At 35.5% G+C, this 60,948-nt stretch overlaps 2 protein-coding genes and 1 long non-coding RNA gene across 4 annotated transcripts; 1 reads left to right on the forward strand and 2 right to left on the reverse strand.

Annotated features, from left to right (window-relative positions):
- The first annotated feature begins 16,335 nt into the window (after positions 1-16,335).
- Positions 16,336-20,023, forward strand: LOC113320891. Of its 2 annotated transcripts, XR_003346336.1 has the most exons (5): positions 16,343-16,810; positions 17,073-17,201; positions 17,986-18,122; positions 18,944-19,511; positions 19,778-20,023. It is a non-coding gene; the product is annotated as an uncharacterized LOC113320891 (long non-coding RNA). The 2 variants fall into 2 exon arrangements; XR_003346335.1 differs by having other exon boundaries at positions 16,336-16,810; positions 17,986-19,511.
- A 25,891-nt stretch (positions 20,024-45,914) lies between these two features.
- On the reverse strand, positions 45,915-47,826 carry LOC113322989 (apoptosis-inducing factor 2-like). The gene is made up of 4 exons (XM_026571202.1): positions 47,517-47,826; positions 47,057-47,313; positions 46,502-46,953; positions 45,915-46,403 (listed from the first exon to the last, which is right to left on the reverse strand). Exons 1-4 carry the CDS (start codon positions 47,627-47,629, stop codon positions 46,131-46,133), a joined length of 1,095 nt encoding a protein of 364 aa, XP_026426987.1. The 5' UTR covers positions 47,630-47,826; the 3' UTR covers positions 45,915-46,130.
- A 1,023-nt stretch (positions 47,827-48,849) lies between these two features.
- LOC113323552 (apoptosis-inducing factor homolog B-like) lies at positions 48,850-51,186 on the reverse strand. Its single transcript, XM_026571870.1, has 4 exons — positions 50,868-51,186; positions 50,287-50,543; positions 49,436-49,887; positions 48,850-49,341 (listed from the first exon to the last, which is right to left on the reverse strand). The coding sequence occupies exons 1-4, from the start codon at positions 50,978-50,980 to the stop codon at positions 49,090-49,092; spliced, it is 1,074 nt and encodes a 357-aa protein (XP_026427655.1). The 5' UTR covers positions 50,981-51,186; the 3' UTR covers positions 48,850-49,089.
- Between the last annotated feature and the right edge of the window lie 9,762 nt (positions 51,187-60,948).

Consider the following 60,948-nt stretch of genomic DNA (forward strand, 5'->3'; position numbering starts at 1 on the left):
TGCGCAGCAATTGCAATTAATAATCTCACATTATTAAGTCTTGCAACAGGAGCAAATACTTCAAAATAATCAATTCCAGATTGTTGTTTGTACCCCTTAACAACCAATCTAGCTTTAAGACGATCAATTTTACCATTAGGTCTGTACTTTCTCTTGTAAACCCATTTAACTCCAATGGATTTCTTATCATGCGGAAGTGTAGTGAGTTTCTAGGTTTCATTCTTTTCAATTGCATGAATTTCACTATGCATTGCTTCTCTCCAACCTTTAGTTTGAGATGCTTCTTCAAAATTTATTGGATCACTGTCTCCAAAGAAAGCAAAGTTAATAATATCTCCATCTTCATGTTCATCATCTCTTGTCACCACATAATCTTCAAGTCGTCTTGGTGCAACACAATTACGCACAAGTCGTGTTGTTACTTCTACTTCTTGCTGTGTTGCAATTTCCATAGTACTAGGAGTAGTATCATTTGTAACAATATCTTGGAAAGTTACAATTTCTCGTTCATCTGCAACAATATTTTCTTTTGTTGAATTCCAGTTCCACTACTTGATTCATCAAAAATAACATCTCGACTAATGATCATCTTTCCTGTCTCAGGATTATACAACTTATATTCCTTCGTTGCTGATCGAATTTTGAACAGTGGTAAATAAGGTTGTCGTTCACTCGGACTTTGTTGAGATTGATTTAGGCTTGAATATACAAAATACTAAAAACAAAGGAAAATACACAAAATAAGGTCACAGGATGAAGAGATACTAGGATGCATGATTTCACTACTTTTCATATTCTTGTGGTTCAATAATTAATTCTAAACAATATAGCTCAAACAAAAGAAGTTGTGACTCTAATTCTTTGCCAAATATAGATTTCATAAAACATTAGTTGTAAGTTGTGAGCATGAGTGCATGACGCATCAAAAGTAATTAAAACCAAGCATGCGACAACAAACAAAATAACAAATAATTAGTAGAAATCATAACGCAATTAAATCTATGCAAAATTCATATAAAGAATTAATTCATTTACCACAATCATGAAAAGTTGCTTCCTCTGTTGTCCCAGTAATGGGGTCTAGCTCCTCATGATAATACCAGAGACGATAATATGATTAAATAAATTTATTTTATTAATCACCATTAGAGTTCTCACAATAAACCGTACAATTCTTTTTCTAAAATAATAATAATCAGAAACAGTAGAAAATAGAATTGAAAATATTAAACTCCAAATGAAATAACGCTCTTGGCTCCGGACTGCCCGCCTCCCCAAATGTGCTCTCTAGTTCTCTATTTATACACATACATACACATTACTCAAATATATTCTTCCATAACTCCAAAATCTTCTTCTTTTTAATTAAAAATATCTTCAGAATTTTTTCCTTCTCTTTATTCTATATATTTCTTTACTAAACCCATATTTTCTTTAATTCGCAGAATAAAATCCAAGATAAAATCTTCTAAAGATATCGTTCTTGTTTAATACAAGATAACTTCCCTTTTCTTCAAAACTTCATATTTATAAGGCAAGAAGATATTCTTATCTTAAAGATAATAAATCCTTTACCGTTGACACCAAATTTCCCGCCAATTTTTCTTTTCAAATCAAGGAAGAAGATGGAGTCCCCTTAACCAGTGATGGGGAGCGATTAGCAGCTGTCTCCCTGGGGTGCCCCTTATCAGTTAGGTGCCCCTTATCCAAAATTGAGGGTTCAAACAACATGTGTCCTCCGGGTGCCTATACCAACTTTTCGAGCCGAATTTTCCAAAAATGTTTATTTTCCAAAAATACCTACAAACACATAAAACACCATAATAAGTAGAAAATCGAGTACCAACAATACTGAAAATTGAGAACAATTAGGTCACAAAAATGTGTCTATCAAATACCCCCAAACTTATTATTTGCTAGTCCTCAAGCAAATATAATCTAGAAAAATAAAAATGACTACACTTAGCAAGCCGTTAAACCGCTAGGTGGCCCTAGCGCGGAGTGTTGTCTGCAAAGGGTTTACCAGAGGTGTACCCACAAAACCTTTACTCCGGACCCTAGCTATCTACGCAAAACCTTGGAAGGCACTAAAGAATCTCCTTGGTTGGCATACTCTCATTGACTACAGGAGGAAGTACCCTGATGCGAAATTCCAATTGTTGTACACGAGTTTGCACTCAACATACTATAATTCATATATAAGTGACAGAGCTCTACTCAGATAGTTTCTAGACATCATAACCGGAGTCAACCAATCACATGGAAAGATTAAGAAGATGGATAAAGAGAAAAATAGATGGTTTAAAGTGAACGGTGTTTCGCATATCTGTCTGAAGACCTCTGCCAAGATGAACCTATCCTAATGGACTGAGATACCGGTCTGACTAATATCAACACAACTGGAAAATACAAGGGAACCAGTGGTCGATAAACCTAACTCTAGGTCAACACAACTCGCATATACAAGGGCACCAGTGGTCGACTTTATTGAATTTATTCCGGTTGGTCTGATGGTCTGGTCTCAATTTTTTTTTGTGGTATCTCAATCACTCTATTTCACCCTAGAAATGGTAACAACTTGAATCGTGTGCCACACCAAATCACTTAAAAAAAACAGAAGGATTAGAATTCAACGAGATATGGCGAAACTACTATGTTTTTTTTTTTTTAATTCTAACACCTGAGCTCTGTGCTTTTATGAATAGACTCTTTAGATGTTTCCATCTAATCAGATTGGTTCCTCAACTCCTATAACCAAGATGTTCCCATCCACTTAGATTGGTTAGTGCCAACCTTAATAAACATAAATTTCTAGGCTTTGGAATTTATTTATTGCAACTAAAAAGTTTCTCCCATACCCCAAAACTTAAATCTAACATTGTCCTCAATGTTCTAAAAATAAAATTAAAAGCATGAACAAAGAGAAACTGTTATCACTCGAAGCAAAAGAGTTAAGGAAAGATATTACCATGTTGCATGAGATTGGGTTACCTCCCAATAAGTGCTAAGTTTAAAGTATTCATTCAGACATCAGAAGGAATTAATCACCTCATAGAATCATAAAGTAGTAGCCGAAATAACTGTGGGTCATCTGGATCAAAAAGTGCGAACTACAAGAAGAGGAAACTACAACAAACCAAGAAGACATCGAACATACCCTTGTTTAAGACAACTACATGTAGTTGTGGTTCAGGTTCAGGCTCTATAAAAGGGTCTAAATAAAAAGATTTCATCTGTTGGATTTCCTCAAAGGCATTCTGAAGATCAGGCTGAAGAGTCTGGAAATACTCAACTAAGAACTTAGAAGTGCATAACAAAAGCCTGAATAATTGGGGATCCTCTAAGTCAATCAGATTTGACTCACACAGCTGACCACAATGAAAGAGGTGGTCTTCTTTAAGAAAATGTGTCGACCCTATTTTCCTAAAGTAATTAGGTTTAGTCTCAAAACTTAATAACCGACACATCTGAAAATCATATGTTCCCACAATTGGAAGAAAAGTTTTTGGCGGGAAAACAAAGTCAATCTTGGTATCATATCCTGGGTTAACCACATCAAACAAAGGATGGGTTTCTAACAACTGAGCTCTCTTATGGACACAACTAGGTTCAGGAAAAAGTGTATGGAGATAATCTTGTAAGATGGTTGAGGCACAAATGTCAAGTCCTACACGAGGGAACTTTCTAAGAGTTAAAGGTAAGGCACCATGAAAGTGATAATCAACCTCAAACTTAGAGTTTTCAGTGTCTCTAGGTAGACTAGTCACAATTTCCCTAATTTCTAAATCATTAGATTCCTGAAAATGGTCAATTGATTCTTCTAAGTTGTAATCAGGTGCATCCTCACTCATTTTTACGAGTTCACTTTCTTTGTATAAGACTGTTGTTTCTAAATTGCTAGACTCAAAATAAACTCGTTCCTCTAAACCATCATTGGCTTCGTAATCAAAAGGAAGTACAACTTCGTCTAAAACGGTATTATCTCTATTCAAATTCCCGTCCTTTTGAATAGGTGGATAATAATTAAAATTATAGGGATTTGAACCAGAAATATCATTATCATTATCAAGCTCAATAGGAGTAACAAATTCCTGATCACCATGCCTAAATACTTCAGATTCTTCATCAACATTGTCCACATCATACTCATCATTATCATAACATGGAAATGGCAGAACCTTATCTACACAAGGAGTGTCACCAATTCTAACCTCGATATCTTGATTATGCAAATAACTATCCTCATTTTCAAGAGTATTATTGGATACTCTATATTGGAAATTCAAGTCATTTCGAGCAATACTTTCGTTCGTCTCTAACTTAAGTCTACGTGTCGACTCAACTATCCTCTCAAGGGTCTCTTCTAAAGAAAGCTCCCTAAGTGTTGGATCTAAGTTTTCACTTAACCTATTGAGGATATCTTCCAAAGAAGATTCAGTCGTTGCTGCAGTTCTTTCATCCATAACTACGTTGTTCACCTCATCTAATTTGTATGTCGATTCAGCTAACTTACGTGATGACTCAGCTAAATTCCTGAGAGACTCTTCTAGAGAAGGAATAGGAACTAAAGGATCATAAAAAGGACTACTTTTCAATAGTTTGATTGTATCCTCTAAAGACGAAGAACTAGTATTATAATCTTCTTGCCCGTATGACCGATGTGCTTGTGGATAGTAATTGGGCTCACCATGGTATGACCCAAAACCTTGAAAAGGTTGGCGTGCCCAACCACTATTCACACCATGATCATAAAAAGAGTAATGTACATGTTGTTCAGTTGGATAATTATTGTATTGGCTATACCAGTTCGACATCCTAACTGCAAGGGAATTCTAAACAAACGCAAAGAAGGCTGACTCGACCACAACAATCCTATTTTATCTAGAAAACAAAAATCATTATGGCTCCACTTATATTGTTTCTAGACTAGCTTCTATTCTTTCGAAAAGGAATTCGTTACAATCTGAGCAAACCTCTCTGGAATCAATCCGAGTTAAAGTAAGTTGAATAGAGACGAGGTAAGCTCAGTGGAGCTTTGATACCCAAGGCCTCACCGGCGTTACAAGGCGGCGTATTCAACTCACAGTAACCATCATGAACTTCAAAGTATTCTCAAAAGAGTAACCAATATTTTTCAAACGGCTTTCCTAATAAGCTCGTTCCCCTATCAGTCTCGTTCTAGTCCAAATTTTAAGGCTTAGGTTCGCGTAGGTTACGTGTTCCTAAGGCGGGAAAGAAGGAAACAGTGATGAAATCCAAGTCCTTATCTTGATTTTGCCAGGCCTTGCCCTTTACTAGAAAATTAAATCCTATTACAGGTCCTCAACATATATGCATACAAAATCATCCAGTAAACCCGCTGACAGGGGATTCGCGGGTGTTTAGAATTCTTACCTCCCGTTCCAGACGGGGGATGAACCGTTAAAGTCGACTCGGGCCACCGACTCCAATGTCAGTGTACGAATCCGAGGGGCCGAGGCGATATCGTAATCGCCGTCCTTCTCTGCAAACAATTAATTTGAAACTACCCTTCCGTAGGGTTTTAAAAATAAAGTCCAATGTTCAATGTCCAAAAGAAAAGAAGAAGAAAAAAATGTCCAAAAATAAAATATTACAAAAATAAAAACCTTAATTACAGTTTCTAAAAAAATAAAAATAAAATTATTTACAAAATCTTCTTCTTCACTCCTTTTGGATTTGTCTTTTCTTTCCTTTTTGGGCTTTTCTTTCTTTTCAGCACTTTCTCTTTTTTCTTTAGCTTTGCTCAAAATCTGAAAGCAAACAAAAATACCAAAACGCGTAAAAAAGATCAAATAAAATAAAACCTAAAAATAAATCTATAAACAAATCCGCGTCGGCGGCGCCAAAAATTGATCGAATTTTGAACAGTGGTAAATAAGGTTGTCGTTCACTCGGACTTTGTTGAGATTGATTTAGGCTTGAATATACAAAATACTAAAAACAAAGGAAAATACACAAAATAAGGTCACAGGATGAAGAGATACTAGGACGCAGGATTTCACTACTTTTCATATTCTTGTGGTTCAATCATTAATTCTAAACAATATAGCTCAAACAAAAGAAGTTGTGACTCTAATTCTTTGCCAAAAATAGATTTCATAAAACATTAGTTGTAAGTTGTGAGCATGAAACATCAAAAGTAATTAAAACCAAGCATGCGACATCAAACAAAATAACAAATAATTAGTAGAAATCATAACGCAATTAAATTTATGCAAAAATTCATATAAAGAATTAATTCATTTACCACAATCATGAAAAGGTTCTTCCTCCGTTGTCCCAGTAATGGGGTCTAGCTCCTCATGATAATACCAGAGACGATAGTATGATTAAATAAATTTATTTTATTAATCACCATTGAATTCTCACAATAAACCGTACAATCCTTTTTCTAAAATAATAATAATCAGAAACAGTAGAAAATAGAATTGAAAATATTAAACTCCAAATGAAATAACGCTCTTGGCTCCGGACTGCCCGCCTCCCCAAATGTGCTCTCTAGTTCTCTATTTATACACACAAATATACATTACTCGAATATATTCTTTCATAACTCCAAAATCTTCTTCTTTTTAATTAAAAATATCTTCAGAATTTTTTCCTTCTCTTTATTCTATATATTTCTTTACTAAACCCATATCTTCTTTAATTCGTAGAATAAAATCCAAGATAAAATCTTCTAAGGATATCTTTCTTGTTTAATACAAGATAACTTCCTTTTTCTTCAAAACTTCATATTTATAAAGCAAGAAGATATTCTTATCTTAAAGATAATAAATCCTTTACCGTTGACACCAAATTACCCACCAATTTTTCTTTTCAAATCAAGGAAGAAGATGGAGTCCCCTTAACTAGTGATGGGGTGCGATTAGCAGCTAGCTCCCTGGGGTTCCCCTTATCAGTTAGGTGCCCCTTATCCAAAATTGAGGGTCCGAACAACATGTGTCCTCCGGGTGCCTATACCAACTTTTCGAGCCGAATTTTCCAAAAATGTTTATTTTCCAAAAATACCTACAAACACATAAAACACCATAATAAGTAGAAAATCAAGTACCAACAATACTGAAAATTGAGGACAATTAGGTCACAAAAATGTGTCTATCAGTTGCGACATTGTATCCAAGGAAAATACATTTTTCCCTCTTGTTGTCTAGTTTCTTTCGAATTTCTGTTGGTATGTGTGCATATGCTATGCACCCAAACACCTTGATATGTCTAACACTATATCTTCTCCTTGTTAGTGCTTCTTTTGGAGTTTTGTCTAGTAGACATCTGGTAGGACATCTATTCAACAAATAAACTGCACATGATACATCTTCTCCCCAGACCTCTTTTGGCAGATTTTTAGCTCTTCTCATATAGTTATATTATTTCTTTCTGCTACATCGTTTTGTTGTGGAGTGTATCTTGCTATCATTCAATGTTGAATACCACAGTCTTCTAGAAACTTGTCATTCACAGTGTACTCAGTTCCTCTATCAGTACGTAAAATTTTATTTTATTTTCACTCTTTGTTTTTCAACAAATGCTTTAAAATTCTTAAAAGCATTAGTAGCTTCACTTTTTTGTTTTAGTAGATAAACCCATGCTTTTTTACTACAATCATCAATGAATGTGATTAAATATCTGTTTCCTCCACGTGAAATTTCTTCCATAGGACCACAGAGATCAGAATGAACTAATTCCAGAGTTTGTCTTGCTATTTTTGCTTTTCCCACAGGAAAAGGTTCTCTGTGTTGTTTACCAAATATGCAACTTTCACACTTATTCTCAGGATAGTTTATAGCCGGTAAAGCTGAAACCATCTCCTTTTTTGATAATAATTGCAAACTGTTAAAATTGACATGTCCTAACCTCATATGCCATAGCCAAGTATCATCCTGTGTTGATGAACTTTCTTGTACTGCTGCTGAATTTTCTGGTACTGCTGCTGAACTTTCTGGTACTTATGAATTATAGCATATCTCTTTTTGATATTGTATATTCAAAGGAAATAACCTATTCTTGGTCATATTCACCTTTGCAATCAGTTTCCTATTTTTATCACGCATTGAGCAAACTCCATCTAAGAGATTCATAATATAACCTCTTTCTACTAATTGCCCAACACTAAGCAGATTTTTATGTAGACAAGGAACATAATAAACATCTAAGATATATGAATAAGCTCCATTCTTGAGAATAATACCAATCTTCCTTTTTCCCATTACAGGTACTGTCTCATTGTTCCCAAATTTAACACTTGTGGATACTGATTCATCTAAATCCATAAATAGCTCTTTTATTCCACACATGTGATTACTGCACCCAGTATCAAGATACCACTTATTCTTATTGTGTTCTTGAGCTGTAAAACATGCCAGTAAAAGAACTTCATAATCCTCTTGTTCATTCTCAACAAAGTTTGCATTATTTCGTTTTTCAACTTTCTTTTCAGGACACTCTTTTCTAAAGTGACATGAATTATTGCAATTAAAACATCGTACCTTGCTTCTGTCAAAGGTGTTCTTTGATTTTCTATATGAGTTTGATGATTGGCCATTACTCCAGTTAATTTGACTTTGAAGTGCTTCCTCAGCTGGTTTCTTAAGCAAATTATCTGTCTTCCTCTGTTCATAGGCTTGCAATGAACCTAATATTTCATCTAAACTCATAGTTGCTGCTGAATTGAACTCTTCTATTGCTGTTACTTTTGCTTCAAAAGTCTCTAGAAAACTCCGTAGAATCTTCTCCACAATAGCAGAATCTTTTATAGTGTCTCCATTAGATTTCATCTCATTAACTACACTTAAAGTTCTTGAGAAGAAATCTGATATTTTCTCTGATGATTCCATCTGTAATAACTCATATTTTCTTCTTAGGGTTTGTAGTCGTACCTTCTTTACTTTATCAGACCCTTTGTAATATTTTTTCAGAGCATCCCAAGCCTTCTTTGCTTCACTGATGTACAAAATTCTATCAAAGAGAGATTCATGTACTCCTTGATGAAGAATATAGGTAACTTTCGCATTCTTTTTCCTATTTTCTTGTACAGTTGTTGTTTGCTCAGGAGTTGAAGTTGCATTAGCTTCAGGTTCAACGTAACCGGTGTCAACAATATCCCATACCTCTTGGTATTTGAATATGTTCTCCATCTGTATTCTCCAATGCTCAAAATTCTTCCCTTCAAATACTGGAACCTTTATTGAGCTTGAATTGGATGTCATCTTCCCTGCAATTTCTTTCTCACAGTCCTAGGATCTTGTAGCTCTTGATGCCAGATGTAGGATCTGACAAGAAGATAAAACTAAAGAAAGAATAACACACAAAGAACTTTTCCAAACAAGAGTCTATTAAAACCGATAAACCCTTCTGATGCGCATACAAAAATTTCAAGGCATATAGCCTATTTATACTGTTTAAAGGCAATCTGAGTTCCAAAAATAACTAAATTCCTAGATAAACAAACTACTAAATAAGGAACAGACGTAGCTTGCAAGTATATCTAAGCAAACTTCCAGAACATTCTAGACAGACTATTAAAATGTAACAACCAAGTAAAACTTGGTTTCCTAACTTTGTTGCAGCTCCAATAGTCTCGATTGATCTTAACTTCCAACATTTTGTTTTGCGGATGATGACTAGTTTTAGTCGGTATTCAGCCCGATTTCTCTATGATTTATAGGGGGATAACACTATTAGCGCTAGTGATACCATTATTTGAGCGGTTCGACAGTCATGATCTGCTATTTGTTTGTCCTATATGCAATGGTATCTTCCTCGTTAAATAATGGTACCGTGGATTTCTCATGTTTATTACCCGATTCTTCGCTTGAGTCCTTTTTTTCTCGCCGATCTCCATGGAAGCCCAAAGTCAATTACCAAATCAGTTACCATCACAAAAATCACTCTTAGTTCCATAAAAAATCGCTCAATCATTATTAGAAATCAATTCAAAATTCACAACAAAATTCTCAATTACAACAACAAAATCTTTTTAGTTTTTTTCATAGCAACCATATTATGAAAACACACAAGTAACACGACTTTAATGGAAATTTTATCAAAGGAATCAATAAAAAAATTATACATAACCTAAACAAAACCATCAGATACGACTTTTATTGAAATTCTTATCAAAGGAATCAATATCAAAATTAGACGTAACATAAACACCCTCCAAACTTTTTCTCTCAAAGATGCCTATGTTGATACTCCCTAATGCTCTTATATTTTTTTTGTATCAGCTATTAATCATTTCTATTTGAGAGACCTTATCGAAGAGTTCATATGCTCGATGGATTTCTCCAAAATCAAAAATCACTCATCTGATTCCACATATAAGCATAATCGTCAAAAGTTTGAAGAGGTAAAGTAACATAACATCGTAAATTACAATCATAATAAAAAAAAAATGTTAAAAACCAACTCCATAGGTGCTCCCTGATGTTCATAGTCGTAACCACAGTTACCAAGTTCTAAAAACATAAATACTTTGTCTAATCAGAGGCAAAAATTAAGACAGGTTCAGAATATTAAAGGGGATCGCAAGAGTTTTTAAAATACTAAAGGAAAAAGAGGAAATTACACAATCTTATCTCTTTGGATTCCGGTGTCTGAGCTCCCTAGTCTAGATTCATTGCATCGGTTGCTGATGCGGGAGAAATCTACTCAAGGTCCTGCGTCTAGGAGTCTCAGATTGACTCCTTGTGACGCGAGCCGGAAGAACATGAGGATAAGCACGAGCAAGACGAGGGGATCGCGTACCAGGAGCATTAGGATAATTTTGTGCTGCAAGTTCTGCTGGATATTCTGGATGTGCATGTGCTGGTGGACAACGATATTCATAACCCGTTACTTCATAGTAGCAACATGGGCTGCAAGTATACCCCTAACTTAGCAAAGCATATCATGAAGAATTTTTTTTGTACCTTGTTGTGGGTATATTGGAAATGCAACAATACTTGTAGTTTCAGATCCAGCTTCAGCATGCATCACAATGGACTTGAACTTAATCCTCACCCCTCCAGAAGTAACATGCCGATCTCCAACAATTGCAACACCTTCATTAACAACAAATTGTCCATGACGAGGATGATATGCATAAAAAACCCAACCATCATGTACTGATAGACACATTTTTGTGTCTAATTTGTCCTCAATGTCCGTATTGTTGGAACTCTATTTTTGTACTATTATTGTGTTTTTATGTATTTTTAGGAAATAAACATTTTTGGAAAATTCGGCTCGAAAAGTTGATTTTGGCACCCAAAGGACAAGTGTTATTCGGACTCTCACTTTTGGATAAGGGGAACCTAATTACTAAAGGGACACCACTGTTTGCTAAGGGGACACCTTCTTCACGATTTGAAAAAATAAAATTGGCGGGAAAATTGGTTCATCAACTGGCAGAATTTCAATCGACAAAATGAAGGTGTTGTGGTGCGATTCAATGGCTCAAACTTGATAGGAAGATGTGATATAGCTTAAGGAACACAGTATGGGTGTCAGAATCGATCAATTTAGGATGGAATTCTCGGTTCGATTCCCCAAACTCAAAACAGAGCAACACACACTGAACACGAGCTCAAGTGTGTTTGTGCTGTGCATGGAGTGATGTGGAGGTGCGGGAAAGCTTCCGAGGCATGAAGAAACTAATTTGGAGCGTTTTGGGAGCGAGTTAACGTGTGGAAATTCTATAAATGGTAAATATTCTCATTTTTGGGCAGCAAAAAATAATCGAATTAAAGAGAAAATATACGCAATAAATGGTCGGATTTCTTTCTCCAAAACACTATAAATACAAGTATCGGTCATTGGGAAGGTTTGGAAAGTCTTGGGGAAAGTTTAGGAGTCGAGAGAATCAAAAGAAAATCACGCAGAGAAGAGAAGCTTGATGCTGGTGCAAGGAAGAACACGAAGAACATAATACCAATAGGGACAGTCGTTTATCAACAGTGACATCGACTGTCTCCTGTGGGTCGTAGTTTCCCAACGACAACAGCACTTCAGCTTTGTCGTTGACTCTGGACGCCTTCTGTGGGTCGTAGAATCCTGTTTTATATCATTTTCTTGTCTTTCTCTTCATTGTAAAACACTTTTGAGCATCAATGAAATATTTTGAGAGGTTTTCCAACATGATGAGCGGCTAAAATACCTGGTGACTGAGGCGACGGAGGAGCTATTCACTCATGTTTGATTGGTAAATTCTTTTTATAATTTCTTAATTATTTATTTTATTTAATTCACTTGGATCAATAAAAAAAGAGATAAAAATGGTTTTCTTAATTAGTTGTGAATCAGTTTGATGTTTTATGCTTAGAATTAATTCTTTGATAAATCATGCTTAAGGATTACAATTTAATATTTGGACACCTTATAGATTAATAAGTGATTTAATGGAAAAAGAGCTAGATAATAATTATGAAATATTTTTGTAACCAATCAACTTGCAGTAATAGTGAATCTGGAGCCTTAGTCCATTTTAAATCTTGACATCACTCTTTGAAAATTAATTTGCTTTATTTTTATTAAATCTAAAAAAAAAAGAGTTACCTTCACAAGTTCGAAAAGAACCCCTTTTACCACAATCTACAACAACTTTTGAAAAAACATCATGTACCTACACTCCTTATCCCTAGAAACTAGGGATTCATATCTAATAGGAGCATTTCCCTTCTCATCGGATCCTTTATCAATATTATTAGCAAAACCATTATAAGTTAAATTCAAAATCACTGCTTCCACCATTACCACCCCCAACCTGAAAAATACTTTTATGAAACATAAATTGCACATCAATCTCAAAGGTAAACTAGTGAGGAAGAGGAATTCGACAATTATTACCTTTGTGTGCGACTCTGCTTGTATCACTGTGAACAACAATAACACTATATCCACGAGGCACTTTATTCGAAATACTCTCAAGCTTCACTGTTCGATTAAACCAGAAATGTAACAACACTGCTCGGTCGAACTCGCAAGTTTTTCTATCTCAATCTTGTTGTCAATGTTAGTACCACAAAATTATATCTTGATTTTTAGTCTATTAAAGTCAAGTCTCGGACTAGGATTAGAGTATGGTAGTTGAGTATCAGACATCACTAAATAATCCTTGAAGATCAAATACTTAAGATCAAACGAAGATATTTGGATAACTTCATCGATTAATAGGTATGTGAAGACTTGACCATCATATTTACACACGACATTACCATTTTATCTATACGAGACTATGCCGTATGACTTCTAGTATATTTAATGCTGCAAAGAAGAAGTTTTCAGTCAAGCTTGTCTTTTTAAACATCTCCAAATATATTCAATTAATGGATGTTGATGGATCCTTATCAATCTTAGTTAAGAATAATTTATTGTTCAAGAACTATTTTTGTTTTAATTTGATCATTTGGAAATTTCTTAAGTAATCGTATTTCATATCTATGGAAATTTAGAATTTTTCAAAAAATGAAAAGAGAGTTTTCAAAACTATTGAAATATGGACACAAGGTAGGTAGGCATACCCAGTACACGTATCCTAGACATCTAAGTTCCAAAACGTAGGTAGGTACGCATACCGAGTATGTGTACCCTAAGGTTTTGAAATTCGTAAAGGGAGAAGGTATGCATACCTAGTACGCGTACCCCCATGGCCTGAGTTCCTGAACATCTTAAGGGTATGCATACCGGCCGGTACGCATACCCTAGCTCCCTGAATTAAGGAACTGGTTCATAGGAACGTGTATCGCTAAACATACCTCCCTAGATGCTCATAAACTATTTTCACAAATATGTTTGGCATTACTGCAACTCTCGTGAGCACGTCTAAGACATATTTGGTCACTACAATACTTTATATTTATGATTCATGATTTAAGTCTTAAGTTCTAAAAATGATCACAATTATGCTTATACTTTCATATAGCATGCTTTCCATGAACTATCATTATACACGGTTCCAGAACCTTGTACCATAGTGTCTATTCTTCTATGTAATTTCAAGGAAAACTTCTCACATGCTCACATAAACTCCTAACAAGAGATTTATCTAAACAGAGAAAGCGGTTGCTTGATTCTCAAGTTATCTTAGCTTCAATCTAAAGCAACCTCTAGTCTTGACATTCTATAAATAGAGAGACTCAAAAAACTAGGAAATTGAATCCATGACACTTATGTGTCCTCTTTTAACCTAGGTTTACTATAAGAAACATAATTAGGTTTATGACTTAAAGACTTCACTTGGGGATTCGTCAATCCATGTTCAACTATGTTTAAATTGATAGTTCATATATCTTGATCTTGTTCTTATTTATTATCAAAGTTTTCATCAATCTCCAATCAAGAACGAGATAGATAGACATCACAAAGTTCTATTCGTCTCAGACTTCTTAATTCCCCAGTAAATATACGTATTTTGCTATCTATAAATACGTATATACACGAGATTGAGATATGGTTATTAGTCTGAAACTATCTCCTGACTTGATATGATTATCGATCTCTGTAGAGTATTAAGTTCTTAGTCCAATAAGTATTTACCAAGTTATTTTTTAGGTCGGTTAACAAAGTTGAATTATAAAGGAAATTAGGAGAGAGAACATAAAAAAGATAATTTTTATTGATCAAGTTAAGCTGAACAATATGCCTTAGTTTACAACGTGAGCCTTCTTGGGCTTATGTACAATTGATTAGCATGTGAATCACGCTAAGATTATGTAATGGGGACCACTCGTGTATACACGGAGGTGATGTCATAAACCACTCAGACTTTTCTTCGTTAGTAAGTTACTTTGTTGACCTGTGATCTTCATTAATTAATTCTCGATCTCTAGTTCTTTACTCTGACATCCACGGTCTTACTTTTGCTTCTTGCTTCAGAACTCATGTAAAGGATGTTTACATGCTTTAACAATGTTGGTCGACCGACAAAGTTGGCGGCCAAGTTGGTCGGACAAAAAAGAGAGGTTGTCGACCAAGTTGTCGGGCCAAATTGATCGGACGGGAAAGAAAAGTTGTTGACCAAGCTGGTTGGCCAAGTTGGTCGGCCATGGAATTGGACTAGGCATGCCAAGTTGGGAGGGAACGATCCCTTCAATTCTTTCCAAGTTAGTCATATATGACTAAATTAGGGCTTTCTTTGCTTCTCATCCAGTATCGGGATTTTGGTGCGAGCATTGTTAGATGTATTTGCCTAAGCTCGACCAAAGATAATGTCTGGCCAATTGGAGCTTTGATTTTATCCCTCTCACAGAATTGACTTGAATTTGTGTCAAATTCATCTGTGATGTTTCAAACAAGTATTTTTATGTGTAGCTTGATGTTTGCGCGCTCATACATGCTTATATGGGAAATGTGATGAATCAGTCATCCATCTGAGTATGAATATTGACGTCAGGCAATTTTTAGGAATTCAACCGAATATAACACCATAAAGGGTCAAATTTTCTCTGTAATAGTGGACATGCCATCCATTTAGGAACTTGATATTTATTATGTAAAAATTATAGGATATTTGGAGTAGTGCAACAAGCACCAGCATTATTCCGAGAATTTTGTACAAAAGTGAATATTGAATTATTCAGTAAATATATCTGTATACACATATATATTTTTGAGATCAATGTGACTATGTATACAAATAGACAGGCATAGACATATGTTATAACTCAGTATTCCTAGAATTCTTTGCAGAATAAAAGTATACGAAAATTCAATATTTTTAGTACCCAAGATCAAAAAGATATTTTTGTATATGATTTTTCTTTGGCAAAAACCCACAATCAACAACACCAACCCATCCACCACCCATAATGAATTGGACACGAATAGAAATCTAACAACCCCATATGAACAAGGTATGGGTGGGCCCCGAATGATGGATCAGACACGAAATGAAGTCCATAGATTTTACCGGTTGCTCGCCCCTAGTTTTGTGTACCAGATCGAATGTATCTAAACTATACGATCACTTATTAATGGGCATAGCTCATGTTGAACATAAACTTGCAGTCAGCAGATGAACATTTATCTCACTCGTCCTACTGTATACATCTAAATTGAAACAGGTGACTGAATTACGCTACCATCTTTGACCAAATAATCAAAAGCTCAAAGAGAGTGCATAATTGCAACTACTTGTTTATTCAGTGTAAAGAGACTGCCAAAATATGGAATTACTTCCTTGACAGTTTTGGTTTCTATGGACTTTCTCTGAAAATGTGAAGACGACTATTTGTGAATTGAAGAACAAGAAAATAAGGAAAACGGTTAAGAAAATCCGGAGTATGCTTTCTTTCGCAATTTGGTGGATGGTTTAGGAATCTATCTTACAAAAACAAATGATTTTTGCACCATCCGACGGTTCTGCATGGGACTTCCACAGTGATCAGTGGTTCCTATTCCTTCGAAAATGGAAGTGATAAATCGTGGTTAAGAATCGATCCTCTTTTTAATCCCTAATATGACGTTCAAGATTTCATCTTGCACTTAATCAGCTCTTCCGTTACAGCCCATTATCACACAAGCATAAATTAGGGTCTCGATTACCCAGACGTTAGGAAAAATTAAAATCCTCATTAACAGCATCGTATTAACATCCAGCTCGCAATATCTTATTCAATGACCAGTTACGAAGTCATTAGACTCATTACCCGTACTATTAAAGAGGGGAGGCAGATCATCTTGGTTCACTGCTCCAAAACTTTCGTTTCTGGGTTTATTACATTTTACTCTATTGCAATCCTTCTTTCGGCTTCTCATTCGAGAATAATTCCACAATCCAAACCCCATAAAGATTCATAATAGTGATAGACATGTAAGTTTTTATGTAGGTTTCTTATTTAGCGTATTGCTGTTAATGAATGATTTCCTTGATTGTGTTGTTTATCCAAAATCTTTGATGTAATTTTGGTTCAACTTTCAGATTGATCTATATGTCACAGTTTCAATATGTCAAATAGAATTTCAATTGATTTGACTTACATAAGGGTTTGATATGTATATCAATTGTTTGATTAAAAATTTAAAACCATTCGCCAAAATGTTTTGTGTCTAACTCTTTCTTGATTTGGCTGCAGAAAAATGCGACCAAGAAAAGACATATTAGTAAAAGATTGTTGTAGATCTAGGATGAGAAATCTATTTTTGCTGCTAGCAATGGAAATGGAATCGGTAAATCTTCAAGGCTGCAATTGCTGACAGCAAAGGTATCATTATTGAAGTATATAAACCATTTCCCAATTTGCTGAAGTGTTTTTATCTTTTACAAATTTTAAAATCTGTGATTTCGTTTTTGAGTCTAACAAAAGGATTTTTGTTCATGAAACAAATATAATAACAAGATAGCAGTTACAGGTCCTAAGGTTCGGTAACTTGGAGGTTACATTTGAGCAACTTTGATCATATTTGTTCTATGTTGAGTTTTGTTATTTACCCTACATAACACGACAGAACAGCAAAAGCTCTTCTTGCTGTGGTGAAAAAGTTACCCAGTTGCCCTACAAATAATAACTTCTCTTTTAGTTGATTTGTAAATTCCAATATTGAGGATGATCGTAAGGTCATTGCTTATGGTTTTCGACTTTTCGTTGTTAAGTTCGAACATTGCTTGGTAATAGTTTAAGTTGAAGAACTGTTCTATTGTTAGTTGAATTTCTGATAAGTTGGGGTTATTATAGAACTGGTAGATAGCATTTGGATAGGGAATTATATCCTAACAAAGAGATAAAAACACTTCAGAAAATTGGGAATTCCTTGGTGCTAACACTGTTGCACTGTGAGGTCATATCCCAATCTAGAAACTGGAGAGCTATCAATTATATCATTGATGTGTCTAATTACATCATTGAATTACCTTCATTGGTTCAAAGATTACTTTAAAAAACATCAGAAACAAAAAATTTAGTTGTGCAGATTGTTTATTGCTTCTGATTTGGATTAATGCCTCATTTTTTGTATTTGAACTTCCTTTTCACCCTAACTTTTCTCCAGGTGCCAATAGCCGTGTAAAAACAGCATGCGCAGCTGGCCTAATGTGATTAATTAAAGCAAGGTGAAAGGTATAAGCAAATATTATTCCTTGAATGTTTCAAACATAAAAAAGGATAATACTAACAACACGATACAAGGTAGGAAACCATTAACAACGTCATGATTTGCGCCATATTGATTCATACCCGGCTATTCAATTTGATGTGTTATGAATATCTACCCTTTAAAATGGTCCCCTAAATGTTCCCCTACTTGAACCTCAACAAAGGTTATCATGTTCCAGTATACTCTTCGAAGTCTCAAGACTACCATGTCAGTACTATCTTATAATTTTTCATTGCATGTGAATTGATTCTCCAATTGATTTCAACAACACTTATAATTGGCCTACCGATTGACCACTATAATGTATATTCAAAGGGTCTTGAGGGTACGATTCGTTCAAGATGTTCATGTAGAAAATCGGTACCCACTCATGCAAGATAGTTAATAATGATCGAGAGTCCTCAGGTGGTGATGTTTTTATTCCAAGGTGTATGAGCGGTTAGTGCTGACCAACATTCCTAAACTGTTTCCTTTTACGGTCTCCTCTGTCGAAGAACCACTTTATCGAATTAAAGGATCGATACACATGTTTAGATAATATATTTACATTTCATTGTGTGATGTTACATTTTTTGGAATTCAGTAAATACAATCCATGGATAAAATTAGAGACCAATCAAACATTAAATTTTTGTTATCCATTTTGTCTACTTTTTAACTAATTAAAGTTGCATAAAACAAAAGGAAAACATTTTTTTTTCCAATTTTAAGCGTGCCTGAAACTGATTATTGTTAAACTAAAGCATTTTGTAGAAAACTGCCTTGAGCAAAGGATTAAACGCGTTGTGGTTAGCTTCTTTATTTGGATGTTCTTATTTAAATCTTTTTGATTTTTTTTAATACTTTTTTTTAGGAAGGAAAAATTAGAAGTCACAAAGAAGTTGCAGCGTTCTGCTGCTTTTGGTTTTCATCTACTTAAACAGTTCAAATGACCTATTAGCATAACAGAGTAGTAAGGAAGATTTATTTGTGATGATTTCGTTGATGTTTACGTCGGTAATGCCTATTTTTCTATTAGTCTGCTTAAGCGGTGTGGATCTGAATACGGGCGTTCTTTATATTGGCTTCTTAAAATGTTGGATCTCTAAAATGGTGTAATCTACACTCTGCACACCAACCTGGGATTGAATATTTTGTTTGCTTTTTTGACTGGTAAAGAGCACTGGAAATTTTGTATGAGGATGTTAAGGGTGCGAGTCATTTGACTAGGCGCAGACAGTGAATCTGATTCCCTTTCATGTGGAGTGCATCACAATGTGCCCGTCAGGGAATTTAATTGGCAATGATCGATAAAAGCAATGAAGGCATTAAAGGGATTTAGCTGATCTAGATGCCATGGCCGTGTTGAAGATGGTTGAATCCTATCTTGCATACTCATTTGCGAAAGCAGACTTGGTAGCAATAAACTATATGGAGGAAAGGTATTTACATGAGAACGAAATGGTTTTTTTTTCAATCGATATCTTCCATTTTTACTTTAAAACTATCTATGATCGACTGATGCTTTATACATGAGTCGCCACACAAGTTACCAGTTTGGATGTGTGAATTAAATCGATGTCGCATGTGCATTTTCAATTGATATCTTCCATATTGCTTAATTTTATCATCTTTCATCTTTGCTTAATACGTGGTTTTATTCAAATCTTCTGAACCCGTATCTCTTTATTATTTTTTTCTTTTGCAGGAAATGAAGATGGCTCCTTATATTAAACTAGGATATGACCCACGCGGCCGCGCCGTGACGGCACATGATTTAATTTGTTAAAGGTGTTTCCGAATGGTTGTTTCTCATCGTATTTCGACATATGTCCTGTTAAATATAATTCCAGTGTTATTACATTGTGTCATTTTTGCCTAGTGTTATTAGAATTTACTTTTTTTACATACATACGCTAGACACGCTACTCAAGAGTCAAGACGCTGTTCTGATGATGATCTCTAATAAACAATCACCTATTTTGACTTGCATTTGTTTTTTCGGTTGAAGCATACTTAAATTTGTTTTGAATGCATAATTTTAGACTAATAATTAACCAAAAATATGTAAAGCTCTAACAATTAGCAGAATTGTGGAATTTTACGTAAATATTTGTAAAATATGGAAATATTAACATTGAACGACAACAACTTTTACATGACTATTACCCGTTATATTCCAATACCTTTACAAAGTTCTTTAAAACTTTGGAACAGAAATTCTAAAAATTGTATACGAAGAGAAAAAGAATATAAAAGATGTTGCATATGCTGGTGTTCATGTTCCCAAAATCCAACATGACGCGGTTCCATACACACTTTTTCAATTTTGCCTATGCATACAAAAATATAGGATTAACATCCAACTTATTTCAGAAATCAAAGAGAATACATGTATGCACACCACTTTGTACATAACCTTGAAAGAAACATTAATGCTTGATGACTATAGGAGGCCAAATTTAACCTATGTCTAACCAACTATTTAAGATAGCCCATTCCATACCGAGAATGATTGTCGATATCTGTATAAGTGGATTGTTGTTAGGAAAATCTCTTATCGAGATCAACATGCCAACGATCAAACGGAAAAAATTATTTGCAAAAGCATAAGTTACAGTTCACCTGTATAATTTGAGAAAAATATCAGTTCCACATTATATTAAAAAAGACATGGAATTTAATAGATTATTTAAAAGAGTAGCTTGAAGTAAGACTGCTGCAACGACCAAATGCAAGAGAAAGTAATTTTTAATATAAGAAGGTAGTGATGTTGGTGTTCCAAACTTTCTCCAGTTGCATATCCATATTCATTATGAAATAGTGTTACAAATTAACTTTTATAAGGAAAGATTGTGCCTAAGGAAATTCTTCATGGCTATCGTACATGCTTTCTAATTTGTTACAAAATCAAAATAAATTACTCAACATAACTGATTTCAAACGACTAATCTATAAGAAAGTGACACACTAACTCAACATGATCTTATCCCGCTTGAATCATAGGCACTTGAGATTAAAAAAAAGTAGGGAGCTAAGTACGATATTGGAAACATATGTAAGATTTAGTTTTAGTCTCATTAATTAACACGATACATATCACCATATATTTGTTTTCATCCATCATTTTACCGTGAACATAAATCATCAAGCAACTGATTACTGATTTTATTCCCTAACAAAATTGATTTTTTTATTAAACCATCCTACGTTGGGCACCACAATCCCAATTCATAATCTATGTTGCTATTGGACACTACCAACATACTTTTTATAAAATATTTTCTAACTTTTCCTTGTTCTGCAAATTCCCAACAAACAGATTTCACAGACCGATATCGGTATAATTATCAGGTAACACACTAATAACACAAACTCTAACTTTCAGTTATCCTGTAAAAACTGAAATATAGAGACTGTTGCAAGAACCAATGTGTTGGGTGTTGGATCTCTAATAACAAAATATCTTATTTCGAAGTACATGCATAAAGAGTTAAAAGAGCCAAATGATATGAGAAAAACTTATAATTCTACAACCTCCTTGTTCCTGTCAACATTTGTAGACCTTCTGTCAAAGCATTCACATAATTGATAATTTACACTTGCTCCAACCTCCGTGGAGTTATAGAAAACTGAGCTTAAAACTTATTGAGAATTTTACAAACTGAACATATAGTATGTCCCTGGAAAAAATACCGAACTTTTATACTTTATCCAAGCTCAATTGGTATAAAGGGTCCAAAAGTAGCCTGCAGTGATACCAAGTTACCAACAGTACAGAAACGCGAATAAACCTTTCACCCGACCTTATATATATCTGGAAAACGAATCTGACCTTGCGCAAACCCCCTAAATAACATGTTAATAATAACAATATCTTATATTATACTTCGTGAACATTGCTACAACGGACTCTAGCAGTGCTAAATTCATCCGGAATAAGTAATGAAAAGATTTTTACCAAACCTCAATGTACGGAAACAAATATTGGTATTTACCTCGACAGAGAAAACCAACTTGTGTCCCTTCTCCCTTACTTTAGGTGGTATTTCATTTCCAAAAAAGTTTCGATGAACCTACAAATTTGAAAAACTGAAATGATAATACAACTAAATGCAAAGGAAAGATTTTAAAATATTTTATTAACTAACCTAAAATTCAAAAATTAATTAGACTGCTAACAGATAGCTCAAGTAAGAAAAGCACTAAAATCATCACATACACACCAGAACAGCAAATACAACAAAACAAAAACAACCAAAAAACTCAAACTTACAATAAATAAACTAAGATGAAAGAAAATAATCAATTTTTTTTGAAGCATAAACTAAGATGGAGTTTAATTTACAATAAATAAACTGTTTTACATTGAATGTGAAGAATAATTCCAAATAAATGACATTGGGAAGGTGAAGTGGAGATTGATATATGTGTCTCGATATGGACCCTTGGGAATGTAGATTGAAAATCCTAAATTAGTTTCTCAATCTCAACCATTCTTTATATGCTAAAAATGTAAATTGAAAAACCAAAACATATGACTCAATCTGAACCGTCCTTTATGTATTTGAAATGTAGATGACCGTCCATATGGAAAAACACCATTATCCCTCATAATATAGAAGATGAGTCACCATCGTCCCTATGGAAAAACACCATTATCCCTTATAATATAGAAGATGAGTCACCATCGAAGTTACCAGCCTGTATGTGGGCATGCTCCATGGAGAATTTTGAATGTGGGCCATCACATCATAATTTCAAATTACATTTCGAAAAGCTATATACATGAGTTTCTCATAAAATGCTAGAATTGAACCATCGATGTATATCTTGCTTACCGTTATCTTCTTCCAAGTTTACCTAATGTGTTATTGTTCTGTTTTAATCTGATAAACCCCGTAACAGGAGACAAAGATGGTCTTCCAGTTGGAGTCCCTGTAGGATCTTTCAGACAACTGTCTACTAGCTGTTCGATTGATATGAATGGAAACCATGGCCGATTTGGATACGAGTCCAAGGAAGTTAGAATTTTGGATATGATCTACACCAACAAAGTTTCCACCAGTGAGTTTAATAATTTTTTCTTGCAGGGGTTGTAAATTTGTCCAAAAATACGATGAGAGTTTACAACAAAGAACTCAGTACTCTTTCTTACAAATCTTAGAAAGATACAGGAACCAATTTTTGTGGGAAGAAGGGAGTCTAACGTTAGCATAAGTAGATATTAAAATTGTATCCATCCACGTTGTTATGATTGGTCCACTAGCTGTTATTTTTATTTCTTGAACTTGGTGTTTGGTGGCGCCTTTTGTGGCTGAAAATATTCCAAATTAGTACTGAAAAATATAGAGTTTGGAGAGTTCTAAGATTGTGCTCACATGTACTGATACTAACAGTTATTAGCTTCGTATAGTTTATTTTGGGGTCAGTTGCTTGATTGTTATCTGAAACTGATCATTCATTCTGGTGTCCAAATAATCCAACACAGTCTAAATGCTTCTGCTTGGTTCCCATGTGAAGTTCACATTCAGCTTGGAATAGCTACTAAATGTAAGATTGTAGTCATGGTCAAATAGCCAAAGCCACCAACAAAATTAGGGGAATCCCAAAATGTTGAACTGTAAGTTTACTTCTAACATTAGTGGTCGATAGAATTATTATCATAGAATCAGTGATTAACTTTTTCCTATTAAAAAGAGCAAGAGTTCCTTGATTATTCTTCATAAAGAATTATCGTGCTGGATTTTCCTGACAAAAAAACATACCCACAAAAATTAGGGCTGTCAATGGGTACCCATTATCCGGAACCGGAACCGCATCCGGTAGACTTGGGTCCGGTTCCGGGTCTTAAAGTTGGACCCATTAGCAACTTAGAACCCGACAGATAATTACCCGATTGGATCCGAATCTAAACGGGTAATACCCGTTGGGTACCCGCGGGTATCGGGTACTCGTTTATTCATACTTTTATTCATGTTTTTGCTAGTTTTAATTTTGATATTTTACTCGTTTTAAATTTTCTCTTACATTTAATCTTTATTTATTACATTAATAAGAAATAATAACAAATTTTATAAAAGTTATTTAAATCCAAGCCTAAAAGAGACAAATATTAAGTTTTTGAGGTTTCTTTTAATAGTTTTCTTAAGACCCAATGGGTACCCGAGTATTTAAACGGGTCCGATTCTGGATCCACAAATGTAGGAAATGGACCCGGAATCGTTAGAACCCGGATCCGACCTTTATAAGTAGGGTCCGGTTCCGGGTCTAGTGATACCCGGGAGAACCCGGACCCGTTGACATCCCTAATAAAAACCCAACGGGCCAAGTTATTGTCAATGATAATTTGAATGGCGAAGGAAACAAAGAAACAAAACCCATCCAAAAAATTGATCTTCATCAACGTTCTTAAATCGTAGTCCGCATTATACACTCCAATCGAGAATCCCATCAGAATTGTTTATTCACTCAGTACCTTTGGCATAAGAAGGTAAGGTTCACAACAACAACCCAGGGTCACACCCGGGCCGTTACAACACGGATCATATCCAGTAGAAGAACAGAAAGAGAAGGAAAATGGTTAAGAAAATCTGGGGTACGCTTCCCTTCACACTTTGGTGGACGGTTTGGAACGAAAGGAATAGCCGTCAATTTGACGACAAACGAAGACACTTAAATCAATTGATTTTTTCTGTTAAATGCACATTATATAAATGGGCACTTCATACTAAGTTGTTTGATGGGTTCCTCTTTCTTCTTTAATATGCAATTGGAAAGCTGCAGTGGGTATAAGCTAGCGTTGTTAGCTTAGTCTGCTTTTTGGGATTACTCACTCCTTTAGTGAGCATCACTTCTTTTGCATTTTCGTCAAATAAAAAAGAGAACATAATTTCCATTAAGTCCAGCATACGTACATGACATTGCGTGAACCCGAACCGAAAAGAAATACTACAGCTATATCCTTAGAGACTTGATTTAACTAGGGGTCATAGACAAAAAACTGCCGCCAGTTAGCTTGTAATTCTTCATATATATATCAGAAACTTTTCTCGTCAGTTCAAAAGAAGAGGTCTAAAGCTTCAAAGCCTCCGACTATGGAGTTTGGGGCTTTTTGGGACTACTACCATGATGGTGAAGTGGATCAGGACCTGAAGGAACGGTTCTCAATGAATTAACATCTTGTATTTTGGTGCCAACAGCATGATCCAACGGATGGAAACCAGCTAATACCTCCTCCACGGAATCATGCAGAATAAGCTGGCCAAACAGAAAATGGCTCATTAGATTCAACTAAAATTAACACACACAGAAGATTCAAGTTACTGTCCAACAAAAACAAGAATAACGAAATAAAATAGATATACCTTTCTGTTGAGACGGCGAACAACTAGTGAAACAGTAGCGTCTCCAACAACATAGTTATGGTTTTCCAACAAGAGACAGAGAGCGAGCACAAGAACTATAAAATAAAACAACACGACACGAGCAGCCATTACTACAAATAGAAACCCAGAATAGAGTAAACGAACAGTGAAAAGATTAAGTTTTGTTTTCGCAATGAAAATGAAGCGTAATATATAAAGAGAATCAGTATTCAGTTGTACTACTATTTAGTACTTGAGGTGAACACAAGAATAAGAAGGAGTTGGTGTATATTTATAGAAGGTATCGATATCTTCTTTCCAGATAAATCATTGCTTGTGCAGCCGTTTCTCTATGTACGACAGACAGTTTGATTTGATAGTCGGACGTAAATTTATTTTATGCGATTTTTTTTCTAATGATTACAGATACCCAGACTGTAATGCTTAACTGATTTAATTATTGAGCGGCCATAATTTACTCCACCAAGTTCAGCAGAAAAACATTCACTCAATCAGACTTCGGCCACCAGTACTTCCCGGTTGTCATGAATTTTCTATATACCGCAGCATCAATAAGGAAGCTTACGGCACGTTGTTCGGCACTGTCTGTACCGGTGAACTATATACATCCATATCCGGATCCAGATAACCGCAGGTAACCACTTGGTGATGATGATACTCAATCTGCTAGACGGAAATTTTAGATAAGGATGCTATCTGATTTCTCTAACACGTATTTGAAACGTGCCTCCATCTCCCATATACAGTATCTAACACGTGCCGGCTTGATTTTCAAACGCTCATCTACCGGGGGGAGTGCGCTGACTGATCACTGACGGTAGCAGCAATGCTAGGTTTACCGGGTGGAGATCCCGCAGCAAGCAATCACACTGTGAGGAGAGGTGAGAGAGTGCTGGACCCCACATAAACCTTTACGCTCCTGATGTTAAGCACGATCCCCCTCTGCCGCACGATCTTTTCACGGTGATACCCACGGTGTTTCTCACGGTCATTGTAGCATCGTTGCTGACGGTAGTTATTTAGAAACTCGAATCTTTAAGAGAGAGAGAGAGGGATTCTGTTGCAAGATTTTCTGTCAGTGTCAATTGCCTTTTTTGGATAGAGAATGTGACGTTAGTACAAGCCTTTTTTTCAAGGGTTTTGAGTTTGTAATGACGTAGGGCACGCGTACTTGTTTTACGAGACGCCCTCTGATTTTACTTTTACAGGCTGCTAATTTTAAGAGATAAGCTTTTGCTTACTAAAGGAAAATCAACGAGGGAGATATTCGGCGATGGAAATCTGTCACTAACTCAATTGACTACCCTTTTTTGGTGTCTGGCTGTAAAGTGAGATTTGTGGAACTTGAAATCTTAGTTGTTAGATTTGAGCTTTATGACTTCAACTGCAATTAGATTTACTGGATCTGGATCCGTATTATTTTGGTAAATAGATAATTTTAAAGATTCCACTAAGTCCAGCCATTATGGTGGCGTCCATTTCTTAGCCAATGCTACTTTCTTTTTTAGAAAATTGGTTAAAAAGACCAAAATCAATAATTCCTGGGTGAAAAGGATATTTAGATTTTGATACTGTTTAAATGGACAAAAATGTAAAAATAATCAGGATGTAAACAGTTTCATCATACCCATTTTTAAATACTTTTTCTTATTTTTAATTTACATCAGGATGCATATAGTTTCATCCTTACTATTTTTTAAGTTTAAGTCAGGATGCATCCAGTTTCATCCTTGCTATTTTTTGGTGTCCATTTCACCCATGATTTACTCGTCCATTTGAACCATGTTTTAAAAATATTTGGACAAATGACCCATTTTCTGTTTCTTTTTTGTCTTAGCCAGTGGAGGGAAGAGATCCACTCCCAATTCTAAAAAATGATAAATGACAAAAATTGGACCTTCGTATGCAAAAACTCACCTTCCGTAACTTAACTCAGACAAATACCGAGTTTCCGTCACAAAATTATGGAAATGTATTTTTCATCTACATGATAATACTAGAATATGGTCCCTGCCGTGATGGCCTGGGATTTGGTTCTTGTATGATGGATGTATTCCTTTTTCTTTTCTTGCTTTTGCTTTTGTTAATTACACGACTCATGCAAACAAATGTCACCCCATGAGATGTTATTTTCTTAGCTTATTCCCACGTAATCACAAATCTAAAAATTATTTTAGTAAATAGATAATTTTAAAGATTCCACTAAGGCCAGGCATTACCGTGGCATCCATTTCTTAGCCAAGGCTACTTTCTTTTTTGTCTTAGCCAGTGGAGGGAGAGATCCACTCCCAATTCTAAGAAACGATGAATGACAAAAATTGGACCTTCATATGCAAAAACTCACCTCCCGTAACTTGACTCAGGCAGATACCGAGTTTCCGTCACAAAATTATGGAAATATAGTTTTCATCTACGTAATAATATTAGAATATGGTCTGTGCCGTGATGGCCTGGGATTTGGTTCTTGTACGGTGGATGTGTTCTTTTTTCTTTTCTTGCTTTTGTTAATTACACGACTCATGCGAACAAATGTCACCCCCATGAGATGTTATTTTCTTAGCTTATTCCCACATAATCACAAATCCAAAGATTATTTTGATAAATAGATAATTTTACCAAAATAATTTGTTCGCATAATTTGGTAAATAGATAATTTTACCAAAATAATTTGTTCGCATAATTTGGTAAATAGATATTTTCTTATTCCCACATAATCACAAATCTAAAAATTATTTTGGTAAATTGATAATTTTAAAGATTCCACCAAGGCCAGGCATTACGGTGGCATCCATTTCTAAGCCAAGGCTACTTTCTCTTTTTTGTCTTAGCCAGTGGAGGGAAGAGATCCACTCCCAATTCTAAGAAACGATAAATGACAGAAATTGGACCTTCATATGCAAAAACTCACCTCCCGTAACTTGACTCAGGCAGATACTGAGTTTCCGTCACAAAATTATGGAAATATAGTTTTCATCTACGTAATAATATTAGAATATGGTCTGTGCCGTGATGGCCTGGGATTTGGTTCTTGTACGATGGATGTGTTCTTTTTTCTTTTCTTGCTTTTGTTAATTACACGACTCATGCGAACAAATGTCACCCCCATGAGATGTTATTTTCGTAGCTTATTCCCACATAATCACAAATATAATTATTAAGACGGTTGACTCAGTTTGGACTCCTAATATGCACAACCGGATGAGTAAATAAAACCCACTCAAAATATCGAAAATTATTAACATACCGGAATATTATCTCGGGAGTAGTAATTCCGTGTAAGAGGGATGGCGGTGAAGGTAGAGTTACTCCTAAAATAAAGGGAAACAAGTGAGCCAATAGATAAATTAGTGATTTCCTATTTCTCTACAAAATGCATTTACCTGTACATTTGCATTCCCAAATGAGCATTGCTACATAAAATTAATCTTATGGAATAACAGATTATCGAGAAATTTTTACTCACAGATTTAGGCTCTATCTAATACGTCTTTATTTCCTTGGTAATTACTGTTCAATGGACGAATCGTATGTCCATTCTTAAGACTATACAGTTTAGGTATTAGTCACACATATACAAAAAGGTAATGCAATGGCGGATGAGCTAGCCCAACGGGGAGCAAGCACTGACACTTCATAATGGTGGAATTATTCTTTAGATTTGATTAGGGTGTGAGTAGGAATTTATAGATATTCTCTTCCCATTTTCAGATTTCTTTGATACGTATAAAGTAGTGGGACTTACAACTGCGATCATATCAACTTTGTGACAAGTCTGGAGACACATCTTAAAAAAGACTTTTTCAAATAAGTATGTTATACTTCACTTGTTTGAAAAATAAGATGCTAGGTCGAGGAATTAAGACCATTGAACATTTACAGTTGTCAGAACATAAAAATCTTATGCGTTTTTTTTTCTGCCGGGCAAACTAAGTAAAAATGTTCTTGCAATTGTTAGAAAAATTCATTGCCGAGTAACATAGCTGATGGAAATGGCGTGGGTTTAGAATCGATTGTGACTCTGTGAGCTTTAATATAACATAACTTAGATATCGACTCATTGTCTTCAAACTGGTAGGATAGATGTTGCAGTTTCGACTCCGATTCCTCAAACTGAGTGAAACAGAATTTGCAAGGGAAATGGACCTAGCGTAGGTATCCATCCATAGAGTAAATAATTGTGTTCTGATCACTGTTGGTCAGATAAAAATCAGGTTAGTTAATGCTCAAATGCAGTTTGTCTAGAGAATACAAACTCTCTTCTCGAATTTGCTTATCAAAACTTCCAAATGTGATGTTTTTGGGAAAGCCACTGTGTGATTTCTCTCTTGAATAAGTGATTGTGTAAATATTCCAATCACCTCGCATACCAATGAAAACCCACACTGACATCTGATGACTAAAGGAAAAAACAAATCTAAATGGTGAAACAAAACCCAAATTGCTGCGGATTTTTATTAATGCCACAACTTGTTGTCATTTTTCCTCCAGGTGTACAATCACTTCCTGCATATAGTAATATCTCATAGAATTCAAACTGACTAAACAACAAAAAGAAACTAAGTCAATGAGTAGTCAGTTGGAACGGGTTTGCAACAAATTAGAAATGCAACATAAGAATCCTCAAATAATGCATCCTATAATTAAAAATACATCAAAAATAAGCGTATAACTAATTAAGTCTCTAATTGGATTAAGAATCAACTAACTACATCAAGTATGATCACAGGCAAAACACCATCTGATTGTTTGAATTATTTCCAACTAATAAAAAATTAAAGTTTAGCTTGAGAAATTGTAGTATAAGGACCTATTCTTCTTACTCTACGTCGGTCACCGTCCATGCTGCACTAACCCCTACACAAACAAACAACCTTTTTTTAAGTGTACCGATTATTTTTCATGTGTGGCAATAGCTACCCATCTTCCATGAAATCTCTTCCATTTATGGCTATAGCTAATTCATTAGCTCATCCCCACCAAATTGGACACCAAAAATACTACAAAGACCAAAATTAAAAAACCATCATGTCAAGAGTAGGCAAAGAGATCCATTTTAATGCATACATAAGTCAAAGAAACTTTTGCCATATCGCCATTAATCAGAATCAAAATGTGATCAAAATAAACTCGGCAAAGAATGAGAATTTCCCTCTTTCATAAGAACCTAGACTGACTGATAGTTGAATATACCTCCATAACTTACTTGCAAAAGGATTTAACAAATTAGAAAACATTCATTCAAATTGTTCAACGTTAAATACTTCATGATATAACTAAGAAGAACCAAACCTAGATCAAGCCACTCAAAATTGCTCTTTCATAAGCTTAATGAAAATTATACTTACCTACATGATGGGTGCATCTTGGATAGTGCACGGATGAACTCTCTTCATCTGTTATGGGTCATGAATCCAGTAAGTTAAAATTGAATACTATGAACTATATGAAAATCCCAGAGTGAGTTAATAACAAATTATTTCTTGATGATCTTTGCATGGACAAATTGAAGATGTTAAATACCATATGATCATCATGAAACTGGTCACTTTAGAATATATGTCTTCGTGTCCAACTTAAAACAACGGATTATCATTTCAAACGCTTGCCTTGAAATAATTTTTTCCTCTGTGGAAACAGTAATTGTGCCTTGGTTTTCATGAACACTTTCTCATTTTACTATAAAAGAAAGTATATGTATCATGAACCGTTTCCCATTTTACTGTAGGAAAAAGTAGATGGGTAAGAAAGGGAGATGTAAGCATAAACAACCAAGAAAAACATAAGATTCACAATCACAATGCAATTTTTTAATATGGATATCAGCGTTAATACAGGTAGAAGCCATAAACAATAAATATATGGGTTCTGGACATTCACTTTTACAATCTATTATCACACTTGTGTTTGACCATAGATGTGAATAACAGGAAGGTGAACCTCAAAAAAGTTACAAAGGCTTGAAAGCCTATAAGGGCTTCATATTAGTCATGTTAAGACCCTGTATATATATTTATTACAAAATACAAAAGATTGATTATAAGGTATCAGAGTCTCATAGGGTTATTTGTTGATGAGCAAAGGTTTAAAGGGTGAGTGCTACTTACATTCTCATCGATCGGGAAGACATCATTCTTCTCCATGAATCTAACTCATTTTTCGGAAATCATTTGAATTACCCACATGAGTGTGGGCGAGAATTAACATCAATTGATAATCACAACATTCAAAGAATAACATATAACACTAGTTTCCATATTGGAATTATAACAAACAGATGACATGAATGACAACCACTTTAAATCATGAAATTCTACTGATATTTATATGAGACGTTAGTGTGTGCAGGATTCCCGGATAAGGTTGAGGATTAAGCCCTGTTTGACACAATTAAAAGGTATACGATTCTATGCACATCTGTCTTTAACCACCAACAACAAAACCAATCAGAGAATAGAACCTCTGGAAAAGTAACAAATATAAAACAACATAAATATGAAATAAACAGTATTAAAATTAGAGAAATTTACATGAACGAATGAATCTTGATAGAGAAAAAGAAGATTGGTAAGCACTGAGAACCTGTGCGAAGTAACATTTTTGGAGGTTTATGTAGCCGAACATTTCGAGGATTCGCATGCCGAAATAATGGTGTCGTTAATGGGTATCTTTTATTTTGGTAACGTATAAACAGTTGATTTGATTATTCAGGTTTGAATCAAAAGGAGTAATGGTGGTTCTAATTTCCTTCGTTACGGACGAAATGCTGGAGCTGAGTACTAATTTCCTTCGTTACGGATGAAAAGATGGAGCTGAGTAAAATCGTAGTAAAGGAAGCTTACTTTTAATAGGCGTAACAGAAGGAAATTAAAGGAGAGGAGCAATTTGGGACGTTGGATGAAGGCGTAGGATAGGGGTGTATTATGAGCCACGATTTATCTCATTCACTTTCTTGTTCCGGAGAAATAAGAGTCGTCGATCGTTATAAAAGACCTATGCAGAACCGTTAGGTGGCGAAAAACACATTTGTTTTTGTAAGATAGATTTGCTTGATTTTTTTTCGTTCTGTTTCTCTCACACATGATCTTTACCATCCATGATTTTCAACAACTGCATCAATGGATCCTAATAACTATTTTCTAAAAAATGACTAGATACATTCTCTCTATGAATGGGAAACCCTCCTATTGTCAAGCATAATTTTTCCCAATTGATCAAGTTCTAATTATTATTTTTATCCCTACACTACTCAAATTAATTCTATGATTTTCTTATCCCTCTAATACTCAAATTCTCTTCTCGTAATTGAATTCAATATGGTGCATATGAATTTTGTTCAAAAAAAAGGAATTGACCTTAAGTGCTTTTCTTTATGTGAGTAATGATAAAATTGTTGGTGCTCAGCATGCATCCGTTCTGTTTCAGAGACATATTCATGAAATTTTTGTCCCTCGGAATAGAAATGCTTATGAAAATAGATGGGGGTTTGATTCCAAAGTTTTATATGAAGGGATGGTACAAATTGCAGAGTTGAGGTGAAGGTTGATACATAAAAAGAAAATAAATATGGCCCCAGTGCAAAACCTAGCGTCCTAAGGCTAGCCCTCACTGCCATCACCCTTTAAAGACCGCCGAACTCCACTCCAGGGGTGTTTTTACAAATGATTAAACCTTGAACCTTCTAGTTGGAAGGATGATAAAAATCCATCATTCAACAGAATGGTTCCTAAAGAAGATTTAAAAAAAATAAAAATAAATGAAGATTCTTGAAAAAGACCGATAAATTTCTTTTAAGACTTGTGAATCGGGGTAAAAGTAAGATGGGTTTTCATTAAATTTTTCAAGAGCTCATTTGAACAACCAAAAATTTGGGATTTCACCGGCTATTAAGCATCAAATAAACCGCAATTTTATACAAAGAACAACCAAAACAATCTCAAAGCAAAACGCAACAACTTAGCAAATAATCAAAACTAATGTTTACCGAATGGCAAGAATACTTGACAAAATTGGAGAAAAAAATATTGTTTTATTTCATTCACGCTCATATTTTAAAGATCTTACTTTAATACCTAGATTTCATCTCTTTTTGCATGATTAAAGATAAAATCTTTTTCTTGCAATCATTCCATTTTTCAACTTTATATTTAAATTTGATGAACTAAAACAATAAAAGGAATTAACTTTGGCATCCAATTCCTCATCAAATAATGCCACAACTGGCAATAATCAGAGAGTGTGATTATGTGCACCCCTCTTAACCCGGGGTGCACATCCCTCCCCTTGTGATTGGATGTGTGATTAACCATGATTACTGAGTTTTTAATATATTTTCAATATTATAAAGGAATATTTCGTTGGAAATCGTAGAAACAAAATTTATATTTCTATTTCTTTTTTCTGTTCTCTCTGTTTTCCTTATTATTGTACATAGTTATATCAGATCATGAACGATTTTGTTGATCTTCTTGAAATAAATTAGGCTCAAGGAGGCATTTGTTTGATGGAGGAGGAACAAGATTGATCAGATTTATATAACCCCAAAACATTATCAATCCACCTCTAACTTGACAAGTTTCTGATCAAACCAAACAAAAATAAACTTGACAAGTTGCAGTTAGATACACATACCCGGTCCATCTAACCAGGTGACGGAATTAGCTACACCACCAAAATAGCTTAATTTCTATTAAAATATTGAACCCTAAATTGTTATGAACATAAATATTGATGTATAATGGTATTTCATATATACCATTTATGCCCTTTTACTTCATATTTACTCTTTTACCCCGTTCTTTCCCTTATTTCCTACCTTTGTCCTTTTTGTTTACTATTTATTGTTTAAACCCTAACTCTTCTAGTTTTCAAGTTTGGTTTGTTTATAAAAGTGGTGTAAGAACTCTATATCCTTCCTAAGAGAAGAGCCTCCAACACTTAGTTATTTTCAATTTGTAATTGGGTAAAATTTTCAATTTGTAAGAGATACATCTATCATCTTCTAGTTTCCAATCTTAGAATTGGGTAGAAATTTGAAGATATTAGAGAAGAACCTCAAATCTTTATATCTTCCTTGTTCCAAGGGTAGAAGAAGCATCATTTGAAGGTTGGTTACTTTTATTTCATGGTGTTTTGTTATAATTTAACATTGCAATTTCAATTATAAGTATTACTTTATATTAGTTGGTATCAAGAGCTTTGGTTTCTTTCTTTGGGGAAGTTGTGGAGAAGATTTTAATTATTAGCTTGAGGGTTTGAATCTTTGTGTGTGCTATTATCAAATTGGGTTGTTTCTTGTTGTAATTTCACTATGGATCTAAGGAAAAGAGTTAATCAACGTGAAATTTCTATGAAAGAAGAATTGGAAGTCCTTAAGCATGAAGTGTTTGATAAAATGCAACAAAGAATGGATGCAAAGTTTGAAGATTTTTTGTTAAAACTTGGTAACTTAAATATCCATCAAGATCAATCTAGAACTCAATATCATAATTATGAAGAAGAAGTGACGGATAAGGAGATCACTTCTTTTGATAGTCATGTTCATCCACAAGGGAGACGACAAATGTTTGAAGAAAGATCGATATTCCACAATGTTACTACTTCAAACCGATGGGAAGGTGGACTCAAAGTTGATATTCTGGAATTCCATGGGGGTTTAGCTCCGGAATAATTCGTTGATTGGTTAGCAACGGTTGAAGAAATCTTGGATTTCAAGGAAGTACCCGAAAATAAGAAAGTTGGGTTGGTTGCAACAAGACTTCGACGAAGAGTCGGCGCTTGGTGGAAACAACTTAAACAAATGAGGTTGAGAAGAGTCAAGCTAAAATTGAATCTTGGGAGAATCTTAAGAAACATATGATACTTGCCTTTCTACCCCATAATTATATAAGACTTATCTATCAACAACTCCAAAATCTTAAGCAAGGGTCCAAGTCGATTAATGACTACATCAAAGAGTTCTATTAATTGATTGCAAGGAACGATATTAACGAAACGAAAGAACAACTTGTATCAAGGTATATAGAAGGTTTGAGAATGAAATATAAAGATACTTTAAACTTATTTGATATTTATTCGGTGTCGGAAGATTATCAAATGGAATTATCTTTGGAGAAGCAATACGCAAGGAGAATTTCTCATGCCAATTGGAGTACTCACACTCAAGGAGGTGTTAAACCCACTACTTCTACAATGCCAACTACTCGAGCTCCAACTATTACCATTCCATCAAAATCCAACTATTAACAAGTGTGGAGAAGATGGACATAAAGCATATGATTGTAGGAAGAGTGATCGCCCGGGGAAGAACTTACTTGCTCAAGGTGATGATGAAGGTGATGCATATTTGGATCTTATGAAGCCACCAATATTTGATAAAGAACTCGACGAAGAAGTGGAAGAGGAGTTTCTCATCGGTGACCAAGGATCATGTTTGGTTGTGTTGCGTAACTATTTTACTCCAAAACTCAATGAAGGTGATCGATGGCTACGCCACAACATTTTTCAAACCACTTGCACAATTGCTGGGAAAGTTTGCAAGATTGTGATTGATTCGGGGAGTTGTGAAAATATCGTTTCCGAAGAAGTGGTTCCAAGTTGAAGTTCGAGACAAAATAACACCCTTCTCCATATTCTTTATCATGGATTAACCAAGGAAGCAAGGTAAAAGTCACTAAACGTTGTCCCATTAATTTTTCTATTGGTAAAAAATATGTCGACAAAGTTTGGTGTGATGTTGTTTTGATGGATGCATGTCATTTACTTCTTGGGAGACCTTGGAAATATGATCGATTTGTGAATCATGATGGGAGAACAAACAACTATTCATTCATGTGGAGCAATAAGAAGTTGAATCTTGTACCTAATCGTGAGCTTATGCCTAAGCCACAAAATGATGATGGTAAAAATCTACTTACTTATCACAAGTTCATAGAAGAGTTGGATGATTCAGAGGTTTTCTATATACTTCATGTTAAAGAATCTCCATCGTATGATTTTGTGCCACCACTAGTCAAGCCAATTATCGAAGAATTTCAAGATGTTTTTCCTACCAACTTACCCGATGCATTACCACCACTAAGAGATGTGCAAAACCAAATTGATCTAGTACCCGCTTCAAGTCTTCCCAACAAAGCCCACTACCGGATGAGTCCCAAAAAACATGAAGAATTACGGCGCCAAGTTGAAGAGCTTATAGCCAAAGGTTTTATAAGACCGAGCCTTATCCCTTGTGCGGTACCGGCCTTGTTAGTACCAAAGAAAGATGGTTCATGGCTTATGTGTGTGGATAGTATGGAAATAAATAGAACCACATTGAAGTACCGATTTCCAATTCCTCGTTTGGATGAGTTACTTGATCAATTAAGTGGAGCATGTGTTTTTAGCAAACTTGATTTTGAAAACGGGTATTATCAAATTCGTATCAAGGTGGGGGATGAATGGAAGACCGCTTTCAAGACTCGAGATGGTTTGTATGAATGGATGGTTATGCCATTTGGGCTCTTAAATGCTCCAAGTACATTTATGTGAGTCATGAATCAAGCACTTCGACCGTTGATTGGGAAGTGTGTGGTTGTTTACTTTGATGACATACTTATTTATAGTACCGATATGGAATCTCATATACCTCACATTCGTGAGGTTCTCATGATTCAACAATTTTATGCTACCTTGAAGAAGTGTGCATTCATGGGCGATAAAATTTTGTTTCTTGGTTATGTGGTTAGTAAGGATGGGATTTCGTTGGATGAAGATAAAGTGGAATGCATAAGGAATTGTCCCAAGCCAAAAACTTTGTTTGATATTTGAAGTTTTCATAGGTTAGCTTCTTTCTATCGTCGATTCATTGCAAATTTTAGTGGAATCATGGCTCCAATAACCGAATGCATGAAGGGTGGCAAGTATTCATAGAATCAAGAAGCGGATGACGCCTTTGAATTAATGAAAATAAAGTTAAGTACATCTCCAATTTTAATATTACCAAATATTGATAAACCATTTGAACTTCATTGTGATGCTTCTAAGCTGTGCAATGGGGCGGTTTTTAGTCAAGAAGGGAAACCGGTGGCCTTTTATAGTGAAAATTTGAATGGGGCTAGACTTGCATATATCGCTTATGATGTTGAGTTTTGTACTATAGTGCAAGCACTCAAACATTGGAGGCACTATCTTATTCACAATGAGTTCATCTTATTTTCGTACCACATGGCATTGAAGCACATCAATTATCAAGACAAGATTTCTACTAGGCATGGTAAATGGGATTCTTATTTGCAACAATTTACTTTTTCCATCAAGCACAAGTCGGGTGTACAAAACAAGGTAGCGGATGCCTTGAGTCGACGTACTTCTCTTCTTACACAAATGAGGGCTCGTATTTTGGGATTCGATGATATTAGGGAGCTCTTAAAAAATGATACTTATTTTGGTCCTCTTATGGTTGATGAAAGTTCACTCCAAAATGGTGATTATGTTCTTTTTGATGGGTACCTTTATCGGAAAAATTGTCTTTGCATTCCGCAATCAAGCTTAATATTGAAAATTATTAAGGAGCTTCACGATGAGGGGCATATGGGGACTACTCGTACTTGGAAATTGGTTTCTAGCTCATACTTTTGGCCGGGAATGTGGAAGGAGATTCATCGATATGTGAAGAGATGTCATATATGTCAAGTATCTAAATGAAAGACCACTAATGCGGGATTATACATGCCACTTCCTATTCCTTCTCGTCCATGGGAAGATTTGAGCAGGGATTTCATCTTGGGATTACCGCGTACTCAAAGAGGTATGGATTCAATATTTGAAGTGGTAGATCGTTTTTCCAAAATGATAGCTCAACTCTTTTTTAAAGAGATTTATTGGTTACATAGTATTCCTTCTTCCATCGTCTCAGATAGAGATAGTCGTTTTGTGGGGCATTTTTGGCGTACTTTATGGAAGTTGGTCAAGACCAATTTAAGTTTTAGCACCGCTCATCACCCTCAAACGGATGGACAAACCAAAGTGTTAAATCGTTCCCTAGGTAATATTCTTCGTTGTTTGGTTGAGGATAATTTGAAGACATGGGACCAAGTTTTATGCAAGGCGGAATTTGCTTACAACCATGCGGTAAAGCGGAATAGTGGTTATTCACCATTCATGGTGGTGTACGGGTTCAATCCAAGAGTATCACTTGACTTGTCTTTAGTACCGGATTTGAAAAGGCCAAATGCTAAAGCGGAAGACTTTGTTTCTCAACTCCACCTTATACATGAAAGCACCTGAAAGCATCTAGAAGCTTCATCAAAGAAATACAAGAACAAGGTTGATCAACGGCGACGCTTGGTTGAGTTTGAAATAGGAGATCTTGTATATGCGGTTCTTACTAAAGAACGCTTTCCCGTGGGTGAGTACAACAAGCTTAAGGCAAGGAAGATTTGACCATTTCCAGTTAGAGAAATGATAAATGATAATGCTTATCGACTCAACTTACCAAGCTCAATTTGTACGCCCGACGTCTTTAATGTTAAGCACTTGGTTCTATATTGGGGTGACAATGTTATGGATGAAGATATTGACAATTCGAGGGAGAATTTCCCTTAAGGAGGGAAGGATGATGCATAATGGTATTTCATATATCCCATTTATTCCCTTTTATTTCGTATTTACTCTTTTACCCCCTTCTTTCCCTTATTTCTTACCTTTGTCCTTTTTGTTTACTATTGATTGTTTAAACCCTAGCTCTTCTAGTTTTCAAGTTTGGTTTGTTTACAAAAGTGGTGTAAGAACCCTAAATCCTTCCTAAGATAAGAACCTCCAACACTTTGATATTTCCAATTTGTAATTGGGTAGAAATTTCAATTTGTAAGAGATGCATCTATTATCTTATAGTTTCCAATCCTAGAATTGGGTAGAAATTTGAAGATTATTAGAGAAGAACCTCAAATCTTTGTATCTTCCTTGTTCCAAGGGTAGAAGAAGCATCATTTGAAGGTTGGTTACTTTTATTTCATGATATTTTTTTATAATTTAACATTGCAATTTCAATTATAAGTATTAATTTACATTAAATACCCCCTATTAGAAAAATTTAATCATTGTTTACTCAAGTGATTTCTTTTGATATTAATCTTCATAACAAACACCCTTTCCCATCTGTAATCCCTAACAGAAAGTACTTCGCTAATAGGTACGAAGATGATTAGATTGTATAGGTTCGGATTTTATTTTTCTTAAATATTCATAACAATTTAGATTAAGTAATATCCAAAAAAAAATAAAAAATCTTAATTAAAACTGTGGAGAAGAGAGTCGACTAAGATAGGGGGAGGGGAGAAACATAACTTGGAAGTTAAGGAGGAGGAAGAAACGCAGAGAAGTAACCGAAAATGCAGAGAGAAGAATTAATAACTTATATTCATTGTATTCAAAAATTCATATTCATTGTATTCAAAAATTGTACTACCTAGAGTTAATGTGACAACCAATTATAAGGGGTATATCAGGGATATTATGTCGACATCTACAACTAAGGCACATGTCAAGGATATTGTGTCGACATCTAAAAATAAGAGATTCAAACCACAACAGGAAACCTAGCCGAGATATGGAAAAACAATTACGCTGATATTAAGGAAAATATTCTTGTTTCCCTTTCTATGTAATTATGTGTAAATGCAAGCGAGTCTTGTTTCTCTCCCATTTATCCAAGCGAGAACAACTAGCCGTGTCTTTACTTTGATATGGTATCGAGATAGCCAGGGGTTTAAACTTTTGAGATCCATTGTTTTTCAAGTTCATTTTATTTTACTTCTGTCAAACGGCTTCCTCCTTCAACTTCAATCATGTTCTAACTCTCAAGTTGGATGATGCCAATCATCTGCTATGGAAGTCACAGATGATGGCCTTTGTCCGAGGTCATGATTACACAGGTTTTCTAGATGGAACCCATCCCTGTCCTCCTGCAACCATTACAACACCGGTACAATATTCAGAAGAAACCATTCAAATCCCTAATCCAACATTCTTAACCTGGCAGCAAAAGGATCAACTGCTGCTCAGCGGTATCCTATCTTCTCTGTCACAAAGTGTACACACTCAGATGCTTGGAGTGAAGACCTCTCAAGAGGCATGGGAACGACTGGAAAAGATATTTGCTTCAAAATCGCAGGCTCGTATGATGCAGCTCCAGATGCAGTTGGTGAACACCAAGAAGGGAGCCTTTAATATCCTTGATTATCTAACAAAAATGATTTTTTTTGCTGATAGTCTAGCAGCTATTGGACAACCTATTTCTGATTCACAACTTGTCTTGTATGTTCTCAATGGACTTGGTCACGAATATGGTCCATTCGTTACTACTATGACTACTCGATCTGAACTGGTCTTGTTTGCTGATTTACAAGGCTACTTACTAAGCCATGAGATTCGTTTGGCAGATCAACATATAGATGAGTTAGCATCTCCTGCTACTAACAACACTCAAAGACAACCACCTGCAGTTGCTCCTGTCCAGCCACATAACCGAAACCATAAATTTACAAAAAATCGTGGAGGTAATCACAATGGTCGTGGACGTGGACGCGGACGCGGACGTGCTGGAAACTATGGTGGTTATCGTCCTTCATCTGCAGTTGTATGTCAGATATGCAATCGATATGGTCATACTGTTGCACAATGCTACAATACGGTGAAGGTTACCGTAATGACCAGGCTACATCCAACATAACTACTCATGCTCCTTCCTATAACCATGCGGATCCATCATGGTACCCTGACTCCGGCGCGAGCCATCACGTAACTCATGATTTAAGAAACATCCAGAACCGAGATGAATACAATGGCAATGATGTTGTCACTGTTGGGAATGGAACAAGTTTTCCAATTACTCACATTGGGTCTTCCTCTTTCTATACATCATCATGTTCTTTCAAACTCAATAATATGCTTCATGTTCCTATGTTAAAGAAAAATTTATTATCGGTTCGACAATTTACTCGAGATAATGATGTTTACTTTGATTTTCATCCTGATGTTTTCTATATAAAGGACCGTACACCGGGGAAAGTTCTACTAGAAGGCAAGAGTAAATATAGTTTATATCACCTTCCTACACCAGTATCATCTAGTCAATCAAGGAAAGTATTCATAGGAGTTGGGGAGAGAACAACACAGGAAGTTTGGCATCACCGGTTGGGACATCCGATCTACAAAATAGTTCAACTAGTTTAAATAAGAATAAGTTACCTGTGAGTTACATTCGGAAATCAGAGTTTTGTGAAGCTTTTTAGTTGGGTAAAAGTCATCGACAAACATTAAGAATGACTCAATCCATCTCTCAAGCTCCTCTTGATTTAATTTTTACAGATGTTTGGGGACCTTCACCTACTATCTCAATGTATGGTTCTAAGTATTATGTTATATTTATGGATGATTATTCTAAGTATTCTTGGATTTACTCGATTACTTTCAAATCAGATGTTTTTCGAATTTTTGAGCAGTTCAAAGCAATGATAGAAAACATGTTTTCGTGCACTATTAAGGTTGTTCAGTCTGATTGGGGAGGAGAATTTCAGAAACTAGAAAAATATTTTGCTAGGTTTGGAATTGAGCACAGGGTATCTTATCCTCACACACACGAACAAAACGGTGCTATTGAGAGAAAGCATCGACATGTTGTTGATACTGGACTTACATTGATGGCTCATGTTAAAGTACCAACTCAGTTCTGGGATCATGCATTTGAAGATGCAGTATACTTAATTAATCGGTTACCCACTCCTACATTACAGAACTCATCACCATTTCAGATCTTATTTGGTAAAATCCCAGATTACAAATTTCTTAAAGTGTTTGGATGCGCATGCTACCCTTATACCCGCCCTTATAACAAGCATAAAATGGATTATCGGTCGATCAAATGTGTCTTCTTGGGCTATAGCTCTCGTCATCATGGATACAAATGCTATGGACCCACACAAAGGCGCTTGTTTATTGCTCGACATGTTACTTTTGATGAGTCTCGTTTTCCATTTGCAGGTCAAATAATTAATTCTACTCCACCCATGACAAATAAAGCTGTAAAACTTCTAACTTTTATGGTACCATCATAAGTTCAAGGAGCCAGTAACCACACACCAAGTTTATCCCCAACCCCGTCCACATGTACTCCACCTATAAATCAAGCTTCACCTGTCCAGGTTACTTCTCAACAACATGTACAACAACCTGCACTTATGGAACCTGAAAGTACACATGTGCCGGAAACTGATCCAGTTGTTGTAGCACCACCTTCACTACCTAATGTTACTGGTACATCTCAAGGTATGCATACTCGTTCAAAATCTGGAATTTCGAAAAAGAAAGTATTTACAACAAGTCGTTATCCTGTTGTTCTCAACAGTATTCTAGTGCACCAAGATAATGAAATTATACCGACATGTGCTTCTTAATCTTTCAAGACTCCAAAATGGTGAAACCCTATGATAGATGAAGTCAAATGCTCATATTCAACATGGAGCTTGTGATCTAATTCCTCGGATTCCGTCAATGATTGTTCTTGGAAATAAATGGGTATTTACTATAAAATACCACGCGGATGGAACGGTTGCTCGTAGTAAAGCTAGATTAGTCGCAAAGGGATTTAACCAACAATATGGGGTTGATTATACAACAACTTTCAGTCCCGTAGTGAAGTTTACTATATTGCGTACAATTATTGCTCTTGTTGTATCTCAAAATTGGGTAATTTGACAATTAGACGTCAATAATGCATTCCTAAATGGTATCCTAGAGGAGGAGGTTTATATGAATCATCCACCGGGTTTTGTTGATTCTTCTCATCCTACTCATGTCTGTAGACTAAGGAAATCTATTTATGGGCTAAAAAAGTCTCCGCGCGCATGGTATAGTCGTTTAAGCCAGTATCTACTCACACTTGGATTTCGAGGATCCGAAACTGATCCATCACTGTTCTTATTTCAAAAAGGTAAGGTGGTTGTTTATCTTCTCGTGTATATAGATGATATACTAGTGACGGGCAACGATTTATCAGTTGTATCTCAAATGATTGCATATATCAGAGGTGAATTTGCAATCAAAGATTTGGGTGTTTTTCATTATTTTTTGGGTCTTGAAGCTACAACAAATGCAAAGGGGTTGGTTCTTTCGCAACAAAAATACATTGTTGACCTTTTTACTCGAACAAAAATGCAAGATATGAAGCCCATTTCTTCTCCAATTGCAGCTAGTACTCGTCTTACTCAGCATTGTGGAGAACCATTTCAAGATGTTTTTCTTTATCGCAGCACGGTAGGAGCTCTACAATACTTAGCACTAACGTGACCAGATATTGCGTTTGTTGTTAACAAAGCATGCCAATTTATTCACAATCCAACCACAGAACATTGGAGTTTAGTCAAACGGATTTTATGATATCTAAAACATACAGTCTCTTATGGGCTAGAGTTTTATCATAATTCTCCTCCAATGCTCTCTGTATTTACGGATGCAGATTGGGGAGGTTCTTTAGACGATCGTAAATCTATAGGTGGTTATGCGATATACTATGGTAATAATCTTATATCTTGGAGTTCCAAGAAGCAACCAACGGTTTCGAGATCGAGTACTGAAGCTGAATATCGAGCGATTGCAAATGCATCAGCAGAGGTTATTTGGCTTCGCTCATTGTTTCGTGAACTGAGCATTCCTTTAGCTTCTCCTCCCACTCTTTGGTGTGATAATATCGGTGCTACATATTTAACAGCCAACCCGTTGTTCCATACTCGCAGTCGACATATGGAAATTGATTTTCACTTTGTTCGTGACATGGTCTCGAAGAAGGAGATTATTGTGAGAATAATTTCTTCTCAAGATAATATTGCAGATGTCCTAACCAAAGGTCTATCAACTCCACGGTTTGTATTGTTACGAGACAAGCTCAATCTTGTTGACAAAGATATTCGCTTGAGGGGGCGTGTCAAGGATATTATGTCGACATCTACAGCTAAGGCACTGGTCAAGGATATTGTGTCGACATCTACAACTAAGAGATTCAAACCACAACAGGAAACCTAGCCGAGATATGGAAACAAAATTATGCTGATATTAAGGAAAATATTCTTGTTTCCCTTTCTATGTAATTATGTGTAAATGCATTTTTTCTATACCAATGTATCATGTTGTAATATAAATAGAGAGTCTTGTTTCTCTCTCATTTATCCAAAGGAGAACAACTAGCTGTGTCTTTACCTTGAAAGGGTGGAATGTGCATCCCGGGTTAGGAGGGGGTGCACTTAGTCACACTCACTGATCCACAATCAATATATTCAAAAGATTAGATACTATATAAACGAATAAGTTATTGATGGAAAGGAAAATTATATATAAGAAACCTATCGTCAACCATTCATGCACTTGCATATAATGGTGCAGAAATTTTGGTAAAAATTAGTTAACGGAAAGCCAAAATTTTAAGTCTATAGATCAATTTCATTAATCAAGTATACTATATAAATGAATGGCCTTGGCACAAAGTGGCCGAAGAACAACTTCGGGCAGCACAAAAAGTGGGGCAGCAAAATTAGTTGTCCGTTGGTTTGTTACACAGGGGATAGGACGAAATAACTTATTTTGTGGGTGTAGTTTGAAATAATTAGTCATTAGTAGGGGCAAGAAAACGAAAACCCTATTAATCAAAGGGGGTGACAAACACCGAATATGAAAGATTGCCTTTTGATGGGAGGTTCTAACACTGATTGGTGACGAGTGGAAAGGCATTAATTTGACTAACAAATAATACCATAACACCGTTGTCACGGTGGGAGGGCCGACCGAATAGAAGACAAATAGATTAAATTGGAAAAGTGAAATTATCAATTTTCCTGAAACGGAGGGAGTACATCGGTTTATTAGTTGCAATGGAAATTTAGTTGACGCATAAAGCAAAATATAGCTGCATAACGTATTATTCATCTTTTGTGGTGGTTTGCATAATGACTATGTATTCAATTTTCAAAAATTGTGCCTAAAAGGATAAACACCTCCGAATTTTTCGTAAAACCTTTAAACTTGATATCGTTGCTTGTACTCATTGTGTAGATCTCTTTAAAAATTTTCCAGCGAGATAAAAATTGCAAAATTCCAAGGTACGGATTTTTAGATATGTTATATTCTAGATTGCTTGTCAATTATACGCCAGAAAAATAGGATACATAGGGAATGCAAATTGGACAATTGTGTTAGGTTTTATTTTACAAAAAAGTGGCCATAAAAGGAACTCCCTCCCTTCAGGCCTTTATCCGTCGGCCCAAATATTTAGTCACTCGTTCGGTTTCTTCGATTTTGGAATTGCGCGAATCTCCATTATCTTTCGTGGGTTCTTTCATGTTAGCGGCCGATAGAAGATCATTAGTTTTCGTAATGGCGATTAACTTCTTTGGTAACAATGGATTCCTTGTTGTTATGGTACACCACCAAAGGTAAATAAGTAACTCGCTACACATTTATTAAGATAACATAACTTACAACTAACTGACCTTGAAGAGATTATACGATGAACTCGGAATATAAGAAGTGAAGAACACAGAGAAGCACACTCAAACTCACACACCCATCAACTCAATAAATCTAGAATCCAAGACATGACGCATCTTATACCCATTTGCGTTCTTGTCAATAAATCTAGAGACTAATTAATTAGAGTCCAAAACATGAGGCATCTATACCCATTTGCTTTCTTGTCTTTCCTACAAACTGGTCGCTTGATTTCATAAAGCCAGGGATACGTCCGATCATAGTACTCATCGGGGATTGCATCACGGCATCTTTCCTTCCTAATGAAACAATTGCCATATCAGGACCAGCCTTGTATGTTGCCATCTTGCTCTCTTTTCCTCCGTACATTAACAACTTTAAGTTCTTTGCTGTTACGTTGGCATGCTGCATTGCAAATAACCCTTGTTTGATTTCCTGTTCAGCATGACACCCAAAATGTTAAAAAACTTTGGAAAGGTGGGGTTATACTTTAAATTACTCAATAGTGTAGACCAGTTAATAATTAAGCTTACCAGGATGTCAGTAATATCTCCGATAGCAAATATATTTTTACGACCTTTGACCCTTAGATGCTGATCGACCATTACTCTGCCTCCGTCAGTTAAAGCGTCATCCAAAATGGACTCTTTGAGCCATTTCGTACCCAATGGTATTCCTGCACAAAAGAAGTGGCAATCTGCTATGATAGTTTCTCCTCCTGATGTCTTATATACTTTATCTCCATCTTGATGAGATTTTAAGTCGACCGTCTGACCCAAAATGACCTTCACATTCTTTGAAACCAACCAATCAAGGGTCTTGCTAGAAGCTTTCTGTCCCATGAAATCCAACAATCTCGTGTTTTTGTGAACCAGCGTCACTTTCTTCTCTGGGAAGTCAACTGCAATCTCTCCAGCAAGTTCAACACCTGTAGACCCTCCACCAATGACCAAAACAGAATCCGCAGACTTTATATTCGCGAAATCTGTAGCATACAAGTTAATCAGAGTTACACAAGGTTATACGCTATTAGATTCAGGTTCGATGAACAAAGCTAGATGTGCACACTCTGCAGAGTTTAAACAAACCTTCTTGATATTGTTCGAGCCTTTTACTCCTACTTTTGGGATAAGAATCATCATTGCCAGTAGCAATGACGAGATAATCATAGGGAATGCACTCCCCATTTGAGGTTAATACTTCTGTCTCAGTTACGCCAGATGCATAAGCTACGACAATACGCCCTTTAGTGAAGTAATCACTGTGTTTGACCACAGACCTCTCAGCAAACGAAGGTTCCACCTTTGCTCTCAGATTTGCATACGTGATCTCAAAATACTCCTTCCTGTTCCGATGCCCAATAGGAAAAGAAAAATTTAAGCATAACACTCCTATGTGATAAAAATAAATAAATATATATATATATATATAACCAGCGACTCTACCCAAATTTGGTATCAGCAAAAGGTGCCCAAATACAATTCAATATCAAGTTATTTTACGAAATTGCACAGTTGACATAAAATGGAAGAAGAAGAAGGAACTTACGGATCGATAAGAACAACATCAGCATGGAACTGAAGAGATTTAGCAAGAAGGGCCCCAGCAATTCCACCTCCAACTACAACAACTTTACTTTTCTTCTCAACTTTAGAAGCCATAGATTAAAAAGAACTAATGATCACTCACTCGGTCAGCTCGCAATGCACAGGAAAATCAAAACTTTTACAGAGTTAGAAATATATAAGACCTAAAGAGAATGAAAAGAAGATGAATATGTTGATTGTTTTATTGAATGATATGAAACTATGTTTTTCTTCCGCTTCTTGCACTTTTTATGCCATGGAAGTACAAAGGGATAATATATATATATATATATATATATGGAATTAGAAAAAGATAACAAATTATCTCATTCTTCATTTTCCAAAGTTTGCTTCACAACCAAGCAGAATCATTCAATTTTCAAACTATTCTATATTCTTCGCCTTCTAGAAAGAAAACATGGAGTTTCTTTGTTGCTCTCCACTTTCAGTTTTAGTCTTTCATTTTCTATTTTATTTTATTTTATTTTATTTTATTTTATTTTATTTATATTACTGCCGTGTGTATCTCTTTCTTCAACTGTTTGCCTGGTGTAATGACGAACTCTATCTTGAATCTTGACTTCTTCTAGAAACATTTTAATATAGGTCAACCTTTTTTGATCCAAATTATTAAATTTGGTCTAATCCGCGTGGACCGATTTATGGGCTATTGCTCCTCGCTTCAAACTATGGCGCTATATTGCTGACAGCTGACCGTTAGACCAGACTGTCGCCCGCCAAGATTAAGCTAGAATAGGCTCTTTGGTTATTGATGGTAAACCGTTGCTTGTTTATGCAGTTGATCAAGATCCTGGTTTTAAAGAAACCCAGGTGCCCAAGTTCTGTTTTATTCGTAATTGGATCTAATAAATTTCATGTCATAAGTTTGAGCGAGAGAAAAATGCTTCAAAGGTTGGGATGGATGTTGGACCATCATTTTGATGAGCACAATTGAATTGACAATGTCAAAACTTAAGATTTTAACTCTGCCTCCTGGAGAAGTGCCGTCACCTTTCACTCCAGAATGAGATAGTATCACATTGATTAACCTTACAAATCAAGACAGGTCATAATCTAGGAAAACTATTTCAAATCTTTAAGTTTTTACATGTTTGACTTCGAGAGGTGACACTCACACATAGGTGCTTTCACCTTTGCACATTTTCACCAATTTTAGTGAAAACTTATTAAACTATAATAGAAGTCGAGTGTTTGTGTGAGTTTATCTCAGAAGCACTTGTGTTCTCCAGACTCCAGAGTCTCCAGACTTGATGCTTTTCTAGCAGTTTTGTTCGTTAAACCCAAATGCCATCAACATAGATTAGTTAAACCAAATACCATTCACCAATGCACTGATGGTAATATACAAATCTCACTCTTACAGCAACAACAAACTAAGAACTTCCATCTCATGCCAGGCTGAAAGTTCTAAATAAATATGGTAAGACCATTCTTCTCAAGATACCCAATACATTACAGAAGCAATGGACAAACGTTAATTAACTTTATAATTTACAGAAAATATCTTATGAATATCAAACCCCCATAGTCTTCCTTGTCTTCCCAATGAAGAGATCCTTGGATTTGATTAATCCAGGAATGCATCCAACAATGGTTGTAAAAGGAAACTGAGCCACAGCCTCTTTTCTACCTAAGGAAATAATTGCGATATCTGAACCAGTTTTGTAACTTGCCAACTTACTTTCTTTTCCTCCATCCATCAACAACTTCACGTTCTTGGCTGCTAATAGAGCATGCTTCTGTGCCAGGTACCCTTGTTTCATCTCCTGTCCAATTTGAAGAAGAAGAAGATGATGATGATCAAGTTAATGGAACTTTTACATGATAATAATTGACAGGTAAAAGTTTAATTGGACTTACCGGGATGTCAGTAATATCTCCAATAGCGAAGACATTTTTGCGACCCTTCACCCTTAAGTGTTCATCAACCATCACCCTTCCTCGAGCATCTACAGCCTCGTTAAGTACAGAGTCTTTTATCCATGATGAACTTAACGGCTTTCCTACACAGAAGAAGTGGATATCTGCTACGATTGTTTCCCCAGTTGATGTTTTGAACGTTTTATCTCCATCTGAATGAGACTTCAAATCAACCAACTGATCCAAAATCACCTCAACCTTCCTTGAGGTTAACCAATCTAAAGCCTTCTTAGAAGCCTTTGCTCCAACAAAATCTAACAACCTCAGCCTGCTGTGAACCAGAGTCACTTTCTTCCCAGGAAAATCAACAGCAAGCTCCCCAGCAAGTTCAACACCACTTGGCCCTCCCCCAATGATTAAAATTGAATCTGCAGACTCTATCTTGTTGTAGTCTGCCATAGAAAGGATTGAAACTTCAATTTCTAAAAATCATCCCTTCACACAACTCAGGCAGTATGAAAGTAGGCAACTCATGTTTCTTGATTTGACAACCAATTCAACTTGTTTCAATCATTAGCAGTCGTATGCCAACCTTCGTTGAAAGCATTAGAAGACAAAACAGATAGTAGGTGTAACACAAAACATATGGGATTACCAGGTAAAAGTAAAAGAGGGGCGACAAAGGATCCGTGAAGCAACAAACAACATCGAGATAAGCTAATCGTACATGAGGTTTATAGTTTTTTTTTTTTTATTGATTTCATGCCCAAAAATTCAAGAGAATGTACATGGACTTATTCTTCTTTAGATAAGTTACGTAACTGATGAATCTGTTAAGAAAATGTAAATACCTGCTTGATATTGTTCAATCCTCTCACTTCTTGTCTTGGGAACATTATCATTGTGGCCAGTAGCAATGACAAGGTAGTCGTACGGTATCGACTCTCCATCAGCTGTTAATACATGTGTCTCCGTGACACCAACAGCCGAAGACATGGCAAGACGCCCATTTGTAAAGTAATCCTTGTGCTTCACCACCATTCTCTCGGAAACTGAGGGCTCAACTTTTGCTCTCATGCTCGCCCATGTAATTTCAAAATACTCCTTACTATATTTCCAATCAAAAGTACCCAAAAACAAAGACATAATTATAATATGAAAAGCAAAAGGCTATGTCAAAATTAACAACTAAAGCAGTTTAAACCTAACAAAAAGGAACATTACCAATTGGTTAGTGATAATAACCTAAGGAATTTTCAAAGTCAAATTCCCAGATATGGGGCTACTGAAATCATCTTGGTTTGTATTTGGGATCATTTTCAAATTAGAGTTTTCATTTTTCCTCCTAAGAATTATATCTACAATTCATTACAAATGCATAAAAATGGAACAAAATCAACAAAGTTCTGCAGATATAAAATTAGATGCTTACGGATCGATGAGAACAACATCAGCATCAGATTGAAGAGATTTAGCAGCTAGGGCACCAGCAATTCCACCACCAACAACAACAACCCTATTTTTCCCTGTTGTTTCTGATGCCATCGATAAATATATAGATAGTAATTAAAGAATTGAGACAAAGTATATACTGTTTGCAATTGAGGAAAATGATTAGGGAAATGAAGAAATGATTTTGTTTTTGTAATGGAGGTTTAAGGAATAGGGTGTAGGGTGTATTTATAATGAGTGAGAGAGGGATGATGATTCCCTCATCAAAGACACCTCTCTCCTTTCCCGGTTAGCTTGGATGTTAAGCCTAACAGCAACGAAAAGGAGAGAATCTATTTTCTAGGGGTTAGTCCTCGAGTGATTTTGGGGGAGTTAAGTGTATTTTAAATTTCAGGGATTTTGAGAGAGTTTGAGAGAGTGTAGGTAGTTTGAGAGAGTTTTGTGTTTTTGAGTTCACGGAGTTTGGAGGAGTGTAGGGAGTTTGAGAGAGTTTATTAGAGGGAGTTTGGGGGAGTTTAAGAGAGTTCACTCCTAACTCATTCTCTTTTAAGAAACAATAAACCCTTATTTGCAAATAACATTGATCTTTAATCAAAATAAAAAAATAAATGAAAATGATCATATCTCTGTATCAATAGTATGTTATTTTGTGCAACGAGATAATTTTTTTCCCCTTCAATTTAACGGTCTCCATACAATTCTAACTCCCTTTGTTCACAAACATTTTCCCACATATCATCCGCTATACTCTTTCTCCATGCATTAGATTTTTGACGTTGTTGTTCTTGAGTTTGTTGTGTCAAAATTTCATCGTCATTTACAAGCGTTGATGGATGGCTATCTTCCTCTTCCTCTTCCTCGACCTGAAACTCATCTGAACGACATTCTTTTCGTAAGAAGTTGTGTAGGCATGCACAAGCTGTCATTATCTCCGCTTGCACCTGATACGGAAATGGAGGTCGAGACTTAAAGATCAAGAAACGAGACTTCACAACACCGAACAATCTTTCAACTACATTCCTCAAAGAAGCATGACACATGTTAAATAATTCTTCATCCTTTTTCGCATGATTACCCGTACCAGAAAATTCTTTCAAATGATAACGTTGGCCACGAAATGGTGTTAAACAATATCGTCGGTTTGCAAACCCACCATCCCCCAAGTAATATTTACCTGAATAAAACACAAAAAGAAAACTTCGTCAAGTAGAACCCGAATATAACTTAACCAAAAAACTCAAAACTTCACATTAGATAAAAGTAAAATTACCTTGCGGTATTTTCAGTCCATTTCTTTTTGTCATTGCGTCGTTAAGTATTTTCGAATCATGAGCAGACCCTTCCCATCCACTGAGCACGTATATGAACTCCAAGTCGAAGTTGCAAACCGCTAACACATTTTGAGATGTAATTCCATGTCGATTCCGATAAACGGATGCATTTCTTTTCTCTACCATTGCTGGGATATGTGTACCGTCCATAGCTCCAATGTAATCCTTAAAGTAAGGATAAAATCGTGTACTCTCACGAATTTTAAATGGAGTTGCACTTGTTGGCTTAGCCATCATCCTCGGAGCTATAGAATTTAAAGCTCGCAACATCTTGTTGAAGTTTTTACTAACTGTCCACCGAGAGCGACCAAATGTGTCACGTATTGTGCAATATCGTGAACTTTGGCCAACAACGAGTAAAAATGTACCAAGCATTTCTTCAATAGAAACACATCTTGTATCACATAATGATGTAGTTTCTCTAATGATACAACATAGTTTTAGAAAAATATCAGGGTACATCCTATAACTTCTTCGAAAGTCTTCTGGGTCTTGATACAAAACTCTCCTTATATAGTTATATCCAAACAAAGTAACTGGGCGTCTCATTGGTCTTTCAATACACTGACTTTGTATGTATTGCAATTGCTTGATTATATCCATCAACCATGAATGCACCGCTGAAAGTATATTCAAAAATATGGATAGTTCAAATTCATTATTGCTGCTTACCTCTTCATCATCACTGCTTTCTTCTTCTGTATCAAAGGCTTCATCTTCACTATCAGTAGATAAATCCAAATCAGACATGTTCACCTAAAAAGATGATAAAAGTACTTTTTTTTATTAGAATCATCATTATTTCAAAAACATAAAAGTATATGTATATAGAAAATAAGCATATAGAATATAAAGTTCATAAATTCAATCATAATAACCATAAAGATGTCAACCCATAAAAATTAGTAGCAATCAATCCATAACAATAAGTTCTAAACTAGGAGAAAAGAAAAATTAAATATTAATAGTTATGAAGAAAAACGATCAAATGTTGTAACTCTAAAAGCCCATTAAACCTAATAGAAACTTGCAAAGATGACAGGTTTATGCTTTTAACTTTGAACCAATCCACAACTTTCTCTCTTCAGGAGTGAAACGTATGAATAAGTTCTTCTTATGATTGTTGTCCAGCATTTCAATTACTTTCAGCTTATCTTCCAAAGAAATTTCATTCATGCCATAAACAAGATCCCATACTTAGTTATCTTTCTTATCCTTATCAATTCTGCGCATTTCTTTTTCAATTTTGCGGTCTTCTTTCTCTTTCGCAATAAGAGCATGCATTGAATCAATAGAAGAAGCAATCAATGAACTGTTGGCAATCAATTTCTCTAGATAATCAGACTGCCCAGTAGGATTAGTTGATGTAGAAGAGTCACCAATGTCACACCTTGGTTTCTTTGGTGCCGTTTTTCTGACAGGAATTTTCTTTGTGTTCATATCTTGAGTTTCATCTTTATCTTGTTCATCACTTTCCTCTAAGCCATATCCCACGTATGATACGTTAAAAGCATTATCATATTGCTCTCGTTGAGTATAATCAACATCGAAGTAATCATCTTGTTCATCTTCCTTATCACAGGTTCTAGCACTTGTACCCTCATGGGTAAGATCAACTGTAACTTTTCCAGAAGCACATTTATTCCCAAAAACAATAAGCAAGTCACCATAGTCTTTACCATTATCTTCCCTTAAGTTAGTTTGGTTTGGATGGCTCTGTTAACATACAAAAAATAAATAAAGGATAAAGCATGAATTAGAACTCTGCACAAAATAGAAGAAAAAATATCAAATTTAGTTTTCAGTAAGTAACACACACATACCTCAAAGTAATTGTTCCACATCTCGTCGGATCCAGTAATCATCTTGTTAGCATCATCCCAACCGAATCCAGAAGTACAAGATTTAAACAAATCCTGGTATTGACCAAATCTAGTCTTCAGCCATCTATGTTTCCCTTTATAGTTCTCAAAAGATTTGTCACAACCACATGCTTGGTTAAGTTTTGGAAGTATCTCCTCTTCCACTATTCTCTTAGTAAAACATCCACTAGTGTCTTTCTTCTTCTCAAGTGTAGCTTCTACCAACAGTTCCAATAATTTCTCAGTCTCTCGAGTTGTCCATTGTTTGTAATTCGTAGTCACTTCCGTTTCCGGTTCCGTATTCTTATTCTTCCTAACATTCTTTTCTTCTTGTTGTTTTCAGCAGGTTGGCTGGATTTTTCCATTCTATGGTGTGACATGTTAGCTACATTAGTACTTAGACTAATACTAGAACTTAACAAAGCAAGGATAGTAATAACACCAAACAGTCTAATGTAAACATGATAAAAAATGTGATACTAGATTACACAGTACTAACACGCAGAGCTACTTAGACAAATTGTTAATCAAAGAAAATCCCTTAGCAACTCCTTGCAACAAAATCACCGTATGAATTGGCTAAAACACGCCAATACGGAATGAAGTACGCCACTGTATTGAACTTTGGCATATAGAATAGAAGAGAACTATGTGTCTAAATAAGAGGACTTAACAAGTGATAGTGATTCTCAATGACACCCATGCAAAGTAGCAAGCCAATTAATGCATGATGACATAACAAATTATGAAGATAGCTGTAAAGGAATTCTGTTTCACCGAAACACAGTTTCACATTGTCCAATCTTTGCAGTACTAATACTTACCTGATCCTCTTGAAATTTTTACGGTACACTTATAACTCAATATTCCACAACACACTCAAAAATCATAGCATTCCAACGGTTCATTAAAAAGATACATTACTCAGAACCCGACTACTTTCAATACGTGCATACAGAATTCAGTTCCAGATTTCTAACACTTTGGTGTACCTAAAGTGATCAGAACTTCATGAAATTTCTACAGTAGGAAACCTTCATGTATACAAACATCATAATAAAATTTCAGCTTTGTCCGATAAGCGTAGAATGAGATAAATAGGAATCAGTCCCCTATTCGGGATTTAAACTCAGCAGACCATAGTCATATATTGTGCAAGCTTTGCAGTAGCAAACGTGACCCGATCCGTGTGAACATTTTACTGTACTTCTATAACAAGGTAAAATACGACATACTCAAATTTCATCATATTCTGACGGTTGAATTTAAATATATCATTATAACAAAAGCACCATATGAATTGGCTAAAACACGCCAATACAGAATGAAGTACGCCACTGTATTGAACTTTGGCATATAGAATAGAAGATAAGTATGTGTCTAAATAAGATGACTTAACAAGTGATAGTGATTCTCAATGACACCCATGCAAAGTATCAAGTAAATTAATGCATGATGACAAAACAAATTATGAAGATAGCTGTAAAGGAATTCTGTTTCACCGAAACACAGTTTTAGATTGTCCAATCTTTGAAGTACTAATACTTACCTGATCCTCTTTAAATTTTTATGGTACACTTATAACTCAATATTCCACAACACACTCAAAAATCATAGCATTCCAACGGTTCATTAAAAAGATACATTACTCAGAACCCGACTACTTTCAATACGTGCATACAGAATTCAGTTCCGGATTTCTCACACTTTGGTGTACCTAAAATGATCATAACTTCATGAAATTTCTACAGTAGGTAACCTTCATATATAAAAACATCATACTAAAATTTCAGCTTTGTCCGATAAGCGGAGAATGAGATAAATAGGAATCAGTCCCCTATTCGGGATTTAAACTCATCAGACCATAGTCATATATTGTGCAAGCTTTGCAGTAGCAAACGTGACCTGATCCGCGTGAACAATTTACTGTACTTCTATAACAAGGTAAACTACTACATACTCAAATTTCATCATATTCCAACGGTTGAATTTAAAGATATCATTATAATCAAATCATGCAATTTCTTACCAAGATCTTTTGAACCACAAATTAGGGTTTTGACAGAGAGAGAGTACCCACAAAAAAAACTATACACACAATCATGGAGATCAAAGATATGAAAAACAATCAAAATAGTACACAAATCAAACTATTATAAACAATCATGGAGATCAAAGAAGAAAAAAAACTTACCTGGAAAAAAACGTTTCCTCTTCTTTCTCCTATGGTTTTCTACGCACCAAACTCCTTCCCAAATCTCTACTCTTTTGAGAGATTTGTTGTGAGACCAAAATACACTAAAAACTCCTTCGAACTCCCCAAAGCAACCAACTCCCTAGTATTGTAGGGTTTTATGACTAACAGGGAGTTCAAGAGCTTTTTTTAAACTCCCCAGCGACTAACAAGTATTTTCTAGAGAGTTTAGGAGACTCCTCTAAACTCCCCCACACTAACGGAGATTTGGAGACACTCCCTCAGGACTAACAGGAGAAAACCTAAATACATTAAAAATCTCTCGAACTCTCCCACGACTAACCCCCTGTTTCTCTTTCGCTTTCTAACATTCTGTAATCTTCTTATCATTCATGTCGGAAATGTTATGAACCTACGCAGAAGTACATGGTTGCCGAAGGTTCTATAGGATGGCGTAGGGTATTGAAGTCATCTATGGAAACATTGGCAAGGGCGAGTGGGCGACAACATAAGACTGTGAAGTCGATCTATGCCCAATATGTCGATACAAAAATCAAAGTAAAAGCCTTGTACATAACGGTTAAACCTTAGTACCCGTGCCGCTACAACTTGGTCGTGCCACATATTTCTGTGTTGAAAAAAGTCTTACTGTGACGAGGTCATCCTCGTGAAAATATTCGTAAGGATACGTTCTATAGCCCTTAGATGTCACATTTTAGATATGTACACATCCTCTTTTCTTGTTCCTTCTTGACAGAGAATTTCATGACTCTCATGTCCCAATGATACGGGCCATTGGAGAAGAATAATTTGGATGATAAAATTATTTTTATTGTGTTTTATATAGTTATATTTAATTTAATTTTCTCTTAAGTCCCTCAACTAAATCAGATTTGATCCATGAGAAAAAAATTATTTACCTTTTCTTGTTTCCTAAAACCTTAGAATTAGCCATGGGTAATGATGTTTCGTGCAACATTTGTAACTGGTCAAGATCTGATGCTTGTACAAATGTCGTTACACAGTAAACGGATTCGATCCGTTTGACTAAGTGTGAAAGTCTGCGGGCATCCAACTCAAAACCAATCGGTAATGAGTGGAGCATCCCTTCTATATTATATTTAAGTTAATTAGTGACCAATTAATCGGTAACAGATGTACAAGTGACTAAATCGGTATACTTCGGCCAGTAATTCGGCCTACACTCCGGGTGTACAGGTGACAAAATCGGTACACCTTGACCAGTAACTCGGTCTCCATCCGGCGTACATCAGGTCTGGGTCTGGGGCATGGTTCTGATACCATGTTAAAGTCTGCGGGCATCCAACTCAAAACCAATTGACAATAAATGGAGCGGCCCTTCCGTATTATATTTAAATTAATTATGCGAAATCTAGCAAAGAGGACTATTATCCACTAAGTTTATCCTCTATTCATGTCTTTGTCTTATAAACATCTCTAACAAAACCGTAGATGTAAAGTCCGCTCACATTGATGGATTCCGTCCTTATTTTATACTTACAAAATTCCATCCAAAGAGTATGTGTTCAAAATGGATTGTACGTGAACACATACATCGATGATTTTTATTAAGCATAATTTTTACGTTCTTGAGATAAAAACCCTTGCATGGAAATCTTATAGCACGTTTGGATACAAAGCTAGAAGTTGCTTTTTTGACTTATGAAAACAAAAAAGTCAAATGTTAGTTTGGGTAAATAATTTCAGAATAACTTCTAGAAACAGAAAAATTATCTTTTTTGCTTCTGACTTCTACTTCTGGAAAAGCAGAAGTGAAAAACAAATTTATATCCAAACGCGCTATTAATTTCATAGGTTGCATTAGTTGTAGACTGGTCACTGCCATCAATATAACAATATTCAATAGTGTCTTGAAAATCCAAAATCTCCAACTTTTGATGTCATATCCTGTCCTGATCGCTTATCTTGTATTCGTGTGTTCATCTTAAGATCGCAATGCATCACATCATTAACTTCATAATCATATGATGCAAGTTTAATCCAAATACTTGGTTTAAGATTAGCTTTTTGGTGTTTTCCCTATATTTGTCTTTCTTCTTCCATCCATCGGGAAAAAAAAATATCAATCAGTTCTTCTTGTTCTTCCATATTTAAAACAGAAAAAAAAACAGTTGTAAATTCTTTTTAGAAGCAAGAACATATAAATAAAATTTCTTCTCAAAGGTCAGATTTGATCTCTAGTGGGGCTAAAAAGCAAATAAAATGATATACAAGAATATCAACAACCTAAAAACCACATTCCATTTCTCACTTCGCGTTCGGCGTTGCGCTAATCTCCCCTCTCATTGGTCGGTTCACCTCCGCTCTTGATTGACTGAAAAAAAATTATACCCCTACAATCCGTGACCGTTAATTTTTAATAGGTTTTGATACGATCTAATGCTTCGTATTGGTCGGTTGAGTTGGGGTTTTCTTACACCATGTTTACATGATTTTAATAAAATCCAGACATTCGGATTAGCTGCAAATAAAATGTCATATATAACGGATGCTAAAAAATCTACAAAAATCGTTGGGAAAAAAATCGAAAAAAAGAAAAATATTTGAAAAATTCCCATAATTTCCATATAAAGAAAGAACACGCGATTGGGGATATAGAAACTAATTGGGGATATAAATTATATCCCCCACCCAATAGTGTCTGCTAAGGGGTGTTTTTGGGGGCAAAAATACTAAAATACCCTTTCCTCAAAATAAAAATCAAAAAACTTAAAATAAAAAAACAAAATCATATCCCACATTTCCATCTTCACTTCTTATTAATCTCTTTTAGGGTTAGAGATTTGAAACCCAAATATTCCCCATTCCCTTTCAAATTCTAAATTCTCCCCACTCCCTTTCAAATTCTCTTCTCCTTCTCTGCTGGCTCATCACTTTGGAAACAAATTTATTTTTTTTACACACGGAAGTGATGAAGACCAATGCCGGTAGTGATGAAGACCATGCCGGAAGTGATGAAGATCATGCCGGAAGTGATGAAAACCATGCCGGTAGTGATGAAGCCCGTGCCGGAAGTGATGAAGACCATGCCGGAAAACGGTGTCGGCATGCTTGGTAACTAACATTCAATGTCGTAACTAAATGCCAGCATGCTCGATAGAAATCTATCAATGCCGGTAGTCAAGTGAAAAAAAATCAATTTTTTTGGATACTTTACATTATGTGCCGGCATAGAAATTAAAGCAACATACTATGCCGGAAAACGGTGTTGGCGTGCTCGAGAATTAACTAACTGTTCCGGCAGTGGACTGATTAAAACCAGAAAAAATTCAAAACGAAATAGGTCGAACACAGTCGGGAGGGGCTACACCCCCCCAGACCCCCTGGATAGAGTTCGGAAGAAAATAACTTTTGTACCGACATAGTTTTTGGGTTGAATATTATGCCGGCTTGAATTTCAAAATGAGGGATAAACTCGGTGCCGGCATGGACATGGTATGAATACCATGCTAGTATGGATGCTTCCGGCATTGTATTCATACCACGTCCATGCCGGCACCGAGCTTTTTCAGCTGCAAAAATGGTGGATTCAAAGAAAAAAAATCAAATTTTCAACCTCTTAGCAGCAATTCTCTCTTCACAATCATCCTCCATTTTCACCAAAAAGAGTTCCCTTTCAAAGCTCACTCACCCAAATACAAATAAAAACATACACTAATCTTTTAACAAATTTTTAAGATTTTTCCTAATTATTATTAATCACTAATCCTGATTAGTGAGGGGTAGATTAGGAATTACTTAAAATGCTTAGATAAGGAGTGATCCTGATTTGATAATTGGATCCCGTTTTTGTCCTTTTCATATATCCCCCGATTAGTTTCAATATCCCACAATCGCGGGTTCTAAAGAAAAGATTAGAATAAGGTATATCAAGATAAAAGGAAATTGAAGATTTTCGTCAAATCTAGAATTTTTAAACTTTTCTGATCTAATTTATTTCCCTTGATAGATAGTTAATAAGATCTATGTATGTTTTTTTCACCACTGATAATTGCAATAAGATCCTTAATACTAGAATCCCAGTTTGAGGTTCTGGTAGACTTATTCGGCCTTATACTAAATCTGACACTTTTTCGGTAAAGTTCTGTTATCATATTATATATGGGAAACTAATATTAGTGCTAGTATGTTAGTAATTGATCCAATATAAAACTATTTGGGGATTGCCTGTTATTCCTAAAATTCAGTTGTTTTTGTGGAAATGTTACGAAAAATATCATTCTCACTAAAGATAGAGTCCGTAGATATAATGCTACTCATAACCTTATCTGCAGCATGTGCCAATCTAATGTAACTGGAATTGTTGAGCATATTATTTTGCATTGTGATTTTGCTGACTCTGTGTGGAATTCAGTTCCATGTGGTATTTACATTCGCCAATATCGCAATACTGTAATCACTACCAAAGAATGGGTAAAGGACCTTCTGGATAGTACACTATCCGTGAACCAGAATTGAGCTATTATCACTACTGCTTCGTTTATACGGAGGGATGAATGTATGCATGTTTTCCAAAACCTAAGCTTGAACAAAGATTCCACTGCCAGGAATGCTATTAGGCTAACTAATGACATGCAACAGGATACTAGTGCTCCCTCGAGTATGCAAGTTGGTATTACAATACCAAATGTA

Source organism: Papaver somniferum, chromosome 11 (assembly GCF_003573695.1).
Source record: "Papaver somniferum cultivar HN1 chromosome 11, ASM357369v1, whole genome shotgun sequence".
Taxonomy (NCBI): Eukaryota; Viridiplantae; Streptophyta; class Magnoliopsida; order Ranunculales; family Papaveraceae; genus Papaver; species Papaver somniferum.

What these genes read in the sequence shown, in the direction of transcription:
- LOC113322989 (XM_026571202.1), bottom strand. Translation starts at nt 47,629, where the DNA reads ATGGCTTCTAAAGTTGAGAAGAAAAGTAAAGTTGTTGTAGTTGGAGGT. An exon ending in GATGTTGTTCTTATCGATCC is followed by an intron (nt 47,314 to 47,516) that starts GTAAGTTCCTTC and finishes GCATCGGAACAG; the next exon opens with GAAGGAGTATTTTGAGATCA. An exon ending in GAGATATTACTGACATCCTG is followed by an intron (nt 46,404 to 46,501) that starts GTAAGCTTAATT and finishes CATGCTGAACAG; the next exon opens with GAAATCAAACAAGGGTTATT.
- LOC113323552 (XM_026571870.1), bottom strand. Translation starts at nt 50,980, where the DNA reads ATGGCATCAGAAACAACAGGGAAAAATAGGGTTGTTGTTGTTGGTGGT. An exon ending in GATGTTGTTCTCATCGATCC is followed by an intron (nt 50,544 to 50,867) that starts GTAAGCATCTAA and finishes TTGGAAATATAG; the next exon opens with TAAGGAGTATTTTGAAATTA. An exon ending in GAGATATTACTGACATCCCG is followed by an intron (nt 49,342 to 49,435) that starts GTAAGTCCAATT and finishes CAAATTGGACAG; the next exon opens with GAGATGAAACAAGGGTACCT.